The sequence below is a fragment of the Arachis ipaensis genome, chromosome B08 (genome assembly GCF_000816755.2).
Source record: "Arachis ipaensis cultivar K30076 chromosome B08, Araip1.1, whole genome shotgun sequence".
In the NCBI taxonomy this organism is placed as follows: domain Eukaryota; kingdom Viridiplantae; phylum Streptophyta; class Magnoliopsida; order Fabales; family Fabaceae; genus Arachis; species Arachis ipaensis.
In genome coordinates this window covers 61,862,512-61,934,600 of record NC_029792.2, presented here as the reverse complement: position 1 = coordinate 61,934,600, position 72,089 = coordinate 61,862,512, and positions in this window count along the sequence as shown.

Genomic DNA, 72,089 nt, shown 5'->3' with positions numbered 1-72,089 from the left:
TGTATGATGAGTCCTTTAAAGACTTTAAGAACTATTTCTTTAAAGTTCGAGCTATTGAGGGGGCCTGTCCCTTTTTCCTTGATGAGAATGATGAGCCTGCTTTTCCTCTAGAATGGCAACAGAATGTGACAGTGTCTCATTATACTTGGGAGATGCTTGACGAGGTTGAGCGGGCTTTTGTAATTGTTCTTGAAGATATATGGTGGGAACCTCCCCACCTTGATCCAAAAAGTTTCTGGGGGACCCGTCCCTGGTCCGAACTGTGTTGGGTACTGTCTGACTTGTTTTTGTCCTTGTTTTTAGCTTTGCTTCCTCTTTTTTGTGATTGTAATCCATTATTGTGGTTGATTTTGTTTTTCAGAGATGTCGAAAAATAATGACTCCATGAAGGCCTTCAAGAAGGCAAGGAAGGATGCTGCTGCTAAAAACCTGTCGGCCAAGGTGGCTGAAGAGGGATCTTCTCAGGTTTAGGTGAAGCCACCCGTGCCGAGTTCACCTGGGCCGAAGAGGGTGATCCCTACTCCCCAGGTTCATCTGGATGACCCTCCACAAACTTCAGCTGCTTCTGGCGCTCCTCCTCTGAAAAAGCAAAAAACATCTGAGCTCTTTAACCTTGATGCCCCTGATTTTGATGCCGTCGAGTTTGTCGACCAGCAGATTGCCCCCTATGGAGGTCTTTCAATGGATGATGTGTCCATTCTTCATCACATGGAGTTCATAACTAGAGGCAGTGTGAAGATGGCTCATATGGGTGCGGCTCTTTTTCGAACTGCTCAGGGTATCCCGGTTCATGCTATAAAATCTTTCATGATGGAGGCTAAGTCAGAGTTTGACAGAATAAAAGGTTTGAAGGAGGAGCTGGAGGTAAAGTTGGCGAAGGTGGAGAAAGAATTAGAGGGTGAAAAAGCTAGCTCTGCGGCCTTGGTGGCTTCTGTAAAGTTGGCTGAAGACACAGCGTTGAGACACAAAGATAGCTATGTTTCGGCCTATAGAGAGGTGGTGCGTCTCAGAGGTGATTTGGAGACTGCCCGTGATGATTATTCCGAGCTCCAGGGTCACCTTGTGGGCAGCGTGACTACTTCTTACGAGAATTTAAGGGAGCAAGTTCAGGTTTTGGTGCCCGAGCTTGACCTTACTCTCTTTAGTCTTGACAATGTTGTAAGGGACGATAAGATTGTCCCTGATGACCCTGATGATGATGATGTTGAACCTCCTCCTGCGCCTGCTGTCAAGGCTTCTGTTGTGCCGACTTCTTAGGCTCCTCCAGCCAGAACTAAGTCAAAACCTGACTGTCAAATCTTGAATCGGGAGGATGGGACCGTAGATACTGTGCCTCTCCAGACTCGGCCTCCTTCGCCCCATGTTGATGCAGCTTTTGGGAAACCTCTGGATCCTTTTTAGTTATTCTCGATATATTTGCGTATGGCCCTATCTGCGGGCTTTTGAACTGTTTATTTTGTAAATGGTATTTTGCTTACTGTTGACACTTCGCTTAGTTGCTTGTTTAGCAACTTTCTTTTGAAAACCAAAACAGTTTCCAAGCTTTTGGGGCTGATTTTGGTGGCCTCTGAAGCTTGCTGTTATTGTAGCTAGTAGTTTTTTATCATGTTTGTCTGCACTCGTCTTGGTACCTTTCTAGGTTTTGGGAGTGTTGGAACTTTTCGTTGTCTGACCTCTTAGGGTTGGCTTGATTCCTTTGCCTGATGTTACTTCCAACAATTCGTTTTGTTTGGACTCTGTTCAGGTCTCTGTTAGGAATTTTCTTTGTATAACGCTGAGGTCGCTGACTTCGTTATGTCGGTTTTGTCCGAGCTGTTGTTAGTAATCCTCTTTTTTGGACCTTCTAGGTCTTTTTTAGGGATTACTTTTGTAGCTGTATGTTTTGGGCCGACTTCTTCACGTCGGGCCCTTCTAAGTTATTTTGTAATCCTCTTTCTTGGACCTTGTTCAGGTCTCTTTCAGGGATTACTTTTATAACTTTTATGTTTTGGGCCGACTTCGTCATGTCGGGCCCTTCTGAGTTATTTTTGTACTCCTCTTTCTTGGACCTTGCTCGGGTCTCTTTCAGGGATTACTTTTATAACTTTTATGTTTTGGGCCGACTTCGTCATGTCGGGCCCTTCTGAGTTATTTTTGTAATCCTCTTTATTGGACCTTGCTCAGGTCTCTTTCAGGGATTACTTTTATAACTTTTATGTTTTGGGCCGACTTCGCCATGTCGGGCCCTTCTAAGTTATTTTTGTAATCCTCTTTCTTGGACCTTGTTCAGGTCTCTTTCAGGGATTACTTTTATAACTTTTATGTTTTGTAGGAGACCGACTTCGTCATGTCGATCTCTTCTAACTTATAGCAATCCTCTTTTATAGGGTTGGCCAGCCCTCTTTCCAGGGATTTACTAATAACTTGGGTTGACTTGGTCCGACATCTTAACGTCGGCCATTCTTTAAGTTATTATTTAGCAATCCATAAGACCTCGTCAGGTCCTTTTTCCGGATCAATTTTGATAACTTCTTGCATTATTCTGTTTTCATCTTTGCCGATTTGTAGAAGGTGGTTTCAATCTTTGTTTGGTCGACCTTTAAATGAATTGTGTTTTCATCTCTATTGGTCTTTATCGTGATCGTGTAGTGAATTTGTTTTTCACTTTCTGCCGATCTGTTGCTTTATAATCGGACGATAAATGTTTCAGATTAATGCGTCTTGGGAATTTGTAGAATATCTAAAACATATTTTATTCAAAAGAAAGTGCAAATATATACATGCGGGAGTTTTTCATCCCTTTAAGTCGGATAGTTTGTAGGTCTTAGCTTGGTATCTCATTAAAAAACCTTTTCAGGAAAAAGGGTGTACCTTATGCCAGGATCCTTTATCATCCCTAACTATAGTACTTTCTTAGGTTGCAGGCGTGCCACGATCTAGGAAGCTCTCGTCCATCGAGTTCGGACAGTCTGTAGTAGCCCTTCCCAAGTACTTCTACGACTCGGTAGGGTCCTTTCTAGTTTGCTGCCAGCTTTCCTTCTCCAGGTCGAGTTGTTCCGATATCATTTCGGATTAGGGTGAGGTCGTTCTCCGTGAAACCTCGTGGCACTACCTTTTGATTATATCTAGAAGCTATTCGACGCTTTATTTCTTCTTCCCTGATCCGAGCTCTTTCTTGGACTTCCGGAAGTAGGTCGAGTTCTTCCCTTTGAAGTTGGGAGTTGGCTGCTTCATTATAGTGGATCACTCTAGGCGATCCTTCTTCTATCTCTACTAGGATCATTGCCTCTATTCCGTATGCTAATCGGAAGGGTGATTCTTTTGTGGTGGAATGTGGCATTGTTCGATAGGCCTATAGAACTTGTGGGAGCTCTTCAGCCCAGGCTCCCTTTGCGTCCTGTAATCTTCGCTTTAGTCCAGCCAATATGAACTTGTTGGCAGCTTCGGCTTGCCCATTAGATTGGGGATGTTCTACGGAAGTGAACTGGTGCTTTATGTTCAAGTCGGCTACTAACTTTTTGAAGCCTGCGTCTGTGAATTGGGTGCCATTGTCTGTGGTGAAGGAGTATGGGACCCCGAACCTTGTGACGATGTTCCTATATAGGAATTTTTGGCTTCTTTGAGTAGTGGCATTAGCTAGGGGTTCTGCCTCGATCCACTTTGTGAAATAGTCTACCCCTACTATGAGGAATTTAACTTGTCCTAATCCCTGAGGGAATGGTCCGAGAAGATCAAGTCCCCATTTTGCAAATGGCCAAGGTGAGGTTACACTGATGAGCTCCTCTGGCGGGGCGATGTAAAAGTTGGCATGTTTTTGACATGGTGGACATGTCTTTACGAACTCTGTGGCCTCTTTTTGTAGAGTTGGCCAATAAAATCCTGCCTGGAGTACTTTTTTGGTGAGTGCTTGTGCTCTGAGATGGTTGCCGCAAATGCCACTGTGTATTTCTTCTAGAACTTCCCTTGTATTGGAAGTTGGTACACATTTTAATAATGGTATTGAGATCCCTCTTTTGTATAGAGTATTATTTATGATAGTGTAATGTTGTGCCTCCCGTTTTAACCTTTTTTCCTCCTTTTCATCTGTGGGGAGTGTTTCGCTTTTGAAGTAGTTAATTATGGGGGTCATCCATCCTTGATCCTGACCTGTTATGGCTAGGACTTTTTCTTCTTTCGAGATGGACGGACTCTACAGTATTTCTTAGATGAGGCTCCTATTGTTGCCCCCTGGTTTGGTGCTGGCTAGCTTTGAGAGTGCATCAGCTCGGGCATTCTATTCGCGGGGTATGTGGTGGATCTCATATTCCCGGAGCTGTCCGAGCTGTTCCCTGGTTTTACCCAGGTACTTTTTCATAGTTGGATCCTTGGCTTGGTAGCTCCCCGTTATTTGTGAAGTGATCACCCGTGAGTCGCTGAAGATAATGAGTCTTTGAGCTCCAACCTCTTTAGCCAGCTTCAAACCAGCTAGTAGTACCTCATATTCCGCCTGGTTGTTTGAGGCAGGGAACCCGAATTTGAGGGAAAGTTCAATTTGGGTTCCTTGGTTGCTTTCAATTATCACACCTGTGCCGCTTCCAGTCTTGTTCGAGGAACCGTCCACATAGAGATTCTATTCTGTGGGGGTTTCCGGGGTGTCTGTAAATTTTGCAATGAAGTTGGCTAAGTATTGTGATTTGATGGCTGTCCGAGCTTCGTATTGAAGGTTGAACTCGGACAACTTGACTGCCCATTGTAAGATTCTGCCTGCTAGATCTGTTTTTCGCAATATCCCTTTAATGGGCTGGTTAGTCCGAACCTTAATGGTGTGAGCTTGGAAGTACGGGCGAAGTCGTCGAGATGTTAGTATGAGCGCATAGGCAAATTTTTCTATTTTTTTGTAGTTCAGCTCGGACCCTTGTAGTGCTTTACTAATGAAATATACGGGTTGTTGCCCTTTGTCGTCCTCTCGAACTAGTGCTGAGGCTACTGCCCGACTTCCTACTTCGAGGTACAATATGAGTGGCTCTCCCTCTCGTGGTCGAGTTAGGATAGGTGGTTGTTCCAAGAAACTTTTGAAGTCTTGGAAGGCTTGCTTGCACTCTGTTGTCCATTCAAACTTTTTTCCCTTCCTTAGAGTGGCGTAGAAGGGGAGAGACCTTATGGCTGATCCCGCTAGGAATCTGGACATGGCTGCCAACCTCCCGTTGATTTGTTGTACCTCTTTGACACAAGTTGGGCTCTTCATGTTGTGTATGGCCTAGCATTTATCTGGATTTGTCTCAATTCCTCTTTGTGTGAGCATAAAACCTAAGAACTTGCCAGCTTCTACTGCAAAGGTGCATTTTGCAGGATTGAGTCGCATGCCATGCTTCCTTATAGTGTCGAACACTTGGACCAGGTCGGACAATAATGTCTCTTCACTTTGTGTCTTTATCAACGTGTCATCCACATAGACTTCCATGATTTTTCTGATATGATCTGAAAAGACTTTATTCATTAGCCTTTGATAAGTAGCTCCCGCATTTTTAAGACCGAAAGGCATAACGATGTAGCAGTAGTTTGCTTTTGGTATTAGAAACGAGGTTTTTTCTTGATTAGGTGGGTACATTGGGATTTGATTGTATCCGGAATATGCATCCATAAACGAGAGGTATTTATATTCGGATGAGCGTCGATACTTGGGAGTGGATAAGGATCTTTTGGGCAGGCTTTGTTGAGATCAGTGTAGTCAGTGCACATTCGCCACTTCCCGTTTGACTTTTTCACCAAGACGATGTTGGCTAGCCATAGTGGGTACTTGACTTCTCTTATGAATCCTGCCTCCAGTAGGGCTTGTACCTGCTCTTCCACAGCTTGGGATCATTCTGGCCCAAGTTTTATTCGTCTCTGCTATACGGGTCGAGATCCTGGGTAGACCGCCAGCTTGTGGCACATTAGTTTGGGGTCTATGCCTGGCATGTCTGCAGCTTTCCATGCAAAGAGATCGACGTTATCTCGTAAGAATTGTACGAGTGATTCTTTTATGTCTTCTCTTAGATTCGTGCCAATATTAGTTGTTTTGTCTGGGATGTCTCCGATCTAGACTTTCTCTACTTCACCTTCAGGTTGTGGACAGAGTTCTTCTCGCCTTTGAACTCCACCAAGTTCAATTGTGTAGAATTCTTCTCCACTGCCTCTGAGGTTTAGACTTTCATTATAACAACGCGTGCCATCTTCTGATCAGCTTTTATCGTAGCTATCCCTTCTGCAGTTGGGAATTTCATGCATAGATGTGGAGTTGAGACTACTGCGCCGAGTTGGTTTAATGTTGTCCGACCTATTAAGGCATTGTAGGCTGAACTAACGTCGACCACGATGTAGTCTACCTTGAGTGTTCTGGATTGGTTTCCTTTTCCGAAGGTTGTATGCAGTGGGACGTATCCCAGTGGTTGTACTGGAGTGTCTCCCAGTCCAAATAGGCTATTTGGATATTCTCTGAGATCCTTTTCTTCCAAACCGAGCTTGTCGAAGGCAGTTTTGAATAAGATGTCGGTGGAACTCCCTTGGTCTACTAGTGTGCGGTGGAGATTTGCATTTGCCAGTGTAATGGTAATGACCATGGGATTGTCGTGCCCTGAGATGATACCAGATGCATCTTCTTTGGTAAATGTAATTGCAGGGATGTCAGGTGCTTCCTACTTTCCTTCGAAATGATATACTTCTTTGAGATATTTTTGCGAGATGATTTGGAGAATCCTCCTCCTGCAAACCCTCCGTGTATCATATGAACATGTCTTTCAGGTGTACGAGGTGATCGCTCGGTTCGGCGAACCTCCTCGTCGCTTCTCCTTTTTCTTTGCTCATCGTCCCGGGTGGCCAGATACCGATCTAGTTTTCCTTCTCTCACCAATTTTTCTATGACATTTTTTAAGTCAAAGCACTCGTTGGTGGAATGCCCACGGACTCGATGGTATTCACAATATTCGTTCTGGTTTTCTCCTCCTCTTTTGCCTTTGAGCGGTCGAGCTGGGGGTATTTTTTCTGTGTGGCAGACTTCTTTGTAAACATCCACAATAGACACCCGAAGAGGGGTGTAATTATGATATTTTTTAATTTTTTCCCCTTGTCAATCTTCATTCTTTTTGGACTCTTTATCTTTGTCTCGGTAGGTGAATCCGGATTTTGAGGTTTCTCCTAGCCTAGAGTTTTTTTCCATGTTGATGTATTTCTGCGCTCGCTCTTGCACTTCATCCAGAGATGTGGGGTATTTCTTTGATATAGATTGGCTAAAAGGTCCCTCTCGTAGGCCATTGATGAGGCCCATGACGGCAGACTCTGTTGGTAGGCTTTGTATGTCTAGGCATGTTTTGTTGAATCTTTCCATGTAGTTGCGAAGACTTTCCCGATCTCCTTGCTTGATTCCTAATAGACTGGGGGCGTGCTAAGCCTTATCTTTTTGGATGGAGAATCTAGCCAGGAACTTTTTTGCTAAGTCGCCGAAGCTTGAAATGGATTTCGGGGGTAGGTTGTCGAACCATCTAATTGCTGTCTTCGTGAGAGTTGTTGGAAAAGATTTGCAACGAACTGCATCTAAGGCGTCGGTGAGGTACATTCTACTTCTGAAATTGCTGAGGTGATGGTTGGGATCTGTAGTGCCATCATACAAAGCCATATCCGAAAGTTTGAAGTCCTTAGAGATTTTGGTCCTCATGATCTCCCTAGTGAATGGATCTTGATCCTTGCGAGAGTTGTCCTCAGGAATGGATCGAGTAGCTTTGGCTTTGAGATCGGTCTCGAGTTTTAGAAGTTTGTCTTCTAATTCTCGGCGTTGCCTTACCTCCTTTTGTAGATCCTTCCCCACTTCTCGTTGATGCTGGCTTTCTTTTTCAACTTGCTTTAAACGATCTTGAAGCGCTTCCATCATTCCCAGATTTGCTGAGTTTTTTTCCCTGTTGGATTCTGGGGTATCTTTCAGTGTAGTGTCCGCATTTTTGTGCGGTGTTCTATCCTCTAGATCTGAATCGTGGTCGTTGTCATGGTCGTCCGCCATTATGATGGGATGACTTTTAGGTCCCCGGCAGCGGCGCCAATGTTCCGAGGGTTACCTGAAACTGTAGGTCGATCTCGGACGAGACCTTCTATACTGGTCGGAGATGACACGTCCGACTGGTGGGTGGCGGCTGGAGCTGTCGTGTCCGACTTGTTGGACTGGCTGCACTGCTGATCCTTGGTCACCGGAGGGTGGCGGGTACCTGCAAGAGACTCTGATGCTTAAGTTAGAATGGGTATTTAATAGGTTTTTAGTAGAATCAGAGTATGAGTTATACCTGGGTGCTCCAGTGTATTTATAATGGTGTAGAGTGACCTTTTTAGATAAGATAAGTTAGTTATCTTATCCTATCTTATCTTATCTTTGGGTGAGGTCATCTTATCTTCAAGGGAACCGCCCTTATCTCTATAGGCTTGGGCTGCCTTTGGATTTGGGTCGTGTTCCTCTATTCGGGCCCTTTAGTGGGCTTTCCTAGCAAATTGGCCGAGCTCCTTGAGAAGAGGTCGGATAGTCTGACCTAAAGAGGTCGGTCGCTTTGTCACCATACATCCCGGGTCGTACAGCTCGACCCAGGGTATGAACACTACTCGATCACGATAAAGACCAACAACGATGAAAACTGAATTCATCAAACGTCAATCAAACAAGGATCAAAACTCAATTTCTACAAAATCGGCAAAGATGAAATACGACAAAACAGGATAATGCAAGAAGTTATCAAAAGTGATCCATAGGAAAAGACCTGATGAGGTCTTAATAAAAATGGATTGCTAAAAATAACTAAAGACGGACCGGTGTTAAGAAGTCGGACCAGTAGTCCACGAAAACAAAAGTTATAAAAAGTAAATCCTTAGAAAGAGGCCTGACCAGCTCTAAAAAAGAGGATTACTAGAAATAACTTAGAAGGGACCGACATGATGAAGTCGGCCCAACAAACCTACAAAATTTATAAAAAGTAATCCATAAGAGGCATCTGACAAAGATCCAAATAAAATGGATTACTAGAAATAACTTAGAAGGGACCGACATGATGAAGTCGGCCCAACAAAATCACAAAGTTATAAAAAGTAATCCATAAGAGAGATATGACAAAAATCCAAATAAAATGGATTACTAGAAATAACTTATAAGGGACCGACATGATGAAGTCGGCCCAACAAACCTACAAAAGTTATAAAAAGTAATCCATAAGAGAGATCTGACAAAGATCCAAATAAAATGGATTACAAGAAATAACTTAGAAGGGACCGACATGATGAAGTCGGCCCAACAAAATCACAAAGTTATAAAAAGTAATCCATAAGAGAGATCTGACAAAGATCCAAATAAAATGGATTACTAGAAATAACTTATAAGGGATCGGCATGAGGAAGTCGGCCCAACAAACCTACAAAAGTTATCAAAAGTAATCCATAAAAGAGACCTGACAAGGTCTAAATAAAATGGATTACTAGAAATAACTTCAGATAAACCGAGATGAAGAAGTTGGACCAAAGCTGCAGAATTATAAAAAGTAAAGTTGTAGGATATACTAAAAATAATTCGCAAAGACATCGATCGACAGAAGGTATGCGCCATAAGGGACTCCAAATCGGACCCAGAAAGCCATAACCTCAAATCTACAAGTAATAAAGTACAAAGGCAATCGGAAGAGGATCAAAACAACAGAGTTATAAAAAGTAAATCCCAAGGGATTACTAAAAATAATTCGCAAAGAAATCGACCAACAGAAGGCGTGCGCTATAAGGGACTTAAATCGGACCCAGAAAGCCATAACCTCAAATCTACAAGTATTAAAGTACAAAGGCAATCGAAAGAGGTCGGAAGACAAGATTCCAACACCTTGAAGATTCCTAGAAAGCGCTAAAGCAAGCAACCAACAAGCATATCCCAAAGAAACAAGGTTGTTATAATAAATAGACTCAAGAGGCCACTTGAAGCCGACCCCAAGAGCCTGAGAAACTACTTTTGTTTTTTCAAAATAAAGTTGCTAAAAAAGCAACTAAAGTATCCAGAGTCAAAACCACCAATTACAAACTAAAGAGTTCAAAAGCCCACAAGACCGGGCTATACACAATACATCAGAAAAAATTATAGAGGATCCAAAGACTTCCCAGTAGTAGCATCTCGGGGTGAAGGAGGACAAGTCTGAAGGGGTACTGCATCTACCGTCCCATCATCCCGGTTCAGGATCTGGACGCCAGAATCAGACTCAGGCTGACCGACTTCAGCTGTCGGAGTTGAGGAAGGCAGGGCAATAGAGGCTTTGGCAGATGGTGCAGGAGGAGGGTCAACATCATCATCATCATCAGGGTCATCAGGGACAATCTTACCATCTTTTACAATGTTGTCCAAGCTAAAAAGGGTGAGGTCGAGCTCGGGCGCAAGAACTCGAACCTGATCCTTCAATTCCCATAAGCAGCATTCACACTGCCTACAAGATGACCCTGGAGCTCGGCATAGTCAGCTCGAACAGACTCCAAACTCTCCCTAAGATCCACAATCTCCCCATAAGTTGTGACATAGCTCTCCATATGCTTCAGCGCCATATCCTCAGCCAATTTCACAGAAGCCGCCAAGGCAGTAGCCCGAGTCTTCTCACCCTCCAAGTCTTTTTCCAATTTAGCCATTTTCACCTCGAGCTCCTCTTTTAAACCCTTGATTCGGTCGAACTCCGATTTGGCCTCCTCCATAAAAGCCTTTGTTGCATGAATGGGAAGATCCTGAGCAGTCCGGTATAAAGATGCCCCCATATGTGCCATCTTAATACTGCTCCGAGTAAAAAAGTCCAAATGACGAAGAATAGAGACATCGTCAGTAGGAATAACACCATAAGGAGTAATTTGTTGATCAACAAACCCGACAACATCAAGTCGGGGGCATCCAGGTTGAAGGGCTCAACAGTCCTCTGTCTTTTTGGAGGAGGAACGACAGTAGGAGAAGAGGTAGCAGCAGAAGTCTGGGGAGGATCAATCAAATAAACCCGAGGAGTAGGAATCATCCTCCTCGGTCCATGAGAGCTCGATACCAACAGTTTTGGAGGAACATGAGAAGATCCTTCCCCAGCCACCTTCGCCGAGATGGTCTGAGCAGCTGTAGCCTTCCTCACCTTTTTTAAGGCTTTCATGGAATCATTGGTCTTATCCATCTCTGAAAAAACAAAATAAACCAAAGAAGCAAGTTACAAACTGGAAAGAAAATAAGCAAAGTAAAACAGAGCAAAAATAAGTTGGTCAATACCCAACACAGTTTGGGCAAAGGAGGGGTCCCCCAAAAATCTCTTGGTATTGAGATGGAGAGGTTCCCCCCAAATATCTTCCAAAACATTCACAAAAGCCTGTTCGACCTCGTCAAGCATCTCTCACGAGTATCGAGACACCACAACATTCTTTTGCCACACAAGTGGAAGGCAGGTTCATTATTCGCTTCTAAGAAAAATGGTCGAGCTCCCTCAACAGCTCGGACCTTAAAAAAGTAATACTTAAAGTCCCTAAAGGACTCGTCATACATAGTAAACACTTATATCCTTGGGCAGATCGAAAGGAAATCCAAGAAGCTTTCTTTTTTGAGGAAATCCCGGGCTTAGTCAAAACAAAGAGATAAAGAAAGAGAGTCTGAGAAGGTTTAACGTCCAACTCTTGGTAAAGCAACTGAAAGATCCTGATAAAGCCTCAGGAGTTCGGATGGAGCTGGGATGGAGCTACGTTACACGACCACAACAAGTCGGTCTCAAAGGAGGTAAAAGGAAAAGTAATGTTCAGGTGGCTGAAAAAATAGTCATAAGCGTAGAAGAAGGGACATTCCCCCTGGATCAGAGCTGGAAAGCAAACCCTTTCATCAGAGTCAGGCGCTACCAATTCATAGTTCTTTTCCTGATCTCTATTACTACAGATTTGGTGATATTTTCTAAGCTCCGCGCAGAACACCGAATTAACTACAGAAACGCACATCAGGACGAGGGAGTCCAGCCAGTCGGACATACCCTCAGGGACCTTGGAAGATGTCTCGACAATATTTTTGCAAGAAGACATGGTCAACTAGTCCTACATCAAGAAAAAGAAAATGGATTACTAACCAAAAATAACTCGGGCAAAATCAAAGAAATCAGCTCGGACAAAACATGACTCAAGCATACAAACAGTAAAAGGAAAATCCCAAGACACACACCAAGGTCCAGGGGTATCCTTTGGAGGCAGTAATAGAGTAAGGACTCAGAAAAATCTACAAGGCTACATCCCAACAAATCTCTCAGCAAAGAAAATAACCCTCTTCCAACAAAGCTCCGAGAAGGAAATCCCAAAGTCATAAGAAAATCATTATTAGCAAAGAAAACTATCGACATCAAAACAAAACAAAGAGAAACTAGCAAAGGCACAATCTTCTTCAGAATTAAGCAGTTCATGAGCCTCAGTTATGACATGCAGATTCAAAATCAGAAAAGGCATGCAAAAACAATAAAAACACCGAACGCAAGTCCCAGCCAAACCAAACGAAACAGAAGAATAGAGAGAAAAGGGGAAGTTACAGCAAGCAAATAAAAGTGTTGGTGTAATTCAAAAATGAACGTGGGAGACGAAAGAAACGGAGCATTAAGAAGTTAATAGGGCATTAAAAAACCCTCGTACGTTCCCAAGGAAAGGAACGTCTGTTTCAAAATTAAAGAAAAGAAAAAATGCTCCATATTCAAGGGAAAACTCTACAAAGAAGAAATCAACAATGCTCGAGCTCGGCTTCACCAGAGAAGGATTGAAGTCTTAAAACTAAGGACTCGACCTCAAAAGGAAGACCGCACTCGAGCAAGGGCACTGTTCATACCCTGGGTCGAGATGTCTGACCCGGGATGATCGACGACAAACCAACCAACCTCTTCAGGTCAGGACTATCCGACCTTTTCTCCAAGAGCTCGGCCAAATCACCAGGAAAGCCCAATAAGGGCCCAAACAGAGGAACACGACCCAAATCCAAAGGGAGCCCAAGCCTATAGAGATAAGGGTGGTTCCTTTAAAGATAAGATGACTTCACTCAAAGATAAGATAAGATAAGCTAACTATCTTATCTCCAAAGAAGTTGGTCCTTACCATTATAAATACACTAGAGCACCCAGGTATAACTCATACTCTAATTCTACTCAAAACCTGCTTAATACCCTTGCTAACTTAAGCATCAGAGTCCCTTGCAGGTACCACCACCCTCAAATGATGAAGGATCAGCACCACCACTAGTCCAACAAGTCAGACACGATAGCTCCAGCCACCACTCACAAGCCGGACGCGTCAGCTCCGACCAGTACAGAAGATCTCATCCGAGATCGACCTACAGTTTCAGGTAACCCTCAGAACAGAAGTAAAAGAGAACAAGTCCACCTTTAATGGTGGCGGCTAGTACTCCTCCTTGAGGATCCAATGTGATGCTTGATCTCTTCTATGTCATTCCTTTGCCTTCGTTGTTTTTCCCTCATAGCCCTTTGGTCTTCGCTTATGGCTCTTTGATCTTATCTTATTTCATTGAGGGTGGTAGATTGCTCTCGATGCTCCACTCTCAATTGCTCCATGTTAATGCTCATTTCTCCAAGAGAAGTCTGCCATTGATCCCAATAGCTTTGTGGAGGAAAATACATCTCTTGAGGCATCTCAAAGATCTCATACTGAGGTGGCTGCACAGGTTCTTGTGCATGCTCTCTTGTTTGCTCCATCCTCTTCTTAGTGATGGGCTTGTCCTCCCCAATGGAGATATCTCCTTCTATAACAATTCTAGCTGAATTGCATAGATGACAGATGAGGTGTGGGAATGCCAACCTTGCATTGGTGGAAGGCTTCTCAGCTATCTTGTACAATTCTTGAGGAATCACCTCATGTACTTCCACCTCACTTTCAATCATGATGCAATGGATCATGATGGTTCTGTCAACAGTCACTTCTGACCGGTTGCTAGTGGGGATGATGGAACATTGGATGAATTCCAACCATCCTCTAGCTACGGCCTTTAGGTCAACCCTTCTTAGTTGAATGGGTTTGCCTTAGGAATCCATTTTACACTGTGCTCCTTCCACACAGATGTCTGAGAGCACTCGATCCAATCTCTGATCAAAGTTGACTCTCGTAGTGTAAGGATGTGGGTCCCCTTGCATCAGAGGCAAGTTGAACGCCAATCTCACACTTTCCGGGCTAAAATCTAAGATTCTCCCTCAGACCATGGTGATCCAATTCCTTGGATTCGGGTTCACACTAGTGTCATGGGTTTTAGTAACCCATTGATGAATCCATATTTGATTATCATTTTTGGTTAGAATTGAATGAATTTTCATCACATAAACTTATACTTATTCCCTTGAATAGCATGCTTTTGAACTTTCTTCCCAAATTGTGCTTGATTATGAAAATATGCTCTTTTGTGCCTAATTTAATCTATTTTATTCTGTTTGCCTTCTATTCGATACCTTGATGTTATTTGTGAGTGATTCCAGGTGTATAAGGTTGGAATGGGTTGGAGAATATAGAAGAAGAGCATGCAAAGTGGAGGAAGTATGAAGAATCAAAAGAGATGAGTTCAAAGACGTGTGCGTGCGCATAGCTACTTGTGCGTATGTACAGCTGCCCAATAAGAGCGCATGGATCATTTCGAGTGCGTCGCACGTCCAACCAGGCATCGTCTAGTGTGCATCGCACAGCTGCTTGTGTGTACGCACAGGAAGGGATTTTTCGCAAAGTGTGCGGACACACACGTCTGTGCGTTCGCACAGGTGTCCGCGCATGACTTCATTAAAATGGCACGTGACTCGCGATTTTGAGGCTTTTGGAAGCCCATTTCTGAAGTCTTTTAGCTCATATTGGAAGGGAAATGAAGGACATAACATAGAATATCATTAGGATAGTTTAGGAGTAGTGGTAGGAAGCTTTTAGTTTAGTTTTTCTCTAAGTTTTTCATCATCTCTATTAGGGTTTATATTAGGGTTTTACATTCAAGTTCCATTTCCATTTTTTATCTTGGATTTTGCTAGCTTTCATTGTAAGTATTCTCTTGTTATTACTCTTTATAGTTACATTGTCATTACTCTTTCTTCTAATTCAAGTTATAGTTCAATTTTGCTTCTATCTTGCAATTTCAATTTCTTGTAGATGAATTTGATGTTTGATGTTTGTTTCATGCTTTCTTGTGTTATTCTTGTTGAATGAGATCAATTGTTGCTTTTAGTTTCAAGCCCTTTCTCATTTTCTCCATGTTTAAGGTTTTTGCCCACCAAGTGTTTGACAAAATGTCAAACATGTTTTTAGGATAAATTTTTGGCTCTTGGCTTGGGTAAAGTGAGAAATTGGGTTTCTAGAGTTGGAATATCCAATATTTAGTTTCAATTCTTGGATTGTTAATTGTTCTTGTTCCCACTAACGCTAATTTGTTGCTAAGGCAATTAGCAAGCAAGTTAGGATTTGTGGGTTAAGAACACTTATGCTCATTTAACTTACTTTCCGATGTGAGGGTTGATCAAGTGAGACTAATCCATCATAATTGTCATAGTTGTGTGATGAGAGGAACTTTTGCGTGGTCTAAAAATTTGCGGATAAATCCTCGTTGCAAGTATAGTTTCTAAACCTTCAAAAGTCCTTTCATACAAACGTGTTGGGTGTCACAAGTAACAAACCCCTTTAGAAATTGTTAACCGAGTATTCAAACCTCGGGTCGTCTTCTCAAGGAACTGCGAGGAAGTATGTTCTTATTATTGGCTATAAAGGTTGTAGTCGGGGTTTAGAAGATGAGAAGCAAGTAATTTAAGTAACAAATAAAGTAAATGACAATTAAAATAAATAAATACTGTAAAGCAGACTTTTGGCAAGGTAAGGGAAGTTGGAGGTCCAACGTAGTTATCTCTCCCAACTATAATGAAAGTTGAATCTAAACTCCACTTGGTCAACCTTTACTAAGGCAAAGGAAAGTCAAGGGACTAATTAATCTGGCCTTTGAATCCTATTTATTTCCTAAGAAAGGTTGGGATTATTTAAGTTCAGCTTAATTAGCAAGATAACGATTATTAATTATGTTGAGTTTAATAACTATTGAGTTACTAAATTCTTAACCAGAACCAAAAGGGGAAAAAGTAAAATTTCTGGAATAATAAAAATGTCCTTAGATGGGAAGCAATGGTAACTTAAATCAAAGAGAACTATCATAAACTGAAAGTACCTCAATTATCATTAATTCAAATAACAGTCTGTAACATGGAAGAAATTCATAAATTCACTGATCAATTCAAGTGCTGGAATAAATAAAAGTAAAAGAAAGCTAAAATAAAGAAACATAAAACCTGGATTGAGAGTCACACTTAAAACAAGAAGAAATCCTAAATCCTAAGAGAGAGAGAGAAGATCTCCCTCTCAACTAAATCTAAATCATTGAAAAGTAAATTATGCAAGCTCTCTTTGAATGGGTGCATTCCCACACTTTATAACCTCTGGTCTATGCTGTCTGTACTTGGATCTGGGCCAAAAAGGGCTTCAGAATTCGCTGGGGGCGTATTCTGTAAATTCTGATACGTGGCCTCTGTCACGCGTCCGCGTGGGTCACGCGGTCGCGTCATTCGGAGCTTTTCCTTGCCACGCGGTCGCGTCAGTCATGCGACCGCGTCATGTGCGTTCTTCTTAAGGCGCGCGGTCGCGTCAGTCATGCAGCCGCGTCGCTGCTGATTCGTGCTTGGCACGCGATCGCATCATCCATGCGATCGCGTGGATATCAGTTTCCTTAAAGCTCCGTTTTGCTTTCTCCTTCCATTTTAGTATGGAAGAAATTCATAAATTCACTGATCAATTCAAGTGCTGGAATAAATAAAAGTAAAAGAAAGCTAAAATAAAGAAACGTAAAACCTGGATTGAGAGTCACTCTTAAAACAAGAAGAAATCCTAAATCCTAAGAGAGAGAGAGAAGATCTCCCTCTCAACTAAATCTAAATCATTGAAAAGTAAATTATGCAAGCTCTCTTTGAATGGGTGCATTCCCACACTTTATAACCTCTGGTCTATGCTGTCTGTACTTGGATCTGGGCCAAAAAGGGCTTCAGAATTCGCTGGGGGCGTATTCTGTAAATTCTGATACGTGGCCTCTGTCACGCGTCCGCGTGGGTCACGCGGTCGCGTCATTCGGAGCTTTTCCTTGCCACGCGGTTGCGTCAGTCATGCGATCGCGTCATGTGCGTTCTTCTTAAGGCGCGCGGTCGCGTCAGTCATGCGGCCGCGTCGCTGCTGATTCGTGCTTGGCACGCGATCGCGTCATCCATGCGATCGCGTGGATATCAGTTTCCTTAAAGCTCCGTTTTGCTTTCTCCTTCCATTTTAGTATGTTTCCTTTTCCATCCTTTAAGTCATACTACTCAACACACTGATCACGGCATCGAATGGAAATAAAGGTAATTAAAATAATTAATTTTTAAAGCTTAGGAAACATGTTTTTCACAATATGACATAATAAGGAGGGGAAAGTAAAACCATACAATTAATGTGAATAAGCAGGTGAAGGATTGTATAAATCACTCAAATTAAGCACAAAAGAACTCATGAAATATGGGTTTATCATTGTGGTTCCAACAAGGAAAGGACCATTAGCTCACTCCAAGCCAAGACACTTTTTATGCTTTCAATCTTTCATATACTTCTATGTTAATCTCTTTTATACTTTACTTGTTTATATTACATACTCGGTTCTTTAATTTCTTCATTAGTTCAATCATTACAATTTTGCATGTTCTTTTATTGCTTTATATGTTCATTTCTTCATTGACAATCCCTTGATCACTACAACCGGAATTGCACACTCATTGTTCTAATGTACTCCTTGGGAGACGACTCGGGAGTCAAATACTCTCGGTTTTGAATTAGTTTTGAATTGTGACACATCTTGTGAGTTTCCAATTTGATTGATGTCCAATTTGTTGGGTTAGGACTATACTTACAATGCCAATTCCATTTTGATAATCAAGTTCCTAACCCGTGCAACTTGGGCACACATCAAATTTTGGCGCCGTTGCCGGGGAGTGCACTTTAAGAGCAATGAGTGCTACAATTTTGGTTGTTGTAAATATATAAATAGTGTAAATACTTGGTTTTTGGTTTGCTACTTGGCACTAATTGGTAGGAGGCGCCTCTATCTTAGTATTGATAGCAACTAACACTTTTTGTCTGTCTAGTCCTAGATGAGTAGATATAATTAGAACATATATACTCATTTGTCCATTGCTTTTACTGATATCATTGCGTTCCATTTTTCCTATTCATAATGAATTATCACCCTTTTGGCTTTGAGTCTAGCTGTTATCATGTCATAGGGGGTAGCAATCCCGACGTTGGTTCACCTCAAGGTATGGGAGGTCAATCCGAGAAAAGGTCTCAAGCAATCAACTCTTGGCAACAAGGACCGTTGCGAGGGCCCTATGATCTTAATATCTATCAACCTCTCATACTTAGTGGAACACATCCTCACTCCAATTTTGTCCATCCATATGCTTATGCCCTATGGCCTCGACATGAGATACAACCATCATACCCTCAAGCCCCTTTACCTTTTCCACCACCAATTCCCTCTCCACCCATCTACCTACTGCCACATTTGGGACAACCTAGCTTTCACCACCATCCCGTCCCCATTAACTTCCCTTATGGAGAGCCTAGCTTTCAAGCCCTCATCCAAGAGCAAAGGGAATTTCAAAGGAAGCAAGAGAATTGCATGGCAACTCTTGCCGAGGCTTTATCACGTCTAGCACCCTCTCACTCCACCCCTAGTAACCTAGCTCCTTCACCCTTGCCACACCCATCAACCCCGAAATCTAGCATTGATGTCATAACTCTGAAAGGAAGTGAGCCGCTTAATGAGATAAACCATCAACCCTCTCTTCTGAGGAGGAATCTATTAATGGGGGGCGAGAATTTAGTTGAAGATAGGGGAAAGGAGGAACTTGAGGTAGGTAGCCACCATGAGTTTCAAAAAGGTCTAAGTGATGAAGAGAGCTCACAAGCGGGAGACCTTGAGGATGAAGAAGATGAAAGTGCCCCACCAAGTCTCCACAACCAAGAGGATAAGTTACCCCACCAAGAAGCAAGGGAAGATTTGAAACCACTATGACCCCATGTCAAATATACGTTCCTTGATGAGGAACATAAATTTCCGGTAATAGTGGCAACCGATCTCTCTGATCAAGAGGAGCAACAACTCCTTGAGGTTATTCGGAAGTATAAGAAGGCGATCGGATAGAGCCTAAGTGACATTGTGGGAATAAGTCTTCAAGTGTGCCTCCATAGGATTTTCTTGGAAGAAGGCGCTAAGCAGGTCTGATAACCGCAAAGACGGCTAAATCCCACAATCCTTGACGTAGTCAAGAAGGAAGTAAATTGCCTCTTGGAAGCGGACATCATTTACCCCGTTTGCGACAGTGAATGGGTAAGTCCGGTCAAAGTAGTGCCAAAGAAGTCCAGAGCAACAATGGTGAAATCGGAGAGTGGAGAGCTTGTGGCCACCCGAGTCTAGAATACTTGGCGAGTGTGCATTGATTACCGCCGGCTGAATCAAGCAACGCGGAAGGACCATTACCCGTTGCCGTTCATTGACCAAATGTTGGATCGCTTGGCAGGTAAATTCCATTACTATTTTTTAGATGGATACACAGGGTACTTTCAAATTCACATAGCCCTTGAAAATCAGGAGAAAACTACTTTTACTTGCCCCTTTGGAACATTTGCGTATAAGAGAATGCCGTTTGGCTTATGTAACGCATCGGCAACGTTTCATAGATATATGACAAGTGTTTTCTCGGATCTTTTGGAGGATTGTATGGAAGTCTTCATGGACGATTTCAGTGTGTATGGTAGCTCCTTTGATGCTTGTTTAGGGAACATAGCTAGGGTACTAGAGCGATGCACCAATACTAACCTTGTTTTGAATTTTAAAAAGTGCCACTTCATGGTGAAGCAAGGTATAGTATTGGGTCATATTGTTTCTAAAGATGGAATCTCTGTCGACCCAGCTAAGATCGATGTCATTTCGAGTTTACCTTACCCCTCCTCGGTGAGGGAGATCTGTTCCTTCCTTAGTCATGCAGGCTTTTATCGTCGGTACATCAAGGACTTTAGCAAAGTCGCCTTACCTCTCTCCTGCCTACTGCAAAAGGATGCGGAATTTCATTTCAGTGAAGATTACAAAAAGGCTTTTGACAAGTTGAAGAAAGCACTAACCACAGCTCCTATTGTGCGAGGCCCAAATTGGAAGCAACCTTTTGAGATCGTGTGCGATGCCTCAAATCACGCTGTAGGTGCCGTGCTAGCACAGCACAATGGTAACACTCCCTACACTATAGCATATGCATCAAAAACTTTGGATTCGGCTCAGTCGAATTACACCACCATCGAAAAAGAGCTTCTAGCCATTGTTTATGCTCTAGACAAATTTCGACCTTATTTGCTAGACTCTAAAGCGGTGGTGTATTCAGACCATGCCGCCTTGAAATATTGCTAAAGAAGAAGGAGTCAAAGCCTAGGCTCATTAGATGGATATTACTTTTGCAAGAATTTGACTTGGAGATCAAAGATAGAAGTGGATTCCAAAATCTAGTGGGAGACCATTTGAGTCAGCTCGAACATTTAACTCTGGATCCCACTCCTATCAATGACTCATTTCCCTTAGATACCTTGCAAGCAATATCCCAAAACACCCCTTGGTTTGCCCCGATAGCTAATTACTTGGTCGCTCACGTTTTTCTCCCACAATTTTCAAAGCATCAAAAAGATAGATTGAGAAGCGATGCTAAGTATTATCTTTAGGATGATCCACATCTGTGGACACATGGGGCGGATCAAGTCATTAGAAAGTGTGTGCTGGAATCTGAGTTCCAGTCTATCCTTCAATTTTACCACTCATCTGATAGTGGGGGACATTTTGGCCCGCAACGAATAGCGAAGAAGGTTTTAGACTATGGATTCTGGTGGCCTACTTTATTTCGAGATACCAACCAATTTTGCAAATCCTGTCATCAATGCCAGAAATCTGGAAATACCTCACAAAGGGATGAGATGCCCTAACAACCAATGATTTTTTGTGAGATTTTTTATGTTTGGGGCATGGATTTCATGGGGCCATTTCCAAATTTCAACGGGTTTGTGTACATATTGTTAGTAGTGGATTACGTCTCTAAATGGGTGGAAGCAATTCCTAGCCATTGCGATGACGCTAACACCGTTGCTTCATTTTTGAAAAATAACATTATTTGTAGATTTAGGTCACCACGAGTAATCATGAGCGACCAAGGAACCCATTTTTGCAACAGAAAAATTGAGGCGTTGATGAAAAAGTATCGGGTCATTCACAAAGTTTCTACAGCCTATCACCCCCAAACCAATGGGCAAGCGGAAGTATCCAACAGGGAGATCAAAAGAATTTTAGAGAAAGTGGTTAACCCACAGAGGAAGGATTGGAGTTCTAGATTGGGAGATGCATTATGGGCCTATAGGACCGCTTACAAGACCCCAATCAGAATGAGCCCCTTCCGTATTGTTTTTGGGAAACCTTGTCATCTTCCGGTTGAAATCCAACATAGAGCCTATTGGGCAGTGAAGAATTGCAATCCAGACTTAAAGGGGGCAGGAATAGAACGTAAGCTTCAATTGGAGGAATTAGAATGCCTTAGGTTGGAAGCATATGAGAATGCTCAGTTCTACAAGGAAAAAGCTAAGGCATTCCATGACTAGAATATTAGGAGGAAGAACTTCAAGATAGGTGATGAAGTGCTTGTGTACAATTCAAGGTTGTGATTTATGCCTGAAAATTAAGATCTAGATGGGACGGGTGATAAACCCATATTTTATGATATATTTTGTGCTCAATTTAAGTGATTTATTCAACCCTTCACCCACTTATACATGTGAAATTGCATGGTTTTACTTTCCCTTCCTTATTATGTGATGTATGTGAAAAACATGTTTCCTATGCTTTAAAAATAATTATTTTAATTACCTTTTATTACCATTCGATGCCGTGATTTGTGTGTTGAGTATTTTCAGATCTCCTAAGGCAGGAATGATTTAAAGGATGGAAAGAAAACATACAAAAATGGAAGGAAAGCACAAAATGGTTTTTGAAGAAACTGGCAGCGACGCGAACGCATGGACGACGCAGCCGCATGCCCAGCGCGAAAAGGCAGCGACGCGAACGCTTAACTGAAGCGGATGCGCGCCTTGAGCAGAACGTAGATGTCGCGTATGCGTGACCGAAGCAAACGCGTGACAAGGAAATGCTCCCAGAAACTGCAGAAAATGCTCCCAGCGATTTCTGAAGCCCTTTTTGGCCCAGATCCAAGTTCAGAAAGCACAGATTAGAGGTTATGAAGTGGAGGAATGCATCCATTCAAGAAAAAAAGTCAATTATTATTCACTTTTCACAATTTAGATGTAGTTTTTAGAGAGAGAGGTTCTCTCCTCTCTCTTAGATTTTAGGATTAGGATTCCTCTTAAAGGATTTAGGATTTCAACTCTTCATCAGGTACAATATTTCTTTTACTTTATATTTCTCTTTTACTTTCAGATACTTTAATGCTCTCATTTAATTACTTATGTTGCCAGATTGGCTTATGAACTCTTTATGTTTAGATTGATTTTCTCTTATTAATGAAATTGAGGTATTTCAGATCTATGATTCTTATTTAGCTTTTTACATTATTGGCTTTAATTGATTAATTGGAAGCTCTTGAGTTATCAACTTATCGTGATTGATTGTTATGTCGGCTAATTGACTGGAATTCCACTAACTCTATTCTTTCCTTAGGAGTTGGCTAGGACTTGGGAATCTAACTAATTAGTTCCCTTGACTTTCCCTTGCTTTCGCAAAAGTTAACTAAGTGGGATTAACTTCAATTCTCATAGGAGTAAGTAGGATAGGACTTTCGAATTTTCATACCTTGCCAAGAGTTTATTTTATAGTTATTTATTTATTTTATTTGTCATTTAAATTACTTGTTCCTTACTTTCAAAACCCCCAATTTGCAAAACTCATAACCAATAATAAGAACATACCTCCCGGAAGTTCCTTGAGAAGACGACCCAAGGTTTAAATACTTCGGTTATCAATTTTAAAAGGGGGTTGTTACTTGTGACAACCAAAACGTTTGTACGAAAGGATTTTCTGTTGGTTTAGAAGCTATACTTACAACGCGATCATATTTTTACATTTCTTTACCGATAGAAAAACCGATCGTCAACGGGCCATTCAGAGTGGTAGATGTCAAGCCTTATGGGGTAGTGGAAGTGATTCATGTAACAACCCTGATTTTTGAGTATGCGAGATCTTTTCCGAAGGCACGGAATCCTCCGGAAGATCAGTAAGGGGAGAACCTCTGATATATCGTCAAGTATCTCAATCCTCATTGTCATTATGTCATCTTTAAGATAGAACCTTTTCTGAGGCACGCTCGATAACGTAGTCACGAAAAACCCAGTTTTTGAACCGTATCGGTTAAGAGTTTTGATTCTGTTTTTCGTAAATAGTCTCAGTTTGACGAACCGGACTCGATTCATGAGAGAATAGAGATAATAGGATAATATTATCATTATATTAGTATTAGAAGCTTCTTGAATGATATTATAAGGTTACCTGGTCTGTTTTAGTTAAAAACAGGAAATCGGTTTAACCGGGTTCACAGTTTATTGGTGCAGCTTAGCACCGGCACTCTCTGATGACTTTAGCAATGCTAAGGCCTCATTATACATGTTTTATTCTCATATTAAATATGTTACTAGTGTCTTTTATGCTAGTAGCTTAGAAAAGAATTTTTAGAGATGTTTTTACGTGTGTTCCGATACACCTAGTTTTAGTAGTTATACACCTGAGATATTTTAATATTATTTTAGTCCACCTTCAAGTCAACCAATCAAAACTCACCTTACACCCCCAAGACACTCCAAGGCTGTCTCATTTCTTCATTTTGGCCGAAAATAACAAGAGAGAAAAGAGAGAAACTTTCATGAACACTTAATCTTCAAAGCTTGATTTCTTCAGAACTAAAACTCAAATCAAAACTCCGATTTCTCCAAAATGATACTTTATTCTTTCTCTACATGATCATATGATTTATCAAGGCTGAAAATAAGGTGAGATGGCTGTCTCCCTCCCTCTTCAATTCGGTTTTCAAGGAAAACCATGCAAAACGTGTGTTATCTTGATATTTTTCCTTAGGAATCATGCTTAACTTGACTTGAGGGCTAAGAAATGTGAATTTACAGCAAGTATAAGGTTAGAAATTACTTTCTAACATGATGTGTGAGATTTGGTTAGTTGAGGGTTTTTGGATTTAAAGTTGTTCTTGATGTGATTTAGGAGGAAAAAGTGCTTAAGGACCACCTGAAAGTCTAACCGAATTAGGAGCAGCAAAACCAGGTAGGGTGTGACGAATTTAATCTTGATTGATTGTGTTTGAGATGTGTGATTATGATATGGTTTGGTTATGCTTGAAATTGATTGCTTATATGAGTTATTCTTGGTGAAAGTTTGTTGAAATTTTGATGAAATTTGATGATATTCAAGCTATGAATGTTGTTCTTGAGGGCTGCTGGAAAAACGAACACTAGGCCTTAAATTGGAATTCAATTTGTGATAAAATCTTGTAGAAAATATGGGGTTTTAGTGGCTGCGAATTTATTATGAATTATGGTAAAAATCGGTTACTGAAAAGACTGAAAAATTGGTGAAAACAGAGTAAGAATCTGAAGAATTTATGAAGAACACGAAGAACACCTTGAGTGTGGTGAAGAACATTGAATAACACCTTTTAGATCTTAAAAAGGTCAAGGTTGTAATTATTTTGGTGTTTGAGGAGTTATTTGGTAATTTCTTAAAGTTAGGGTGGTTAAAGTAGAAATATTAAAAGTTACCGGAGTAAAAAGTTAATTTTAAAGGTTAAAAGGTAAAGGCAAGGTAATTTTCAAAAATTTAATGATAAAATAATAAATAATAATAAAATATTAAATAATAATATTTAATTAAAAATAATATTTTAATAAAAATAATAAAATAATGCAGAAATTTTAATTTTTTGTAAAAGCTTTAGAAAGACAACTTTAAGCATAGAATCTCATAATTACCTTCATAAAACACTTAGGGAGTGGTAAGAACATATTAGTGAGGCAAAGATAAAGGAAAGATAAAAAGTTGAGGAAAATATAAGAACCAAAGAAAAGTCTGTAAGGTTTTAATGACAGAAAAACAGACAGAGACTAGTGAACGAACTAGGGCAACATAGTTAGTTCTTGAGTTGCGACTAGGGTTAGGTATAATATGAGAAGTTAAACTATTTTAGTATAGACTTAATGAACCTATACTTGGGACAGACTAACTATTCATACCGAAATTTACATAAGCTTTAAATACATATGCTAAGCAGAGAAATCAAAGCAGAGTAAAGAAACAAAGAGAACAGAGTAACCAGAGAAGAATAAAGGGATACAGAAAAAAGAGTAATCAGAGCAAAGTAAAAAGACAAAGAGAAAAGAGTAATGTGATAAAGAGAAATGGTTTGAGTTAAGATGTTGTAAAAGTAAAAGCTGTAGAGTTTGTATAGCATGATTCAACAGAGAAAGAAAGAGGTACTGCAAAAGAATGTGATAGTGATGATGAATAATGAGACTAATAATGAATGATGGTAATGAGAATGATTATGTGATGATCTGCTGCGTGAAGGCAGTCAGATAGATGGTGGTACGACCACTGAGAACGCTTTCCTGGGATACCTTGCTATAATGCTTTGCTGTAACACAGAGGTTGCTTATAGAGGTATCGAGATTAGTGTGCACATGTAAGACAAAGGTTGCTTACAGTGCGTGTGTTATTGCTTCTGTAAGACAGAGGTTGCTTACAGTGAGTATGTTGTTGCTCCTGTAAGACAGAGGTTGCTTACAGTGAGTCTGTTGGGCATATATCGGCTAATAAGTGCCGCACTGCAAGACAAAGGTTGCTTGCAGTGGATACCCTACAAGACAAAGGTTGCTTGCAGTGGGTATTGCCAACAGGAAAGCCTTATCCAAACAGAGGTTGCTGGGTAACGTCGGGAGCAGGTATGTAACCGACAGATGAGCTCATTACCTGCACTAGGGCTAGACATGCATCATATTTGGTTGCGCATTTCCTCTGTTATGATTGTTGTTTGAATGTATGCCTTCTTTGTTTTCATTCTATTCTCTGTTTCTCTGTTTTGTTTTCTTGTATTCTTTTGTTTGTGTTTTTCTTTTTGTTTTCTCTATTTTCTCTATTTATCTGTATCTTCTGTCTACCGCTTTTCGGTATTCTGCTATTTATCTGATAAATAACACAGAATTAATGAACGTAACTAATAAGCCCGGCCCTACTTAGAACTCCCCAGTTCTTACCCCTTCTCTCTCCCTTTCCCCTTCAGATGGAAGCATGAGTACCCTTCCGTAGTTTGCTGATGATTGTTCTACAAAGAGGATTCCGCTCTAGGTAGTATTCTGAGTCTAGAGTGAACTCCGTTACCTATTTATATGTATATATTGTGAGGCCAGCCAACGTCTGCACCCTGCTTATCTACAAACTTTAGCCTAAGTCCTCCGTACGATGTTGCTGTTATGTGGCCACTCGATGAAGTACTTGAGAGACGCTCTTTGATGACATATGATCGTTCAGAGGAGTAGTAGATGACCTTCCACCTTTTGATGACGTTCCACCTGACTTGAGTTTTGAAGACCTAGAACGTACTTTCCCTCGCTTTAGTAGTTTAGAGGGACTAGGTGAGTATAGAGTCTAGGCTAGCTTGGGCGCCAGCTTAGGGACTTCTTGAACAGGTCAGGACCTGGGATGTTGTATGTATATATATGTATATAGTTATTATCTAGCTATGTCTAGTGGTGTTCCAACTACAAGTCTATACTCTAATAAAGGCTGGATCACCGAATATTGTCAACTGCTTGTGATGTATTTATGTGTGGTTGTTTATAATTGTTTTATATATTATTAGTTGTGAATTGATTATGAATGATACTGTTTGTTAATCCAAATATTTTTTTTAAAAAAAAGTACCTCGTAAAATAACTATGCTTTTAACAACGAATCAAGCTCATATAATAAATAATAGATAATAATTAGGTAGACAAGTTGGTACCGCTCAGTTTCTAGTATGATCATGACGTACCAGAAATTGGGTCATTACAACTCGGTATCAGAGCAGTTCGTTCCCAGTATTGCCTGGGGAATGGACTGACTATGCTTCATTGCATACTCTGCTTGTGTGTCTCATGCCGTTAGGGTATCTTTAAGATACATTTGGCATGAATGTCTATGAGTGCTCATTTTGGGAATGTTCGTACTTAACTTGAGATATTAAGACTGATCACCTTAATGTTGATTGTTTGGTGCGGATAAGACCTCAATGACTGTGAATAGGCATGTTTTAATCGAGATCCAAACGACGAATCGATGTGAGACCATCTATCCTAAAAGCTATTATGATATACATGCCAATGACTATGTTAGATTTGGATGTTGTAAGGAATGGACCTACCTCTTCGTCAGGATGGCTTGAGGAAATTAGATCACTTGAAGATGGATTCTGCACGTGGCTGAAATTTTGAGGGCAAAATTTTCTTTTAGGAGGGTAGAATGTAACAACCTTGATTTTCGAGTATGCGAGATCTTTTTCGAAGGCACGGAATCCTCCGAAAGATCAGTAAGGGGAGAACCTCTGATATATGATCAAGTATCTCAATCCTCATTGTCATTATGTCATCTTTAAGATAGAACCTTTTCTGACGCATGCTCGATAACGTAGTCACGAAAAACCCAGTTTTTGAACCGTATTGGTTAAGAGTTTTGATTCTGTTTTTCGTAAATAGTCTCAGTTTGACGAACCGGACTCGATTCATGAGAGAATAGAGATAATAGGATAATATTATCATTATATTAGTATTAGAAGCTTCTTGAATGATATTATAAGGTTACCTGGTCTGTTTTAGTTAAAAATAGAAAATCGGTTTAACCGGGTTCACAGTTTACTGGTGCAGCTTAGCACCGGCACTCTCTGATGACTTTAGCAATGCTAAGTCCTCATTATACATGTTTTATTCTCATATTAAATATGTTACTAGTGTCTTTTACGCTAGTAGCTCAGAAAAGAATTTTTAGAGATGTTTTTACGTGTGTTTCGATACACCTAGTTTTAGTAGTTATACACCTGAGATATTTTAATATTATTTTAATCCACCTTCAAGCCAACCAATCAAAACTCACCTTAAACCCCGAAGACACTCCAAGGCTGTCTCATTTCTTCATTTTGGCCGAAAATAACAAGAGATAAAAGAGAGAAACTTTCATGAACACTTAATCTTCAAAGCTTGATTTCTTCTGAACTAAAACTCAAATCAAAACCCCGATTTCTCCAAAATGATCCTTTCTTCTTTCTCTACATGATTGTATGACTTATCAAGGCTGAAAATAAGGTGAGATGGCTGTCTTCCTCCCTCTTTAATTCGGTTTTCAAGGAAAACCATGCAAAACATGTGTTATCTTGATGTTTTTCCTTAGGAATCATGCTTAACTTGACATGAGGGCCAAGAGACGTGAATTTACAGCAAGTCTAAGGTTAGAAATTACTTTCTAACATGCTGAGTGAGATTTGGTTAGTTGAGGGTTTTTGGATTTAAAGTTGTTCTTGATGTGATTTAGGAGGAAAAAGTGCTTAAGGACCACCTGAAAGTCTAACCGAATTAGGAGCAGCAAAACCAGGTAGGGTGTGACAAATTTAATCTTGATTGATTGCATTTGAGATGTGTGATTATGATATAGTTTGGTTATACTTGAAATTGATTGCTTATATGAGTTATTCTTGGTGAAAGTTTGTTGAAATTTTGATGAAATTTGATGATATTCAAGCTATGAATGTTGTTCTTGAGGGCTGCTGGAAAAACGAACCCTAGGCCTTAAATTGGGATTCAATTTGTGTTAAAATCATGTAGAAAAGATAAGGTTTTAGTGGCTGAGAATTTATTATGAATTATGGTAAAAATCGGTTACTGAAAAGACTGAAAAATTGGTGAAAATAGAGAAAGAATCTGAAGAATTTATGAAGAACACGAAGAACCCCTTGAGTGTGGTGAAGAACATTGAATAACACCTTTTAGATCTTAAAAAGGTTAAGGTTGTAATTATTTTGGTGTTTGAGGGGTTATTTGGTAATTTCTGAAAGTTAGGGTGGTTAAAGTAGAAATATTAAAAGTTACCGGGGTAAAAAGTTAATTTTAAAGGTTAAAAGGTAAAGGCAAGGTAATTTTCGAAAATTTAATGATAAAATAATAAATAATAATAAAATATTAAATAATAATACTTAATTAAAAATAATATTTTTATAAAAATAATAAAATAATACAGAAATTGCAGTTTTCTGTAAAAGTTTTAGAAAGACAACTTTAAGCACAGAATCTCATAATTACCTTCATAAAATACTTAGGGAGTGGTAAGAACATATTAGTGAGGCAAAGATAAAGGAAAGATAAAAAGTTAAAGAAAATATAAGAACCAAAGAAAAGTCTGTAAGGTTTTAATGACAGAAAAACAGACAGAGACTAGTAAACGAACTAGGGCAACATAGTTAGTTCTTGAGTTGCGACTAGGGTAAGGTATAATATGAAAAGTTAAACTATTTCAGTATAGACTTAATGAACCTATACTTGGGACAGACTAACTATTCATACCGAAATTTACATAAGCTTTAAATACATATGTTAAGCAGAGAAATCAAAGCAGAGTAAAGAAACAAAGAAAACAGAGTAACCAGAGAAGAACAAAGGGAAACAGAGAAAAGAGTAATGTGATAAAGAGAAATGGTTTGAGTTAAGATGTTGTAAAAGTTAAAGCTGTAGAGTTTGTATAGCATGATTGAACAGAGAAAGAAAGAGGTACTGCATAAGAATGTGATAGTGATGATGAATAATGAGACTAATAATGAATGATGGTAACGAGAATGATTATGTGATGATCTTCTGAGTGAAGGCAGTTAGATAGATGGTGGTATGACCACTGAGAACGCTTTCCTGAGATACCTTGCTATAATGCTTTGCTGTAAGACAGAGGCTGCTTACAGAGGTAACGAGATTAGTGTGCACCTGTAAGACAAAGGTTGCTTACAGTGAGTGTGTTATTGCTCCTGTAAGACAGAGGTTGCTTACAGTGAGTATGTTGTTGCTCCTGTAAGACAGGGGTTGCTTACAGTGAGTCTGTTGGGCATATATCGGGTAATAAGTGCCGCACTGCAAGACAAAGGTTGCTTGCAGTGGATACCCTGCAAGACAAAGGTTGCTTGTAGTGGGTATTGCCAACAGGAAAGCCTTATCCAGACAGAGGTTGCTGGGTAACGTCGGAAGTGGGTATGTAACCGACAGATGAGCTCATTACCTGCACTAGGGCTAGACATGCATCATATTTGGTTGCGCATTTCCTCTGTTATGATTGTTGTTTGAATGTATGCCTTCTTTGTTTTCATTCTATTCTCTGTGTCTCTGTTTTGTTTTCTTGTATTCTTTTGTTTGTGTTTTGCTTTTTGTTTTCTCTATTTTCTCTATTTATCTGTTTCTTCTGTCTACTGCTTCTCGGTATTCTGCTATTTATCTGCTAAATAACACAGAATTAATGAACGTAACTAATAACCCCGGCCCTACTAAGAACTCCCCAGTTCTTACCCCTTCTCTCTCCCTTCCCCCTTCAGATGGAAGCATGAGTATGCTTCCGTAGTTTGCTGATGACTGTTCTGCAAAGAGGAATCCGCTCTAGGTAGTCTTCTGAGTCTAGAGTGAACTCCGTTACCTGTTTATATGAATATATTGTGAGGCCAGCCAACGTCTGCACCCTGCTTATCTACAAACTTTAGCGTAAGTCATCCGTACGATGTTGCTGTTATGTGGCCACTCGATGAAGTACTTTAGAGATGCTCTTTGATGACATATGATCGTGCAGAGGAGTAGTAGACGACCTTCCACCTTTTGATGACGTTCCACTTGACTTGAGTTTTGAAGACCTAGAACGTACTTTCCCTCGCTTTAGTAGTTTAGTGGGACTAGGTGAGTATAGAGTCTAGGCTAGCCTGGGCGCCAGCTTAAGGACTTCTTGAACAGGTCAGGACCTGGGATGTTGTATGTATATATATGTATATAGTTATTATCTAGCTATGTCTAGTGGTATTCTATCTAAAAGTCTATACTCTAATAAAGGCTGGATCACCGAATATTGTCAACTGCTTGTGATGTATTTATGTATGGTTGTTTATAATTGGTTTATATATTATCAGTTGTGAATTGATTATGAATGATACTGTTTGTTAAACCAAACATTTTTTTAAAAAAAATTACCTCGTAAAATAACTATGCCTTTAACAACGAATCAGGCTCATATAATAAATAATAGATAATAATTAGGTAGACAAGTTGGTAGCGCTCAGCTTCTAGTATGATCATGACGTACCAGAAATTGGGTCATTACAAATTGGTATCAGAGCAGTTCGTTCCCAGTATTGCCTGGGGAGTGGACTGACTATGCTTCATTGCATACTCTGCTTGTGTGTCTCATGCCGTTAGGGTATCTTTAAGATACATTTGGCATGAATGTCTATGAGTGCTCATTTTGGGAATGTTCGTACTTAACTTGAGATATTAAGACTGATCACCTTAATGTTGATTGTTTGGTGCAGATAATACCTCAATGACTGTGAATAGGCATGGTTTAATCGAGATCCGAACTACGAATCGATGTGAGACCATCTATCCTAAAAGCTGTTATGATATACATGCCAATGACTATGTTAGATTTGGATGCTGTAAGGAACGGACCTACCTCTTCGTCAGGATGGCTTGAAGAAATTAGATCACTTGAAGATGGATTCTGCACGTGGCTGAAATTTTGAGGGCAAAATTTTCTTTTAGGAGGGTAGAATGTAACAACCCTGATTTTCGAGTATGCGAGATCTTTTTCGAAGGCACGGAATCCTCCGAAAGATCAGTAAGGGGAGAACCTTTGATATATCATCAAGTATCTCAATCCTCATTATCATTATTTCATGTTTAATATAGAACCTTTTCTGAGGCACGCTCGATAACGTAGTCACGAAAAACCCAGTTTTTGAACCGTATCGGTTAAGAGTTTTGATTCTGTTTTTTGTAAATAGTCTCAGTTTGATGAACCGGACTCGATTCATGAGAGAATAGAGATAATAGGATAATATTATCATTATATTAGTATTAGAAGCTTCTTGAATGATATTATAAGGTTACCTGGTCTGTTTTAGTTAAAAACAGGAAATCAGTTTAACTGGGTTCACAGTTTACTGGTGCAGCTTAGCACCGGCACTCTCTGATGACTTTAGCAATGCTAAGGCCTCGTTATACATGTTTTATTCTCATATTAAATATGTTACTAGTGTCTTTTATGCTAGTAGCTCAGAAAAGAATTTTTAGAGATGTTTTTACGTGTGTTTCGATACACCTAGTTTTAGTAGTTATACACCTGAGATATTTTAATATTATTTTAATCCACCTTCAAGCCAACCAATCAAAACTCACCTTACACCCCCAAGACACTCCAAGGCTGTCTCATTTCTTCTTTTGGCCGAAAATAACAAGAGAGAAAAGAGAGAAGCTTTCATGAACACTTAATCTTCAAAGCTTGATTTCTTCTGAACTAAAACTCAAATCAAAACTGCGATTTCACCAAAATGATCCTTTCTTCTTTCTCTACATGATCATATGACTTATCAAGACTGAAAATAAGGTGAGATGGCTGTCTCCCTCCCTCTTCAATTCGGTTTTCAAGGAAAACCATGCAAAACATGTGTTATCTTGATGTTTTTCCTTAGGAATCATGCTTAACTTGACTTGAGGGCCAATAAACGTGAATTTACAGCAAGTCTAAGGTTAGAAATTACTTTCTAACATGCTGAGTGAGATTTGGTTAGTTGAGGGTTTTTGGATTTAAAGTTGTTCTTGATGTGATTTAGGAGGAAAAAGTGCTTAAGGACCACCTGAAAGTCTAACCGAATTAGAAGCAGCAAAACCAAGTAGGGTGTGACGAATTTAATCTTGATTGATTGTGTTTGAGATGTGTGATTATGATATGGTCTGGTTATGCTTGAAATTGATTGCATATATGAGTTATTCTTGGTGAAAGTTTGTTGAAATTTTGATGAAATTTCATGATATTCAAGCTATGAATGTTGTTCTTGAGGGCTGCTGGAAAAACAAACCCTAGGCCTTAAATTGGGATTCAATTTGTGTTAAAATCATGTGGAAAACATGGGGTTTTAGTGGCTGAGAATTTAATTTAATCTTGATTGATTATGTTTGAGTTGTGTAATTATGATATGGTTTGGTTGTTCTTGAAATTGATTGTTTATATGAGTGATTCTTGTTGAAATTTTGATGAAATTTGATGAAATTCAAGCTATGAACTTGTGTTCTTGTGGCTGCTGGAAAACAAAACCTAACCCTTAAATTCGGGTTCAATTTGTGTTAAAATAATGTAGAAAAGATGGGGTTTTAGAGGCTGCTAATTTATTATGAATTATGATAAAAATCGGTTGTTGAAAAGACTGAAAAACGGGTAAAAACAGAGAAAGAATCTGAAAAATTTATGAAAAACACGAAGAACACTTTGAGTGTGATGAAGAACAATGAAGAACACCTTTTTGATCCATAAAAGGGCAAGGAAGTAAATATTTTGGTGTTTGGGGGTTATTTTGTAATTTCTGAAAGTTAAGGTGGTTAAACTAGAAATATTAAAAGTTACGAGTGGTAAAAAGTGAATTTTAAAGGTTAAAAGTTAAATTAGGGTAATTTTCAAAAATATATTAATAAAATAATAAATAATAATAAAATATTAAATAATAATATTTAATTAAAAATATTATTTTAATAAAAATAATAAAATAATACGGAAAAGGCAGTTTTCTATAAAAGCTTTAGAAAGACAACTTTAAGTGTAGAATCTCATAATTACCTTCATAAAACACTTAGGGAGTGGTAATAACATGTTAGTGAGGCAAAGATTAAAGAAAGATAAAAAGTTAAAGAAAAAATAAAAGTCAAAGAAAAAGTTTGTAAAATTTTAATGACAGAAAAACAGACAGAGATTAGTGAACGAACTAGGGCAACATAGTTAGTTCTTGAGTTCCGACTAGGGTTAGGTATAATGTGAAAAGTTAAACTGTTTCAGTATAGATTTAATGAACCTATACTTGGAACAGACTAACTATTCATACCGAAATTTACATAAGCTTTAAATACATATGTTAAGCAGAGAAATCATAGCAGAGTAAAGAAACACAGAGAACAGAGTAACCAGAGATAAATAAAGGGATACAGAGAAAAGAGTAATCAGAGCAAAGTAAAAAGACAAAGAGAAAAGAGTAATGTGATAAAGAGAAATGGTTTGAGTTAAGATGTTGTAAAAGTAAAAGCTATAGAGTTTGTATAGCATGATTAAATAGAGAAAGAAAGAGGAACTGCATAAGAATGTGAAAGTGATGATGAATAATGAGAATGTTAATGAATGATGATAATGAGAATGATTATGTAAGAATCTGCTACAGAGAGGCAGTTAGATAGATGGTGGTACGACCACTGAGAACGCTTTCCTGGGATACCTTGCTATAATGCTTTGCTGTAAGACAGAGGTTGCTTACAGAGGTATCGAGATGAGTGTGCTCCTGTAAGACAGAGGTTGCGTACAATGAGTGTGTTGTTGCTCCTGTAAGATAGAGGTTGCTTACAGTGAGTGTGTTGTTGCTCCTGTAAGACAGAGATTGCTTACAGTGAGTATGTTGTTGCTCCTGTAAGACAAAGGTTGCTTACAGTGAGTCTGTTGGGCGTATATCGGCTAATAAGTGCCGCCCTGCAAGACAAAGGTTGCTTGCAGTGGATATTGCCAGCAGGAAAGCCTTATCCAGACAGAGGTTGCTGGGTAACGTCGGGAGCGGGTATGTAACCGACAGATGAGCTCATTACCTGCACTAGGGCTAGACATGCATCATATTTGGTTGCGCATTTCCTCTGTTATGATTGTTGTTTGAATGTATGCCTTCTTTGTTTTCATTCTATTCTTTGTGTCTGTGTTTTATTTTCTTGTATTCTTTTGTTTGTGTTTTGCTTTTTGTTTTCTCTATTTTCACTATTTATCTGTTTCTTCTGTCTACTGCTCCTCGGTATTCTGCTATTTATCTGCTAAAATACAAAATTAATGAACGTAACTAATAACCCCGGCCCTACTAAGAACTCCCCAGTTCTTGCCCCTTCTCTCTCCCTTCCCCCTTCAGATGGAAGCATGAGTACCCTTCCGTAGTTTGCTGATGACTGTTCTGCAAAGAGGATTCCGCTCTAGGTAGTCTTCTGAGTCTAGAGTGAACTCCGTTACCTGTTTATATGTATATACTGTGAGGTCAGCCAACGTTTGCACCCTGTTTATCTACAAACTTTAACCTAAGTCCTCCGTACGATGTTGCTGTTATGTGGCCACTCGATGAAGTACTTGAGAGACGCTCTTTGATGACATATGATCGTTCAGAGGATTAGTAGACGACCTTCCACCTTTTGATGACGATCCACCTGACTTGAGTTTTGAAGACCTAGAACGTACTTTCCCTCGCTTTAGTAGTTTAGAGGGACTAGGTGAGTATAGAGTCTAGGCTAGCCTAGGCCCCAGCTTAGGGACTTCTTGAACAGGTCAAGACCTGGGATGTTGTATGTGTATATATGTATATAGTTATTATCTAGCTATGTCTAGGGGTGTTCTAACTAAAAGTCTATACTCTAATAAAGGCTGGATCACCAACTATTGTCAACTGCTTGTGATGTATTTATGTGTGGTTGTTTATAATTGTTTTATATATTATCAGGTGTGAATTGATTATGAATGATACTGTTTGTTAATCCAAACGTTTTTTTTTAAAAAAGTACCTCGTAAAATAACTATACTTTTAACAACGAATCAGGCTCATATAATAAATAATAGATAATAATTAGGTAGACAAGTTGGTAGCGCTCAGTTTCTAGTATGATCATGACGTACCAGAAATTGAGTCATTACACCAATAACTTTTAATATTTTTACTTTAAGCACCTTAACTTTTATAATTTACAAAATAACCCCTCAAACACCAAAATAATTACTTCTTTGCCCTTTTATGGATCAAAAGCCTGTTCTTCATTGTTCTTCACCACACTCAAAGTGTTCTTCATTTTTTTCGTAAATTCTTCAGATTCTTTCTCTATTTTCACCAGTTTTTCAATCTTTTCAGTAACCAATTTTTACAATAATTCATAATAAATTAGTATCCACTAAAGCCCCATCTTTTTCACTTGATTTCAACAAAAAATCAACCCCAATTTAAAGGTTAGGGTTCGAAATTCTAGCAGCCACAAGAACATGCATTCATAGCTTGAATATCATCAAATTTCATCAAATTTTCACCAAAACTTCAACAAGAATCACTCATATAAACAATCAATTTCAAGCATAACCATACCATATCATAATCACACAACTCAAAAACAATTAATCAAGATTAATTTTACCAATCCCTACCTTGATTTCCAGCTCCAAATCTGGTTACTCTTTGAAGTGTTCTTAAAGCACTTTTTCCTTCTAAAACACATCAAGAACAACTTTGAATCCATAAAATGTCAACTGACTAAACCTTAATCAACATATTAGGAAGAGATTCCTCACCTTAAACGTTCTGGAAATTGAAGATTCTTGGCTCACAAGTCAAGCTAAGCAAGAGATCTAAGGAAGGACATCAAGAAAACACATGTTTAGCATGGTTTTTCTTGAAAACCGAATTGAAGAAGGAGGGAGACATCCATTTCACCTTATTTCCAGCCTTGATATGTTATATGGTTTTGTAGGGGAAGAAGAGATGATCATTTTGGTATAATCGGAGTTTTGATTTGAGTTTTAGTTCAGAAGAAATCAAGCTTTGAAGATTAAGAACCAATAACTTTTCTCTCTTTTCTTTCTCTCTTATTTTGGGCCATTCAAGGTGAAAATGAGCAGCTTGGAGTGTCTTGGAGGTGAGGGAAAAACGTTCTTGATGATGATTGGCTAGTTTGGGAGGTGGTTGAAAAATATGTCAAGTGTATAATTACTAAACATAGATGTATTAGAACATACACTTAACAATAATTCTAGAGATTAACATCTGAGCTACTAGTATAAATGATACTAGTAACATGATTAACATGAGAATAGAAGGTGTATAATGAGGCATTAACATTGCTAAAGTCATTAGAGAGTGCTGGTGTTAACCTGCACCAGTAGACTATAAATCCGATTAAACCGATCTCCTATTTTTAACTAAAATTGATCAAATAATATTATAATATTATTCAAGCATCTGTAATATTAATATAATAATAATATCGTATTACTATTTCTCTTCTCTCGTGAATCGAGTCTGGTTCGTCAAACTAAGACTAATTACGAAAACCAGAATAAAAAACTCCTAATTGATACGGTTCAAAAACTAGGTTCTCTGCAACTGTGTCGTCAAACTATTTTTACAAAAAAGGTTCCTGCTTATTGATGACATAACAATGATATAGATTGAGGTGCTTGATGATATGTCAAAGATTTTCCCTTTACTGATCTTCTGAAAAACTCCGTATCTTCAAGAAAGATCTTGTGTAACCGAAATCTAGGTTGTTACATTCTACCCTCCTGAAAAAAATTTTTTGCCAAGGGTACTATCAATAAGGCGGTAATTATAACCAAGGTGGGAACTATAATCAAGGTTGGCAAGGCAACTCCAACCAGGGATGGAGAGATAATTCCAATCAAGGGTGGAGAGACAATTCTAACCAAGGATGGAGGGACAACTACAACCAAGGAGGCAGAGACAACGGTGGAAATCAGAGATGAAACAACAACAACAACAACTACCAGCAAAACCGATATCAACAGAACCCTCCATACCAGCAGCAGAACCAAGGCCAGCCTTACCGATCGCCTCACCAAAGGCAAGCCCGAGCATACTACAGAGCCACAGGTACTTGCACATCCACAGCCGACAGAGCCAGAGGTACATCCTTCGACAGGCGACGATAGAGATGCAGTGGGCGATGATCCTTCTCACCCTACTTGATTGAGAGTATCGAGGAAGATGCAGTGATTTAAGTGTGGGGAGGTCGCCATCTCCGGCCAACTATATTTTGGTGAACCATTTCAGACTTTTATTCTACTTTGCTTTATTTTGTTTTATTTTTCTTTTATTCTACTTTGGTTTATTTTTACTTTGTTGCATTTTGCACTTTGGGCTTGTATATATCTTAGATATTTAGCTTGAATTGCACTTTTAGCTTATTAGTTGTGATTTAGAAAAATGTGGATTATTGAGCTTAGTTTACCCTTTTGTATATGAGAATTTGGTTTGATTGAAAACAGGGAGTAAACTAAAACTTTTAGCTTTTCATAATCACAACATTTCATTTAGTATATATATAATAATAAATGTTAGTCAAATTGATGAAATTTTCAAGGAATGTATCTTTTTCTTAAAAAAAGGGCATTAAGATTCACATTGAATTGAGTTAAAACTTTTTGAGACTTGCATGATATATATATATATATATGGTTGGAATATGGTTTTTGAGCTAAGAACACACAACCCGTGAGTTTTGAGCTTAATTGCATGGTTACATTATTTAACCATGGTTTTTATTCTTGTGTATTTTCTTCTCTATGATTGCAATCTTTAGTTTGTTCCATTCTACATGTCCATTATTTAGTGTATGTTCATGCATATATGTGATTGAGGCCATCATTTAATATTAACTCTCTTATCCCAAATAGACTACCATTTTATTTGCCTTTGTTTGCCACTTTGAGCCTTTTTAACCCCCAATTATTCTTTATATCACCACATCACTAGCCTTAAGCGGAAAAATAATTAATTACCCCATTTGAATCTTTGGTTAGCTTAAGATAGAGATTGTGTGTCAATTAAGTGTGGGGAAATGTGGGAACTTTGGTTGATGAGAATGTGTATTGTTTTTATTGACAAATATTGAGAATTTGGGTGCTACTTATGTGAAATTATAAAAACTATATGCATTGATTTACTATGCCTTCATATATATATATTTATATAAAAGAGAAGAAATAAATGAATAGGGGATGAAAATCACCCCAATGTTAAGTTCAATAAAAAGATCAATGCATATGTGATGGAATGAAAATTGAGACATGAGTATGTGAAATATACAAAAGTGAGATTTTGGGTAGCTAAGCTTGACTTTAGAATTGTATAGAGTGTGTGTATGTGTTAGGTGAGAACTTAAGTTAGTCAAAGATTCATATGATAGCTCACTTGGCCATACATATATCCTTACCCTTACCTTAGCCCCATTACAACCTTGAAAAGCCCTCATGATATTTGCATTTGTACACTTGATAATTGTTGATTGGTTAGATGAAGAACAAAGTTTTTGAAAGCATGATTAGGGGAGATTTGAGTGATTTAACCCCAAACACTTGAGTGATTAGAGTGCATATACACATCCAGTGAGGGTTCAACTGCTCATTTCCATATGTCCATATTTAATCATTGCTTGTCTTGCAAGTTTGTGAACTCTTTTGATTAACTCAACTCAATTGTGAATGTGCTTTGATATGATTAATTTAGTCATTGACTGTCCATATATGATTTCTTGGAAATATGACTTACTTTGACCACATATATGCTTATATATATAGATAGATAGTAATTAGAATAGCATGATGCATGAAGGTAGTTTGCATCTAGATAGGATGCATTCCATAAGTTCTACCATTTTGCCTTCACTATTTTGGTTCTCTTGAGCTTAGCATGACAACATGCTAATGTTTAAGTGTGGGGAGATTGATAAACCCCATTTTCAGGGTTTATCTTGTGCTTAATTTAATAGATTTTATCCATTATTCCTACACTTATTCACATAAATTGCATGTTTTTCATTTTCCTTCCTAATTCTGTGCTTTGATTGAAAACATGCTTCTTTGACCCCAAATTTGCTAATTTTAATTCCCTCTTATTACCATTCGATGCCGTGATATGTTTGCTGAGTGTTTTCAGGGTTTATAGGGCAGGAATGGCTCAGAGGACGGAAAGGAAGCATGCAAAACTGAAAGGAACGCAAGAAAACGTTGTTTTGAGAAGCTAGCAGTGACGCATACGCGTGACCAGGATTTTATCCAAGCGACAAGTACGCGTGAGAGATGCGTACGCGTGACAAAGCGTCACATGCAGCAATTTGCAGAAAGCGCTGGGGGTGATTTCTGGGCTCCTTTTGGCCCAGTTCCAAGTCCAAAAACACAGATTAGAGGCTGCAATATGGGGGAATCAAGGGGACAACACTTCATTCACAAAAATTAGGTTTTGAGATGTAGTTTTCTAGTGAGAGAGGCTCTCTCCTCTCCCTAGGTTTTAGGTTTCTTAGTTTTGTTTCTTCTCCAATTTAGAATTCTATCTTAGTTTAATTTAGTTTTCTTCTACTCTTATTTATTTTAGCACTTTAGTTTATTTGTTTCCCTTGTTGATTACTCTATGCTGCCAATTTAGTTTATGAATTCTCATGTTAGATTTGATTTTCTATTTAATGCAATTTGAGGTATTTCATATTTATTGCTTCTTCCATTATTTGTTATCATTGATTTTTCAATTGTTGGTTTTAGTATTTACATTCTCTTATTGCTTTTCTATGCTTTTATTTTGTGCCTTCCAAGTGTTTGATAAAATGCTTGGTAGAATTTTAATTTAGATTTTTATATTCTTTACTTGAATTGATTAATTGGAGACTCTTGAATTGTCATAAGTCTCTTGTTGGTTATTGATTGAAAGTTGCTAGTTGGCTTGCTGCTTCACTAACTCTAGTCTTTGATTAGGACTTGTAAACTCAAGTTGATTTTCTCACTTGACTTACCTTCAATTGTTAGAGGTTAACTAAGTGATAGCGAAAGGCAATTACCATCACAAGTGATTATGATAATGGGGATAGGAATTCCAATTATCAATCTTTGCTAAGACTTTTCTTAATTATTATTTTATTTCCTTGTCATTTACATTCCTTGTTCAACATTTCAAAACCCAAAAAGATACAATCTCATAACCAATTATAAGTACACTTCCCTGCAATTCCTTGAGAGATGACCTGAGGTTTAATACTTCGGTTATTTTTATTGGGTTTGCTTAAGTGACAAACAAATTAAATTTCATTGAGGTTTAATTGTCGGTTTAGATCTATACTTGCAACGCGATTACTTTTGTGAAATTCTTTACTGACGATTTTCCCCCCAAACAATCAACATTAAGGTGATCAGTCTTAATATCTCAAGTTAAGCACGAATGATGAAGGAAAAATTGATGGTATAGAATTTCACAAATAAATTCTCGTTGCAAGTATAGTTTCTATACCAACAAACAATCCTCAATCAAAAATTTGTTTGTTACAACTACAAACCCCAACCAAAATAATAACCGAAGAATTTAAACCTCGGGTCGTCTCTATGAAGGAATGTAAATAACAAGAGAAGGAATGATTTGGGGTTTTTGTAATAAGAGACAAGGAATGTAAATAACAAGAGAAATAAGCTAATAACTAAGAAAGCTATTGGCAAGGAATGAGAATTAGAAGTCCTATCCTCATTATCATCATCAATTGTGACAAGAATTGCCTTTTGCTATTGTTTCGAGGGTTACCTGAAACTGAAGGTCAATCTCAGATGATATTTGCTGAGGTGGTTGGAACTGTCGTGCCCGACTTGTTAACCTTGGTAGTGCTGCTGATCCTTGTTCACCAGAGGGTGGTGGTACCTGCAAGGGACTCCGATGCCTAAGTTAGCATGGGCTTTAGTAGAATCAGAGTATGAGTTATACCTGAGTGCTCCAGTGTATTTATAGTAGTATGGGCTGACCTTCCTATTTGGGCTGACCTTCCTAGATAAGATAAGTTAGTTATCTTATCTTATCTTATCCCTCTGTTTAGGCCTATTTGGGCCTTTATAGCGATTTGGTCGAGCTCTTTGTGAAGAGGTCGGTAATGGGCCAACCTTCCAAGAGGTTGGTCATAGGCCAACCTTCTAAGAGGTCGGTCATGGGCCATCCTTTTAAGAGGTCGGCCAACCCGGTCCTTTATAGCTCGAACCGATGTATGAACAGTGCCCCTGCTTGAGCTTCGATCTTCCTTATGAGGTCATGCTTCTTAGCTTCGATCCCTTTGAGGGAGTCGTGGTCAAGCATCTGTCTGGCTTGTTTTTTCATTGCTTTGCAATCCTTGCAGATTTTCTAGAGGTTTGGTACTTCCCAGTCTGACCTCTTTTGAGTGGTAGTGTGGGTTTTCTACCCTTGCCTTCTGGATCACGCCTTGCTTTAAGTTTGTGTTGACAACCCTCTGCTTTGGCGAAGTTATCCTTGCGGCTTGATATCCGGGCTTTTAGTGACTTGTCCAATGACTTTTTAGTGTTCTTTATATAGAACTTTTTTTAATCTCGGATGACGTTCGTAGCCCTGTTTGAGATTGTGCCTTCTTTGAGCGGAGTTGTGTCCTTTTTAGCTAAGCACATTTGAGCCTTAAGTTGTTTCCCAACCTTTTGGCTTGTTCTTTTTTGAGATCATACTTGCGCCTCTTCTTAGCTAATGTCGACCTGTACGACTTTGCTCCCCGGGCTTTTTAGTCACATTCTAACAACTTTTTAGGTATTGTTCCGATGAGGAACCTTTTCTTTATAGTTTGTTTGGACGAATTTTTAGCTCCGTCTTTGAGGCCGTGCTTTTCGCTTTTTAAGTAGTGTCTTTTTTCAAGACTTCGTACCTTTTAGCAAAGCATTCCTGGCCTTCCTCTTGCTGTTGCGAGATGTCTTTGTCCCTTTTGTGGATCTTTGTAGAGTGTTGGTACTTTGTTGTCCGACCTCTTTTGATCCTTTCTGGTTTTGTCCACTTTCTGTTTGGTCAAGGTGATCCTTGGGACTAACTTGTCCGACAACTTTTTAGTGTTCTCGTAGAATCTTTTTAGTTAGTCTGAACAATTTCGATAGCCTTGTCGTGGAGTTATGACTTTTCGGGCGAAGCTGTGCACGCTTTTCGTTGGTCTAACTTCTCTTGTCGATCCTTCTTTAGCTTTCGTTGGTCTGACTTCTCCTGTCGGTCCGAGCTATAGCTTTCGTTGGTCCGACTTCTCTGGTCGGTCAAATCTATAGCTTTTGTTGGTCTGACTTCTCTTGTCGGTCCAAGCTGTAGCTTTCGTTGGTCCGACTTCTCTGGTCGGTCAAATCTGTAGCTTTCGTTGGTCCGACTTCTCCTGTTGGTCCAAGCTGTAGCTTTCGTTGGTCCGACTTCTCTTGTCGGGTCCAATCTGTAGCTTTTGTTGGTCCGACTTCTCTTGTCGGTCCAAGCTAAGTTATTTTTAGTAGTCCATTTTTAGTCAGACCTCATCAGGCCGCTTTTTATGGATTACTTTTTATAACTTCTTGCATTAATCTATTTTTATCGCTTTCACCTTGCCGACCTTGTCATAATCGGGCGATGAATTTGGTTTTCATCTTACCGACCTTGTTGTTATCGGGCGATGAATTTGGTTTTCATCTTGCCAACCTTGTAGTAATTGGGCGATGAATTTGGTTTTCATCTTGCCGACCTTGTCGTAATCGGGCGATGAATTTTTACGCTCAGATTAATGTGTCTTGGTAGGAAACTTTTTAGGGAATCTGCAAACTTTTAAACAATAAAATAAAGATATGAATAAGAGTGTGTACATGTTAGTACTTACCCTTCTAGGTCGGGCAATCTTTTAGATCTCGGCCTGGCGCCCTTCTTAGATTGCAGGCATGCCATGACTTTGGTAGCTCTCGCCCCTTGAGGTCGGACACTTTCTGGTGACCTTTCCCCAGTACTTCTGAACAACTTGGTATGGTCCTTTCCAGTTGGCTTCTAGCTTCCCTTCACCTGACCGACCTTAGGTCCATTCAACGCTTTAGTGCTTTCTCTCTAATCCAAGATCTTTCTCGAACTTCTGGAAGTAGGTCGAGCTCTTCCCTTTGAGTTTGGGAGTTGGTATCTTCGTTGTTCTTGGTTTGAGCTGTTTCTCATCTTCTTTTCTGTAGGTTAGTTATTCTTTTCTCTCTCTTTTTTTACTTTTAACAATTGTGCATGCTTTTGATGTAACGCTTTGACTTTGTATTTGGGTCTCTAAAGAACTTTGGTTCTTTCTGCAAAAAGTTTGCGTTTTTTATCGTTTGTTGTGGCTTTTCTTTTGTCGTTCGCCTTTGAGAAGAATGTGTGCTTTGCTTAGGGTTTTGTTGCTGTTCCTGTTTCTTTTCATCGTTGCCTGACTCCTTTTGTACAAAAGTTCTAGCTTTTGTTTTAACCTTTTATTTGAGAGGTGTTCGGACTGTTTGGGTATAGATTGTTGACTTCTTTTCTCTGTGCTCTTCCCCTGTTGTTGCCTACAAAGGGTGCCCCTGGACTTTCGTGTGAGTCCTGGGGTTTCCCTTTTACTACTGTATCTGACACTTGATGTTTTGCTATCATTGTCCGAGTTGTTTCCTTATTTGCCTGAGTTGTTTGGTAGTAACCCCATTTTTCTTTTTTTTTACTGTAGGAATATTTAACCTATGTCTTCCCACAAAAAAATTGCTGAGATGCCTACTAAAATCCCAGACAGCGTGTCTGACTGGCTGGATTCCATAGTTTTAATGTGTGTTCCTGAGTACTGTGTGTGACTTAGGAGGTTCCATAGAATTTGTAGGGATAGGGATGAGGAGAAGAATCATGAGTTGGTGTCGCCGGACCTTGAGGAGAGGGTTTGTTTTCCTTCCTTGACTCCGAGGGAACGACCCTGACCTGATATTGTTAGGACCTTTTTTTCCTCCGAGATTGATGGATTTTGCAGTGTTTTTTGGATGAGGCTTCTATTATTGCCCCCTGGTTTGGTGCTATCTTTATTTTGAAAATGCATCAGCTCGGGCATTCTGTTCCCGAGGTATATGTCGGACCTCATATCCCCCGAATTGTCTGAGCTGTTGGTACTGGCTAGTTTTGAAAGTGCATTAGCTCAGGCATTCTGTTCCTGAGGTATATATTGGACCTCATATCCCCCGAATTGTCCGAGCTGTTCTTTGGTTTTGTCCAAGTATTTTTCATGGTAGGATCCTTAGCTTGGTAACTCCCTTCTATTTGTGAGGTGACTACTTGTAAATTACTGAACACGGTAAGCTTTTGAACTCCTACCTCCTTAGCCAGCCTTAAACCAGCCAGTAGTGCCTCGTATTCAGCTTGGTTATTTAGCTCGCTTTGGGTTCCCTGATTGCTTTCTATAATTACACCTGTGCCATTCCCGATTTTGTTTGAAGAGTCGTCCACGTAGAGATTCCATTTTGTGGGAGTTCCCGGGGTTTCCGTGTACTCTGCATTGAAGTCAGGCAGATACTGTGATTTGATTGCTGTACGGGCTTCAAATCGAAGATCGAATTTGGATAACTCGACTGCCCACTGTAAGATTCTTCCAACTAAGTCTGTTTTCCGTAGGTTGCCTTTTATGGGCTGTTGGTCCGAACTCTGATAGTGTGAACTTGAAAGTATGGGCAGAGTCGTCGAGAAGAGAGTTTGAGGGCGTAGGCGAACTTTTCTATCTTTTGATATTTTGTTCGGCCCTTTCTAGAGCTTTGATGATGAAGTAGACGGGTTGTTGCCAACTTTTGTCTTCTCTGACTAGTGCTGAGGCTATTGCCCGACTTCCCACTGCGAGGTATAATCTGAGTTCTTCACTTTCCCGTGGTCAGATAAGAATGGGTGGTTGCCCCAAGAATTTTTTGAAAACTTGGAAGGCTTGTTCGCACTCCGTTGTCCATTCAAACCACTCTCTCTTCTTTAATATACCTCTTTGAGGTGAGATGATTTAGAGATCCCTCCTCCTGTGAATCCTCCATTTATCATATGAACATGTCTCTTAGGGGTGTGAGGTGGACGTTCAACTCGTCCGACCTCTTCAACCCTTCTTCTCTCTTGTGTTTGATCGGGCGAGGCAGCATGATCTTTTCAGTGTTGCATATCTCTTGGTAGACATTCACAAGAGATAGGTTTCTTAGTGGGTTGGTCTTCTTTCTTCCTGGATTCTTTATCCTTGTCCCGTGGTGGGTTAGGAAAATCTGGTTTTTGAGCTGTCTCCCAATTAGGAGTTTGCCTCCATATTGATATATTTTTTCGCCCTTTCTTGAACCTCGTTTAGAGATGTTGGGTGCTTCTTGGATATTGAGTGTCTAAAAGGTCCTTCTCTCAGGCCATTGATGAGACCCATAATGGCTGCTTTTGTGGGTAGACTTTGTATATCCATACACGCTTTGTTGAATCTTTCCATGTAGTTGCAAAGACTTTTCCAATCTTCTTGCTTGATTCCTAGTAGGCTCGGGGTGTGTTTGGCTTTGTCCTTCTAGATGAAGAATCTGGCAAGAAATTTTTTGGCTAGGTCGTCAAAACTTGTGATGGATCTAGGAGGCAAACTGTCAAACCACTTTATTGCAGTCTTTGTTAAGGTAGTCGGGAAGGCCTTGCATCGAATGGCCTCCGAGGCATCAGTGAGGTACATTCTGCTTCTGAAATTGCTGAGATGATGGCTTGGATCTTTTCTTATTTTTCATATGCATTTTTAATTTGTTAGTATCTAAACATTGAAAATTTCTAAGTTTGGTGTCTTGCATGTTTTTCTTTTCTTAAAAATTTTTAAAAATATGTTCTTGGTGTTCATCTTGACATTCAAAGTGTTCTTGGTGTTCATCTTGACTTTCAAAGTGTTCTTGCATGCATTACTCATTTTGATCTTAAATTTTTATGTTTTGTTTCATTTTTGTTGTTTAATAAGAAAAAGAGAAAAACATCAAAATGATATTCTTTTTTTCTTTTTCATCATTAAAAATTCAAAAATAAAAAAATATCTTTCCCTTATTCTTCTCATAAATTTCGAAAATTTGAGTTGACTTATTCAAAAATTTTTAAAATTTAGTTGTTTCTTATGAGTCAAGTCAAATTTTCAATTTAAAAATCCTATCTTTTCAAAACTTTTTCAAAAATCAAATCTTTTTCATTTTCTTTTATGATTTTCGAAAATTTTAAAAATGATTTTCAAAATCTTTCTCTTAATTTCATTCCATATTTTCAAAAACTTTACTAACAATTAATGTGATTGATTCAAAAATTTTAAGTTTGTTAGTTGCCTATTAAGAAAGGTTCAATCTTTAAATTCTAGAATCATATCTTTTAGTTTCTTGTTAGTCAAGTAATTGACTTTAATTTCAAAATCAAATCTTTTTAAATTTCTTTTTCAAATCTTTTTCAAAATAAATTTCAATCATATTCTTTTCCAAAATCAATATCAAAATCTTTTCTAACTTCTTATCTTTTCAAAATTTGATTTTCAAATCTTTTTCAATTAACTACTTGACTTTTTTGTTTGATTTTAAAAGTTTTCTATTTCAATCATATATTTTCTCTAAAATTTGAAAACTAAATATATTAGTTACTATTTCTTATCTTTTTCAAATTGTACTTTGTTTCTCTTTTTAATTTTCGAATTCTAACTACATTTTAAAATAAAAACAAAAATATTTTCCTTTTGTTTTAAATTAAATTCGAATTCTCTCCCCCTCTCTCATCTCCTTCTATTTATTTATCTACTAACATTCCTCTTCTACTCATAATTCGAACCCACTCTTCTTCTCTGTGTTCGAGTTCTTCTCTTCTCCTTCTTCTATTCTTCTCTTCTTCTACCCACATAAGGGAATCTCTATACTACGACATAGAGGATTCCATATATTCTTTTCTGTTCTCTTCTTTTTCATATGAGCAGGAACAAGGATAAGAACATTCTTGTTGAAGCTGACCCTGAACCTGAAAGAACTCTGAAGAAGAAACTAAGAGAAGCTAAAGCACAACTCTCTAGAGAGGACCTGACAGAAATTTTCGAAAAAGAAAGAGACATGGCCGAACCTAATAACAATGGTGGAGATGCAAGGAAGATGCTTGGTGACTTTATTGCACCCTCTTCCAACTTCTATGGAAGAAGCATCTTAATTCCTGCAATTGGAGCAAACAACTTTGAGCTTAAGCCTCAATTAGTTTCTCTAATGCAGCAGAATTGCAAGTTTCATGGACTTCCAATGGAAGATCCTCATCAGTTTTTAGCTGAATTCTTGCAAATCTGTGTCACTGTCAAGACCAGTGGAGTTGATCCCGAGGTCTACAGGCTTATGCTTTTCCCTTTTGCTGTAAGAGACAGAGCTAGAATATGGTTGGATTCACAACCTAAGGAAAGCCTGAACTCTTGGGATAAGCTGGTCAGTGCTTTCCTGGCCAAATTCTTTCCACCTCAAAAGATGAGCAAGCTTATAGTGGAGATCCAAACCTTCAGACAGAAGGAAGGAGAGTCCCTCTATGAAGCTTGGGAAAGATATAAGCAACTGATCAAAAGGTGTCCTACTGACATGCTTCCAGAATGGAGCATCATATGTATATTCTATGATGCTCTGTCTGAGTTGTCAAAAATGTCATTGGACCATTCTGCAGGAGGATCTCTTCATCTGAAAACCCCTGCAGAGGCTCAGGAACTCATTAAAATGGTTGCAAATAACCAGTTCATGTACACCTTTGAGAGGAATCCTGTAAACAATAGGACACCTCAGATAAAGGGATTTCTTGAAATTGATACTTTGAATGCCATATTGGCTCAGAACAAAATATTAACTCAGCAAGTCAATATAATTTCTCAGAGTCTGAATGGATTGAAAGCTGCATCCAATAGTACTAAAGAAGCATCTTCTGAAGAAGAAGCTTATGATCCTGAGAACCCTGTAATGGCAGAGGTGAATTACATGGGAGAACCCTATGGAAACACCTATAATCCTTCATGGAGAAATCATCCAAATTTCTCATGGAAGGACCAACAGAAGCCTCAACAAGGCTTCAATAATAATGGTGGAAGAAATAGGTTTAGCAATAGCAAGCCTTTTCCATCATCTTCTCAGCAACAGACAGAGAATTCTGAACAGAGCCATTCTGGTCTGACAACCATAGTCTCTGATCTATCCAAGACCACACTGAATTTCATGAATGAAACAAGGTCCTCCATTAGAAATTTGGAGGCACATGTGGGTCAGCTGAGTAAAAAGATTACTAAAACTCCTCCCAGTACTCTCCCAAGAAATACAGAAGAAAACCCCAAGAGAGAGTGCAAGGCCATAACCATGACCAATATGGCCGAACCTGGAGAGAGTGAGGAGGACGTGAGTTACAGTGAGAAAAGCCTCATAGGACGTCCTCTGGACAGAAAGGAGTTTCCCTTTGAGGAACCAAAGGAATCTGAGGCTCATACAGAGACCATAGAGATTCCATTGAACTCCCTTCTGCCATTCATGAGCTCTGATGAATATTCTTCCTCTCAAGAGGATGAAGACATCATTGAAGAGCAAGTTGCTAAGTGATAAACCACTATTTTATGGTTTATCTTGTGCTTAATTGAGTGATTTTTATCAATTCTTTACCCACTTATTCATACTAATTGCATGTTTTATATTTTCCTTCCTGATTTTGTGCTATGATTGAAAATATGCTTCTTTGACCTTAATTTTATTAATATTAATTCTCCCTTTATACCATTCGATGCCTTGATATGTGTGTTAAGTATTTTCAGAGATTACAGGGCAGGAATGGCTTGGAGGATAGAAAGGAAGCATGCAAAAGTGGAAGGAATACAAGAAGTTGAAGGAACTGCAAAGCTGTCAGTTCCAGTTGAGCTAAAACGGTCATAACTTGAGCTACATAGGTCCAAACGACGCGGTTCCAGTTGCGTTGGAAAGCTAATATTCGGGGCTTCGATTTGATATATAATATGCCATAGTTGCCCTGACGCTAGGCGACACGAACGCGCGCTCCACGCGGATGCGTCGCAGTGACAAAAATCAGCGTGGCAGATTTCTTCTCCAGCGATTTCTGGGCTGTTTTCGACCCAGTTTGCGGCCCAGAAAACACAGATTAGAGGCTATAAAGTGGGAGAATCCATTCATTCATAATCATCAGCTCATAATTCATAATTTTTAGTTTTTAGATGTAGTTTTTATAGAGAGAGGTTAACCTCTCTCTTTGGTTTTAGGATTAGGATTCCTCTTAAAGGAATTAGAATCTCTTATTATTTCAATTTATTATTTCAACTTCCTCTCAGGTTCAATGTTCCTTTAATTTAACTTCTATTCTACTTTTATTTGTTCTAGCTTACTAATTTATTCTATTTTTCTTGTTGATTCTCTTTTTAGCCAAATTGGCTTATGAACTCTTCATGTTAGATTATAATTTCTATTTAATGCAATTTGAGGTATTTCAGAATTGTGATTCTTATTTAGCTTTTTATATTCTTGGCTTTAATTGATTAATTGGAGACTCTTGAGTTATCAAACTCATCGTGATTGATAATTGTTATTTTTGCTAATTGAATTGGATTTCAATAACTCTAGTCCTTTCTTAGGAATTGGTTAGGACCTGAGGATCAAACTAATTAGTCCACTTGACTTTCCTTTGCTTTAATAAAGGTTAACTAAGTGGGATTAAAAATATAATTCTCATCACCTTCAATAAGGATAACTAGGATAGGACTTCCAAATACTCATACCTCGCCAAGAGTTCTTTTCTTTTATTATTATTAATTTATTTATCCTGTCATTTAAATTACTTGCTTCTTATTTCAAAAACTCCCAATTTACAAAACTCATAACCAATAATAAGAACATACCTCCCTGCAGTTCCATGAGAAGACAACCCCGAGGTTTGAATACTTCGGTTATCAATTTTAAAGGGGTTTGTTACTTGTGACAACCAAAACTTTTGTACGAAAGGATTTTCTGTTGGTTTAGAAGCTATACTTACAATGCGATTATATTTTTACATTTCCTTACCGATAGAAAAACCGATCATCACTAAATATCTAGGAGCAATCATGAAGCTGAATGCCAAGTTATTTGGTAATGAGACTTGGGAGGATGAACCCCCCTTGTTCACCAATGAACTGAGTACATTAATGAGGTAGACATTACCTCAGAAGAAACCGGATCCCAGTAAATTCTTCATAACTTGTACCATAGGCACCATGACCTTTGAGAAGGCTCTGTGTGACCTGGGGTCAGGGATAAACCTCATGCCACTCTCTATAATGGAGAAACTGGGAATCTTTGAGGTACAAGCTGCAAGAATCTTACTAGAGATGGCAGACAAATCAATGAAACAGGCTTATGGACTAGTAGAGGACGTGCTTGTGAAGGTTGAAGGCCTTTACATGCCTGCTGACTCCATAATCCTAGACACTGGAAGGGATGAAGATGATTCCATCATCCTTGGAAGACCCTTCCTAGCCACAGCAAAAGCTGTGATTGATATTGACAGAGGAGAGTTGGTCCTTCAGTTGAATGAGGACGACCTTGTATTCAAGACTCAAGGTTCTCCTTCTATAACCATGGAGAGGAAGCATGAAAAGCTTCTCTCAATACAGAGCCAAACAAAACCCCCACATTCAAACTCTAAGTTTGGTGTTGGGAGGCCACAACCAAACTCTAAGTTTGGTGTTGGGAAGCTACAACCAAACTCTAAGTTTGGTGTTGAGAGGCCCCAACTCTGCTCTGATTATCTGTGAGGCTCCATGAGAGCCCACTGTCAAGCTATTGACATTAAAGAAGTGCTTATTGGGAGGCAACCCAATGTTATTTTTTATATCTATTTATTTTCCATTGCTATTTTATGTTTTCTTTAGGTTGATAATCATGTGAAGTCACAAAAACAACTGAAAAATAAAAAACAGAATGAATAATAGCATTAAAAATAGCTCACCCTGAAGGAAGAGCTTACTGGCGTTTAAACGCCAGTAAGAGTAGCAGAATGGGCGTTGAACGCCAGAAACAGGCACCAGACAGTCGTTTAACGCCAGAACAAAGCATCAAGTTGGCGTTAAACGCCAAGAAAGGGAGAAAAGCTGGCGTTAAACACCAGAAATAAGCAGCAACCTGGCGTTTAACGCCAGAATTGCACTCTAAAGGCGTTTTACACGCCTAAATGGAGCAGGAATGTTAAGTCCTTAACCCCTCTGGATCTGTGGACCCTACAAGATTCCCACCTACCCCACCTCTTCTTCTCTCCTCCTCACTCCTTTCCATAACACTCTTCCCCAAATACCCTTCACCTATCATATCTTACCCTCTTCCCTAAATACTCTTCACCAATCACCTCATTCACTTTTCCCCAAAACACCACCTACCTTCAAATTCAAAACTCTTTTTCCCTTCCAAACCCAAACTCCAAATACACGAACCAACCCTCCCCTCCACTCCTATATATACCCCTCATCACTCCTTCAATTTCACACATCACAAACACCTTATACCCCCTTGGCTGAATTCACCCTCTCCCTCCATCTCCTCCATTTTCTTCTTCTTCTCCATCATTCTTTCTTCTTTGCTTGAGGACGAGCGAACACTTTAAGTTTCGTGTGGTAAAAGTATTGCTTTTTGTTTTTCTATAACCATTTATTGCACCTAAGGCCGGAGAAACCTCTAGAAAGAGGAAAGAAAAGGCAAAAGCTTCCACCTCCGAGTCATGAGAGAAGGAGAGATTCATCTCAAAGGGCCATCAAGACCACTTCTATGAAGTTGTGGCCAAGAAGAAGGTGATCCCTGAGGTCCCTTTCAAGCTCAAAAGGAGTGAGTATCCGGTGATCCGACATGAGATTAGAAGAAGAGGATGGGAAATTCTCTCCAATCCTATTCAACAAGTCAGATTCTTAATGGTTCAAGAGTTCGATGCAAATGCATGGATCACTAGGAACTATGATCAAAGTATAAACCCGAATCCAAAGAATTGGCTTACAATGGTTCGGGGGAAATGCTTAGATTTCAGTCCAGAAAATGTAAGGTTGGCATTCAACTTGCCAATGATGCAAGAAAATGCACGCCCCTACACTAGAAGGGTCAACTTTGATCAAAGATTGGACCAAGTCCTCATGGACATATGTGTGGAAGGAGCTCAATGGAAAAGAGACTCAAGAGGCAAGCCGGTTCAATTAAGAAGACCGGACCTTAAGCCTGTAGCTAGAGGAGGGTTGGAGTTCATCCAACGCTCTATCATTCCTACTAGCAACCGATCTACAGTAACTGTGGATCGGGCCATCATGATCCATAGTATCATGATTGGGGAGAAAATAGAAGTTCATGAGATTATACCTCGAGAACTCTATAAGGTGGTTGATAAGTCCTCCACTTTGGCAAGGTTAGCTTTTCCTCACCTCATTTGTCACCTCTGCAATTCGGATGGGATTGTCATAGAGGGAGACATCCTCATTGATGAGGACAAGCCCATCACTAAAAAGAGGATGGAGCAAACAAGAGAGCCCATTCATGGACCTCAACAAGAGCATGAGGAAATTCCTCATCATGAAATCCCCGAGATGCCTCAAGGGATGCACTTTCCTTCACAAAACTATTGGGAGCAAATCAACACCTCCCTAGGAGAATTAAGTTCCAACATGGGACAACTAAGAGTGGAGCACCAAGAGCACTCCACCATTCTCCATGAGATTAGAGAAGATCAAAGAGCTATGAGGGAGGAGCAACAAAGGCAAGGAAGAGACATAGAGGAGCTCAAGAGCACCATTGGTTCTTCAAGAGGAAGAAGACGCCACCCTCACTAAGGTGGACCCGTTCCTTAATCTCCTTGTCTATTTATTTTTTTCTGTTTTTGTTCTCTATGCTTTATTTTTATTTATGTTTGTGTCTCCATTACATGATCATTAATGTCTAGTGTCTATGCCTTAAAGCTATGAATGTCCTATGAATCCATCACCTTTTTTAAATGAAAAATGTTCTAAAAGCAAAAGAACAAGAAATACATGAATTTTGAATTCATCTTTGAGATTAGTTTAATTATTTTGATGTGGTGGCAATACTTTTTGTTTTCTGAATGAATGCTTGAACAGTGCATATTTTTGATATTGTTGTTCATGAATGTTAAAATTGTTGGCTCTTGAAAGAATAATGAAAAAGGAGAAATTATTGATAATCTGAAAAATCATAAAATTGATTCTTGAAGCAAGAAAAAGCAGTGAAGAACAAGGCTTGCGAAAAAAAAGAAAAAAAAGAGAGAAAGAAAAAGAAAAAGCAAGCAGAAAAAGCGAAGAGCTCTTTAAACCAAAAGGCAAGAGCAAAAAGCCAATAACCCTTTAAACCAAAAGACAAGGGTAAAAAGGATCCAAGGCTTTGAGCATTAATGGATAGGAGGGCCCAAAGGAATAAAATTCTGGCCTAAGCGGCTAAACCAAGCTGTCCCTAACCATGTGCTTGTGGCGTGAAGATGTCAAGTGAAAAGCTTGAGACTGAGCAGTTAAAGTCGTGATCCAAAGCAAAAAGAGTGTGCTTAAGAACCTTGGACACCTATAACTGGGGACTCTAGCAATGCTGAGTCACAATCTGAAAAGGTTCACCCAGTTATGTGTCTGTGGCATTTATGTATCCGGTGGTAATACTGGAAAACAAAGTGCTTAGGGCCACGGCCAAGACTCAAAAAGTAGCTGTGTTCAAGAATCAACATACTGAACTAGGAGAATCAATAACACTATCTAAATTCTGAGTTCCTATAAATGCCAATCATTCTGAACTTCAAAGGATAAAGTGAGATGCCAAAACTGTTCAGAGGCAAAAAGCTACTAGTCCCGCTCATCTAATTGGAGCTAAGTTTCATTGATATTTTGGAATTTGATAGTATACTCTCTTCTTTTTATCCTATTTGATTTTCAGTTGCTTGGGGACAAGCAACAATTTATGTTTGGTGTTGTGATGAGTGGATAATTTATACGCTTTTTGGCATTATTTTTAGATAGTTTTTAGTATGTTTTAGCTATTTTTTATTATATTTTTATTAGTTTTTAAATAAAAATCACATTTCTGGACTTTACTATGAGTTTGTGTATTTTTCTATGATTTCAGGTATTTTCTGGCTGAAATTGAGGGACCTGAGCAAAAATCTGATTCAGAGGTTGAAAAAGGGCTGCAGATGCTGTTGGTTTCTGACCTCCCTGCACTCAAAATAGATTTTCTAGAGCTACAGAAACCCAATTGGCGCACTCTTAATTGCATTGGAAATTAGACATCCAGGGCTTTCCAGCAATATATAATAGTCTACACTTTGCCCGAGTTTTGACTACGCAAACCGGCGTTCAAACTCCAACTTCCTGCCCTATTCTGAAGTTAAACGCCAGAAACAGGTTACAAACCAGAGTTAAACGCCACAAACAGGCTGCAACCTGCCATTTAACTCTAAGAGAAGTCTATACATGTGTAAATCTCAATGCTCAACCCAAGCACACACCAAGTGGGCCCTGAAAAGTGGATTTCTGCATTATTTACTTATCTCTGTAAACCCTAGTAACTAGTTTAGTATAAATAGGACTTTTTACTATTGTATTCAAGGTCTTGGTCATTCTGGTTCCCCCTCTGGAGCCGAAGCCAATGAACACTATTATCACTTATGTATTTTCAACGGTGGAGTTTCTGTACCCCATAGATTAAGGTGTGGAGCTCTGCTGTTCCTCATGAATTAATGCAAAGTACTATTGTTTTTCTATTCAATTCAAGCTTATTCTTATTCCAGGATATTCACTCGCACTTTAACCTGATGAATGTAATGATCCGTGACACTCATCATCATTCTCACCTATGAACGCGTGCCTAACAACCACTTCCGTTCTATATGCAATAGCTTGAGTGTTTATCTCTTAGCCTCCATTCCGAAAGATTGGAGTCTTCGTGGTATAAGCTAGAATCAATTGGTAGCATTCTTGAGATCCAGAAAGTCTAAACCTTGTCTGTGGTATTCCGAGTAGGATCTGGGATGGGATGACTGTGACGAGCATCAAACTCACGAGTGTTGGGCGTAGTGACAGACGCAAAAGGATCAATGGATCCTATTCCAACATGAGTGAGAACCGACAGATCATTAGCCGTGCGGTGACAGTGCATTTGGACCATTTTCACTGAGAGGACGGACGGTAGCCATTGACAACGGTGATCCCCCAACATACAGCTTGCCATGGAAAGGAGTATGAATGATTGAATAAAGGAAGTAGGAAAGCAGAGATTCAGATGGAGCAAAGCATCTCCATACGCTTATCTGAAATTCTCACCAATGAATTACATAAGTATCTCTATCTTATTTTATATTTTATTTATATTTTAATTACCAAAACCTCATAACTATTTGAATCTGCCTGACTGAGATTTACAAGATGACCATAGCTTGCTTCAAACCGACAATCTCCGTGGGATCGACCCTTACTCACGTAAGGTTTATTACTTGGACGACCCAGTGCACTTGCTGGTTAATTGTGCGAAGTTGTGAAAAGGAGTTGAGATTATAATCGTGCGTACCAAGTTTTTGGTGCCGTTGAGATCACAATTTCGTGCACCAGCAGCATAGAGTAATCAACAAGGGAAATAAATAAACTAAAGTGCTAAAATAAATAAGAGTAGAACTAAACTAAATTAAACTAAGATAGAATTACAAATTGGAGAAGAAACAAAACTAAGAAACCTAAAACCTAGGGAAAGGAGAGAGCCTCTCTCACTAGAAAACTACATCTCAAAACCTAATTTTTGTGAATGAAGTGTTGTCCCCCTGATTCCCCCACTCTGCAGCCTCTAATATGTGTTTTAGGGCTTGGAACTGGGCCAAAAGGAGCCCAGAAATCGCCCCCAGCGCTTTCTGCAAATTACAGCACGTGACGCTTTGTCATGCGTATGCGTCACTCACGCGTACGCGTCGCTTGGACAAAATCCTGGTAATGCATACGCATGACTCACGCGTACACGTCGCTTGTCTTCTGCGCAGTCATGCGTACGCATCGCTGCTGGCTTCTCAAAACAAATTTTTCTTGCGTTTCTTCCACTTTTGCATGCTTCCTTTCCGTCCTCTAAGCCATTGCTGCCCTATAAATCCGGAAAACACTCAGCAAACATATCACGATATCGAATGGTAATAAGAGGGAATTAAAATTAGCAAATTTGAGGCCAAAAAAGCATGTTTTCAATCAAAGCATAGTATTAGGAAGGAAAATGCAAAACATGCAATTTATGTGAATAAGTGTAGAAATAATGGATAAAATCTATTAAATTAAGCACAAGATAAACCCTGAAAATGGGGTTTATCAACGAACATTCCCAAAATGAGCACTCACAGACATTCATGCCAAATGTATCTTAAAGATACCCTGACGGCATGAGGCACACAAGTAGAGTATGCAGTAAAGCATAGTTAGTCCACTCCCCAGGCTCTACTGGGAACGAACTACTCTGATACCAAATTGTAACGACCCAATTTCTGGTACATCATGATCATACTAGAAACTGAGCGCTACAAACATGTCTTCCTAATTATTATCTATTATTTATTATATGAGCCTGATTCATTGTTAAAAGCATAGTTATTTTGTGAGGTACTTTTTTTTTTCAAAATGTTTGGATTAATAAACAGAATCATTCATAATCAATTCACGAATAATAATAGATAAAACAGTTATAAACAACCACACATAAATACATCTCAAGCAGTTGACAACATTCGGTTATCCAGCCTTTATTAGAGTAAAGATCTTTAGTTAGAACACCCCTAGACATAGTTAGATAATAACTATATACATACATATAGCTACAACGTCCTAGGCCCTGACCTGTTTAAGAAGTTCCTAAGCTGGCGCCCAGGCTATCCTAGACTCTATACTTGATGAGTATTTTGGTGGAAAAATGAATTTCTCCCAAAACACACAAATCTAACCAGCAAGTGCACCGGGTCGCATCAAGTAATAATAACTCACGGGAGTGAGGTCGATCCCACAGGGATTGATGGATCAAGCAATTTTAGTGGGTGATTAGTTTAGTCAAGCTGACATTTAGTGAATTGTGTGAAATTGTAGCCAACAGAAAGTAAATGACAATGAATTTAAAGTTGCAGAATGTAAATTGGCAAGTAACTTAAAGAGCAAGAAATGTAAATTGCAAGAATCTTAAATGACAAGAAATATAAATTGCATTAAATGTAAAGGGAATTGGGAATTGGATTTGAACAAGGAAAAGTTAAATTGCATTAAACAGAAGAGAAAAAGGGAATTGGGATTGAATCGGATCCGAAACAGAAATGTAAATAAACATGAAAAGTAATAAACAGAGAATGTAAAATTGGAATTAAGATCTCAGGACCCAAGAGACTAGAAAACCAAGTCTAGATCTCACTACCTTCCTTGATCCAACAAGAACAATTGCAAAGGAAATGTAAATTGCAAAGAAAGTAGATGAAGAGCAATTAACAGAAAATGAAAATTCAATTAAGCAGTGAATAAAGCAGAGAGATCTTAGGATGAGATTGAAACAGAATTCCTTCAATTCTCCAACCCAAGACTCAAAAAAAAAAACAAAGAAAATAAACTTAAAGAGAGAGTTCTCGAATCCTAGTGCTCCCTCGTGGAGCCAGCCTCCTCACAAATATGAAAATGATGCCTTATATAGGCTTTACAAAATGAAAATGAAATTCAAAACAAATTACAATTAAAATGAAATTTCTATTCTAACTATCTCTTGTGCCTTTGAGTGGTGTCAATTGGGCCCTTGCTCTTGATGGAATTGGGTTAATAAAGGCCTAGGTTGATTGCTCTTGGAGTTGGAGAAAGATCCATTGTGAACCGGGTTGAAAAACATAAAAGCTTGAGTAAAAGTTTGAGCAAAAGTTAGGGGTCTAACTTTTGCTCTAACTTTTCATATCAGCCCCATTGTTTTACTGATACCCACGTTGGTGCAAAAGTTAGGGGTCTAACTTTTGCTCCAACGTTGGCCTCCCTTATGCATGTTCATGGCGCCAACTTTTTCCTCTTGTCATGTTGCCAATTTTATGCCCAATATAGACTATCATATATGGTTGGAAAGCTCTGAATGTCAGCTTTCTAACCCACTTGGAATCACTTCAATTGGACATCTACAACTCAAGTTATGATCATTTGAAGAGGGCATGGTCGCTGGCTTTGGTGTGCAGCGTTTGAGGTAACGTTTGCCTCAAACGTTGGCGAAAACGCCAGTTCTGGAGGCTCAAACGTATTGTCCACCCTATACTATTATACATTGTTAGAAAGCCCTGGATGTCTACTTTCCAATGCCGTTGGGAGCTCATCAATTGGAGCTCTACAGCTCGAGTTATACTCCATCGAAGGTGCAGAGGTCAAGTGGCCTCACTGCAGGTTGCCACCATGTTCATTTATGCACATTGCGGGGCAGTTTTCTCCCTCCATTTTAGTGTCCATCATGCAGTGCCATATATGCTTGGAAAGCTCTTGATTCCTACTTTCCAATGCTTCTTGAATCACCTCATTTGGAGCTCTGTAGCTCAAGTTATTCTTGTTGGAAGTATACCCCTTCAAGCTGTTGTGGTGTGTGGCGCCAACGTTAGCCTCAAAGTTAGGGGGCTAACGTTGGCGCAAACTTTTGGTGCCCAGGGGTGAATTTCATGTGCCAACGTTAGCCTCCAAGTTAGGGGTCTAATGTTGGGGCTAACTTTTCAACCAAAAGTTTGTGCAAAAGTTTGATGCTAACTTTAGGTCCAGCTTTTTGCTTCCTGGTTCATTTTCACTTATTCCATTGTCCTCTCTTTGCTCCTAGCCATTCCTTCTTGCTTCAACCTTTCTTCAAGCTTTCTTCACCTATCATTATGAGATATTCATTCTTTCATAATATGTGACAATTTTAGCATAAAACCTCATGAAATAGCATGAATTCATACATGGTTGATTAAATCAAAGGAAACATGAAAATCTACCCAATTGGCTTGCTTATGACTCAAGAAAGTGCATAAAACCTATTGAAAACAAAGGAAAGAGCATAGAAAAACATGACATGGTGACATGTCATCACAACACCAAACTTAAACCTTGCTTGTCCCCAAGCAAGAAAAGAATCATGCAATAAAGATTGACAATCCAAGGCAAGAAGAATAGCAACTCAATGTTCATGGTAAGCTAGTTTTCTAAGCATGCTACAATCACAAAAGAAATGTAAATGATTGATGCTTCCATCTAGCTCAATTTATGAAATCTTTTTCTTATATTTCTTCCTTGAAACAAGCTTTTGATTTTCTTATTAGCTTCTCCTTTTGGGTGCTTTGCCCCATGAGTTGATAATTCAATTGCCTTCACTTCTTTGAATCCAAGTCTTAGTGGTTGTGTGATTGTTGGAGTTTTGTATTCATCCAGAGCCTTTTGTATTGGTGGTTCCATGAACTAGAAATATAAATTGCATTAAATGTAAAGGGAATTGGGAATTGGATTTGAACAAGGAAAAGTTAAATTGCATTAAACAGAAGAGAAAAAGGGAATTGGGATTGAATCGGATCCGAAACAGAAATGTAAATAAACATGAAAAGCAATAAACAGAGAATGTAAAATTGGTATTAAGATCTCAGGACCCAAGAGACTAGAAAACCAAGTCTAGATCTCACTACCTTCCTTGATCCAACAAGAACAATTGCAAAGGAAATGTAAATTGCAAAGAAAGTAGATGAAGAGCAATTAACAGAAAATGAAAATTCAATTAAGTAGTGAATAAAGCAGAGAGATCTTAGGATGAGATTGAAACAGAATTCCTTCAATTCTCCAACCCAAGACTCAAAAAAAAAACAAAGAAAATAAACTTAAAGAGAGAGTTCTCGAATCCTAGTGCTCCCTCGTGGAGCCAGCCTCCTCACAAATATGAAAATGATGCCTTATATAGGCTTTACAAAATGAAAATGAAATTCAAAACAAATTACAATTAAAATGAAATTTCTATTCTAACTATCTCTTGTGCCTTTGAGTGGTGTCAATTGGGCCCTTGCTCTTGATGGAATTGGGTTGGTAAAGGCCTTGGTTGATTGCTCCTGGAGTTGGAGAAAGATCCATTGTGAACCGGGTTGAAAAACATAAAAGCTTGAGTAAAAGTTTGAGCAAAAGTTAGGGGTCTAACTTTTGCTCCAACGTTGGCCTCCCTTATGCATGTTCATGGCGCCAACTTTGTCCTCTTGTCATGTTGCCAATTTTATGCCCAATATAGACTATCATATATGGTTGGAAAGCTCTGAATGTCAGCTTTCTAACCCACTTGGAATCACTTCAATTGGACATCTACAACTCAAGTTATGATCATTTGAAGAGGGCATGGTCGCTGGCTTTGGTGTGCAGCGTTTGAGGTAACGTTTGCCTCAAACGTTGGCGAAAACGCCAGTTCTGGAGGCTCAAAAGTATTGTCCACCCCATACTATTATATATTGTTGGAAAGCCCTGGATGTCTACTTTCCAATGCCGTTGGGAGCACATCAATTGGAGCTCTACAGCTCGAGTTATAATCCATCGAAGGTGCAGAGGTCAAGTGGCCTCACTGCAGGTTGCCACCATGTTCATTTATGCACATTGCGGGGCATTTTTCTCCCTCAATTTCAGTGTCCATCATGCAGTGCCATATATGCTTGGAAAGCTCTTGATTCCTACTTTCCAATGCTTCTTGAATCACCTCATTTGGAGCTCTGTAGCTCAAGTTATTCTTGTTGGAAGTATACCCCTTCAAGCTGTTGTGGTGTGTGGCGCCAACGTTAGCCTCCAAGTTAGGGGTCTAACGTTGGGGCTAACTTTTCAACCAAAAGTTTGTGCAAAAGTTTGATGCTAACTTTAGGTCCAGCTTTTTGCTTCCTGGTTCATTTTCACTTATTCCATTGTCCTCTCTTTGCTCCTAGCCATTCCTTCTTGCTTCAACCTTTCTTCAAGCTTTCTTCACCTATCATTAATCAACCAAACACATCAAAGCTATGCTCAAAATCATGAGATATTCATTCTTTCATAATATGTGACAATTTTAGCATAAAACCTCATGAAATAGCATGAATTCATACATGGTTGATTAAATCAAAGGAAACATGAAAATCTACCCAATTGGCTTGCTTATGACTCAAGAAAGTGCATAAAACCTATTGAAAACAAAGGAAAAAGCATAGAAAAACATGACATGGTGACATGTCATCAATACTCACCTAGTCCCTCTAAACTACTAAACCGAGGGAAAGTATATTCTAAGTCTTAAAACTTAAGTCTGGTGGAACGTCATCAAAAGGTGGAGCATCATCTACTACTCCTCTGCACGATCAGGCATTGCTATATGATGTCTCTCTGGTACCTCATCAAGTAGCCACATAACAAAAGTCTCGTACATAGGATTTGGGTCAAAGTTCACGTACAAACGGGGTGCAGACGTTGGCTGGTCTCACAGTATATACATATAAACAGAGAACGAGATTCACCCTAGACTTAGAACACTACCAAGAGTGGAATCCTCTTTGCAAATAGTCGTCAGTGAACTACAGAAGGGTACTCATACTTCCATCTGAAGGGAAAAGGGGGAGAGAAGGGGTAAGAACTGGGGAGTTCTTAGTAAGGTCAGCGTTATTTGTTACGTTCATTAATTCTGTGTTGTTTAGCAGACAAATAGTAAAATACAAAGAAGCAGTAAATAGAAAAAATAGATAAATAGAAAAAATAGAGAAAATAGAAAGCAAAACACGAACAAAAGAATACAAGAAAATAAAACACAAACATAGAGAATAAAATACAAACAAACAAATCATACATTCATTCAACATTCGTAACAAAGGAAATGCACAACCAAGTATGATGCATGTCTATCCTATGTAGGCCATGAGCTCACGTGTCAGTTTACCCCCTGCAGCCCAACATTACCTAGGAACTAGTCCTAGATATGGCTTATTCTCTGTAGGTAAACTTCGGCCTACAAAAATAACACTCCAGTAAGTGAACTTCGGTTTACAAGAATAATCTAAAAACAACACAACAACTTTCTGTAGGTGAACTTCGGCCTACAGAAATGGTACCGCTATAAGTCAACTTCGACTTATAGAAATGGCGCCCCTGTAAGTGAACTTCGGCTTACAGAAATCACAACTCTCTCTAGGTGAACTTCGGCCAACAGGAGCAACACCCTGAGATACACAATTGATATTCACTGCAGGTGAACTTCGGCCTACAGGAATAACAACTCACTGTAGGTGAACTTGGGCGTACAGGACCTCTAGGACTAATGGAAAAGCAGCGGATGAATAAACAAATATCTCTGGAGTCGCCTTAATGCAACAAATGACCTTTCAACATGCCCTCTGCTTATTCTCTATTCTCTTTATCATATTACACTTTTCTCTTTTTCTTTTTACTCTGCTCTGGTTACTCTTTTATCTGTATCTCTTTTCTCTGCTCTGATTACCCTTTTCTCTTTATCTCTTTACTCTGCTCTGGTTACTCTTCTCTCTTCTTTGTCTCTTTAGTCTGCTCTGATTTTTCTGTTTAACGTATGTATTTAAAGCTTATGTAAATTTCGATATGAATAGTTAGCCTGCCCCAAGTATAGGTTCATTAAGTCTATACTGAAACAGTTTAACTTTTCATATTATACTTAACCCTAGGCACAACTCAAGAATTAACTATGTTTCTCCTAATTCATTCACTAATCCTTGTTTGTTTCTGCCATTAAAACTTCACACACTTTTTCTTCGATTTTTATCTTTTCTTCAACTTTTTATCTTTCCTTTGTCTTTGCCTCACTAATATGTTATTACCACTCCCTAAGTGTTTTATGAAGGGAATTATGAGATTCTGAGCTTAAAGTTATCTTTCTGAAACTTTTACGAAAAGCTGCCTTTTCTTCATTATTTTACTATTTTTAATAAAATATTATTTTTAATTAAATAATATTATTTAATATTTCATTATTAAATTTTTGAAAATTACCTTACCTTTACCTTTTAACCTTTAAAATTCACTTTTTATCCCGGTAACTTTTAATATTTTTACTTTAACCATCTTAATTTTTAATATTTACAAAATAACCCCTCAAACACCAAAATAATTACTTCCTTGCCCTTTTATGGATCAAAGGCCTGTTCTTCATTGTTCTTCACCACAATCAAAGTGTTTTTCATTTTTTTCATAAATTTTTCAGATTCTTTCTCTGTTTTCACCCGTTTTTCAATATTTCCAGTAACTAATTTTTACAATAATTTATAATAAATTATTAGCCACTAAATGCCCATATTTTTCACTGATTTCAACAAAAAATCAACCCCAATTTAAAGGTTAGGGTTCAAAATTCTAACAGCCACAAGAACATGCATTCATAGCTTGAATATCATCAAATTTCATCAAATTTTCACCAAAATTTCAACAAGAATCACTCATATAAACAATCAATTTCAAACATAACCATACCATATCATAATCACACAACTCAAACACAATTAATCAAGATTAATTTTACCAAACCCTACCTTGATTTCCAGCTTCAAATTCGGTTACTCTTTGAAGTGTTCTTAAAGCACTTTTTCCTCCTAAAACACATCAAGAACAACTTTGAATCTATAAAACCTCAACTGACTAAACCTTAATCAACATATTAGGAAGAGAATCCTCACCTTAAACGTTCTGGGAATTGAATATTTTTGGCTCACAAGTCAAGCTAAGCAAGAGATCTAAGGAAGAACTTCAAGAAAACACATTTTTAGCATGGTTTTCCTTGAAAACTGAATTGAAGTGGCCGGGAGACATCCATCTCACCTTATTTTCAGCCTTGATATGTTATATGATTTTTTAGGGGAAGAAGAGATGATCATTTTGGTGTAATCGGAGTTTTGATTTGAGTTTTAGTTCAGAAGAAATCAAGCTTCGAAGATTAAGAACCAAGAACTTTTCTCTCTTTTCTTTCTCTCTTATTTTTGGCCATTCAAGGTGAAAATGAGCAGCTTGGAGTGTCTTGGGGGTTAGGAAAAAATGTGCTTGATGATGATTGGCTAGTTTGGGAGGTGGTTGAAAAATATCTCAAGTGTATAATTACTAAAACTAGATGTATTAGAACATACACTTAACAATAATTTTAGAGATTAATATCTAAGCTACTAGTATAAATGATACTAGTAGCATGATTAACATGAGAATAGAAGGTATATGATGAGGCATTAGCATTGCTAAAGTCATCAGAGAGTGCTGGTGTTAACCTGCACCAGTAGACTGTGAACCCGGTTAAACCGATCTTCTATTTTTAACTAAAACAGATCAAGTAATATTATAATATTATTCAAGCATCTCTAATATTAATATAATAACAATATCATATTACTATTTCTCTTTCCTCATGAATCAAGTCCGGTTCGTCAAACTAAGACTAATTGCGGAAACCAGAATAAAAAATTCCTAACCGATATGGTTCAAAAACTAGGTTCTCCGCGACTGTGTTGTCAAACTTATCTCAAAAGAGGTTCTTGCTTATTGATTACATAACAATGATATAGATTGAGGTGCTTGAAGATATGTCAGATATTTTTCCTTCACTAATCTTTCAGAAAACTCCGTATCTTCAAAAAAGATCTTGTGTACCCGAAAACTGGGTTGTTACAAGATACATGAAAATAAAGTTATTTCTAAAGTACTGTGATTAATAGCCGTGTTATGTATCTTTTCAAAATGAAAGATTTAATATTCAAAATCCGAAATCCTTTTTAAAAGAGAAAGCTATTAATTCTTTAAAAATCCCAAACCCTTTTAAAAGTTTTTCCTAGACAGCATGAATTACCAAGCTGTTCCAAACATAGATTCATTAAGTTTATGTTGAACCACTTTAGTTTTTTATACATTTCTAAACCAAAATCCAATCAATTTTCAGTCACACACAAGTAATAAGAAGGTTCAAACAAAATCCAGCAGTTACATCAAGTAGAGTAATTAGCAATTATACATAATTATTCACATAGACAAACCAATTACAATATGCACACCCAGACAATGTCACATAGATGCATATGATGAATGTTTTCCCTATGGCTGATGAGTCTCATCTGTCGTTATCAAGCTAACCCGACAAGTCCGGCTGTTAAACCCTGGACTATCCCCTGATGCTCATCCCCAAGAGTCTATGCATAACTTTTTCTTATATATAAAATTTCTCAATGGGGGTACCTTCCCAGGAATTTATAAGTCCCGGTCACCCTTACGTTGTAGGGTCAACAGAGTATCGAATCTCAAACTGGAATACATGGTGTCTAGTCACGGTACTTTACCCAGGAAAACTCGTATCTCAGATAAAAAAAAGTACAAAAGCCACATATTCATTCATCATGATTTCCGCACTTCATTAACAATTCATACCAAGTTAAATCATCATTCCTGCCATATATCACTTTTTCCTTAAATCACTTTACTTTAAAACCAAAATCAAACTCATATTTGTCTTAAAATTCACAATTCCTCATATCTCAAATTATTCCAAGTTCATAATCCACTTTTTCCTTATAATCGATTCTCTTTCAAAATGGAGCCACTTTATGTGATATTTCCCAAAACTTCCTAAAAGACTTTGCCACCATTTTCAGACCCCAACTAAACCATTTCGCAACCCCATCCACGGGTTCAAAATGAAATCAGTTTCAAATCAGACTAATTCCGAAACATCGTATCATTCTCATATTTCAAGAAAATAGATTCAAACTGAATTTATTTTCAATGAAAAAAACTCGTTTTCAAAACTTTAAAGAAATAATTCAGCAATCACCCATTGAACAAAACCAAACCACAATCCAATCAAACAACAATCACATTCATCCCAAAATAGCTCGACGATACATAAGACTTATACAATCACTGAAAGTACATTTATCACAAAAGCCCCTACCTTGATAATTTGTTACCAAAATGCATAAACTGAACTCTCTTCTCTCAGTCCAAACTCAATGGCAACTTCAATTGTCACTCCGCACACTTTCGCAATAGCATAACAGCTTTAAAACATGACATGCAACCTCGGTTACTAATTCTTAATACCATTAATATCGCAAAAACTTTAATACATGTAATAGAACACTAATGCGGGGTCTCCGAAATAGTTATACTTACTCCAATAACAAAATGAAACAGCGGCGGTCTCTGAACTACTTTGGCGGCAGCCCCGGCAGCCACCTCAAGCGGCAGTAGCAACTGGACTTTGGCGATGACAAGTGAAACCAACATGCAGTGATTATAACATTTCCAAATACTCAAAAGAAACGAAACCCAATACTCAAAACCTTATTGCAAGTGGTCGTTGATGACGGCAGCAACGTTTTTCGACGGCGAAGGCTCGGCCACCCATCACCAGCGGTGGCGACGAAGCGTACAACGGCGGCTAGGCAGAGCAGCGGTGAGAGGAACCAGCTCAACGGCAACGGCCCATGTAGATTGGCGTCGGCAGCAGCTTCTGACGGCGACGGCTATGGTTCTCCCCGGCGGCTCCCTCTCGCGCGTCCCCTCTTCTTCGTCAGCGACGTCAGTGGCTTCTGGTCGCTTCTCCACGGCTCTGCTCGACGATGACGGACCCAGAGGTGGCGGGGGTGACATGCGCAACAGCAGCCCGCAATGATGACAGTGGTGGCAGCTCTGCACAGCGCGGCGGCTTCCTCTCTCTTCCCTTTTCCCCCATCACAGCTCACTCATCCCTAGCGTTCTCCCCCTCTCGGACCTCCCTCTTCCCCCTTTCCCTTTCTTCTTTCATTGTTTCAGCGTGTGTGTGTGTGTATGTGCTTGTTGAGTGAGTGTCGTGTGTGAGGAGGGGTAGGGGGAGTGTTGTTTAGATAGGGTTTGGGGTAGATTAGAAAATTTTAATAAAAATAAGGGTAATAATATAATTTTATAAAATAAATGAAAAGATAGAATAATAATTAATAACCAAAATAAATATAAAGTATCTATCTTAAAAAATTACCTTTTAATTACCAATCTATAAATTATTTTTAGTTAAATACCAATTTAATAAAAATTGGAGATAAGTAAATTAATTCTTCTTTATTTATAAGATAAGGTAAAAATCTATATGTTAAAATTAAGGCATATAAAATACTCATTATTTTTCAATTATAAGAACTCTAAATAATAAATAAGAATTTACTCAACTTATATATAAAAATCTCCAAAAATATGATCTTAAATAAATATAATGAATCATAAATAATTTATTAATAACTTTTCAAAATTTGGCGTTGATAAATCCCAATTTTGTGGTTTATTTTGTATTGAATTAGGTATATTTTATCAACGAAATTCCTTTGCAACGAAATTCCTTTGAGAAATTCTAGACCGACATTTATCCTCTATCAAGTTTTTGGCACCGTTGCCGGGGAATTGCAATGTGTGCTTATTGTTAGTTATTATTGTATATATGTTAATATTGTGAATAGTTGCTTATTGGCTTGTTTGCTAGTTTTTGCTAGTTGTAGGATTATGCTTTCTTTGTTTCTTATTAGCATTTGATTTTATTTTCTCTTTTTCCCATGAATTCTCGCCCTTTTGGCTATGAGTATGGTTACAACTATGTTGTAGGAAATGAAAATTTTAATGAGAATATGCATCAAGGATGGGATAATCAAAGGTGGGAGGAGCCTCGAGCATATGATCAACCCTCTTGGCAACAACCTCCACCAATGTACCACAAGCAAAAGCCATTCCATGATGCATACCAATCCAATGGTTATGGTGGACTGATAAACCCCATTTGTAGGGTTTATCATGTGCTTAATTTAGGGGATTTTATAACCTTTTACCCACATTTATTCAATGAAATAACATGGTTTCATGATTGTCTCCTAATTTGTGCTTAAGAGTGAACACATGCTTTTTAGGTCTTAAAATAGGTAAATTTAATTCACCCTAATTCCATTAGGTGCTTTGATATGTTTGTTAAGTGATTTCAGATTTAGCAAGCAAGGATTGGATTGAGGGGATGAAGGAAAAGCATGTAAAAACGGAGAACTTATCAAGAAATGAAGGAATCGCAAAAGCTGTCAAGCCGACCTCTTCGCACTTAATCGACCATAACTTGAGCTACGAAGGTCCAAATGATGCCGTTCTAGTTGCATTGAAAAGCTAACATCCGGGGCTTCGAAACGGTATAAGACTTGCCATAGTTGCATCGCGGATAGAGGCGCGCACACGCACGGTACGCGTACGCACCGATGGTGGCACATGATTTACTTAATGCAACTCGTGGCCAGCAAATTTTAAAGCCTTGTGGGCCCAATCCAACTCATTTCTGATGCTATTTAAGCCAAGGATTGAAGGGGAATTAACATACTTTTGATCATTAGTCATAGTTTAAGTTTTAGAAGTAGTTAGAGTTAGTTTCTAGAGAGAGAAGCTCTCACTTCTCTCTAGAATTAGGATTAGGTTTTAGATCTAGAGCTAGTTCTTCTTCTCTTTTCTAATTTTCCTTTTCTTTCCTTAATTGTTCTCTTGTAGTTGTAAAATTCTTCTTCTCTTGTATTTCCTTTGTATTGTTAGTTGTAGTTTATGAACTTTCTTTTGTAGATCTACATTTCTTCTTCAATGCAATTGGTAAGTTCTTTGTTGTTTCATAATTATTTTCCTTTCCTATTGTTGATCTCTTGCTATTCTAGCTAGATCTCTCTTTAATTCTTGCAATTCATGTTGTTTACTTTTATTGCCTTCTATGTGTTTGATGAAATGTTTCTTCTAGTTATTAGTTAGATTTTTTTCCTCTTGGCCTAGGTAGAGTAATTACTGACGCTTGAGTTATCTAATTCCTTTGTTGATTGATAATTAGAAGTTTCTAATTGATTTGGATACCACTAAAGCTAGTCTTTCCCTTGGGAGTTGGCTAGGACTTGTGGAATCAAGTTAATTCATCTACTTGACTTTCCTCCATAATTAGAGGTTAACTAAGTGGTAGCAATGGACAATTTTGGTCACAATTGAGGATGATAACTAGGATAGGACTTCTAGTTCTCATATCTTGCCAAGAGCTTTGTTAGTTGTTAGTTTATTTCCTTTGCCATTTATATTTCTTGCCTATTATCCCCAAAACCCTAAACATACCTCATAACCAATAACAAGATGCTTTATTGCAATTCCTAGGATGAACGACCCGAGGTTCAATACATCAGTTTATAAATATAGGGGTTTATACTAGTGACAAACAACCTTTTGTATAAAAGGACTATTGTTTGGTTTAGAAACTATACTTTACAACGAGAATTTATTGTGAATTCTAAGCCACACAAAAATCCGATCATCAAAATGGCGCCGTTGCCGAAGAATTACAAAGGTGTTGTGTTATTGGTTATTGTACATATGTGAATATTATGAATAGTTTGCTTGTTTGATTTAGTAGCTAGATTTTATCTCCTTGTTTTTGTGCTTTTTATATTTGTCTTTGCTATCATGAATTCTCACTTTGGCTATGAGTTTGGTTCTAATTGTGTTGTAGGAAATGTGCACTTCAATGATGACACTCATTATGGATGGAACCAACAAAGATGGGAGGAGCCTCAAGGAATTGATCACTCCTATTGGCAACAACCTCCGAATACTTATAGGTATAATTACCATCCTAATATATGTTAATTCAATGGCTATGGTGACTCTTTTTGTGATAATCAAGTACCACCACTATATGCTTATGAACCTTATCCTCAACATGAACCTCAACCATGCTCACAAGCCTTTCCATACCAAACATCCTCCTATGATCCATATCCATCATATGATCAATCACCCATGCCATTTCCTTTGTGACTGTTATGAGTAAGAACCTTTGGAACCACCACAACCCTATCATGACCACTATGAAGAACCACCTCAATACTCACCATCTCTATACTCCTACCAAGAAGAACCACCTTCCTACTATGAACCCTTTCTCCAAAATAATCAACCTTCCTATCCACCCCAAGCCCCAATAGATGATTCTCTTACCTTGCTACTTCAAGGACAAGCAGATATACAACAGAACACCCTAGAGTTTGTGACTAATTTGACTAAGGTAGTGCACACTTTAGCCTACCAATGCTTGAACACTCAAGGTGCTTCCATAGGCACATGTGAAGAATCCATTGAAGATCATATCATGAAGGAGGGATCGGAAACTCCGGTGGGAAATGAGGGATGTTATTTTGTATTGGAACAATTGGAGAAACCTATGATTGTTGAAGAAAAGGAAGAAGTGGTTGAAGATTTAGGAGATGTTGAAAGTCCATTGGAATGTAGCATCATGGAACATTCTTCCAAGAAGCGTGATATTGATGTTGAGGAGGGTGCGCAACCTCCAAGGCATATCATAGTTGAAGACTTGGAAGAGGTTTATCAAGAGATGGATTCAATCATGGATGAATTTCTATCTACAATTGAATCCTTTCCCATTGGACATGAAGTCGAAATTGTAGAAGAATGTGCACAACCTCCCATATCCTTGGTGAGCAATGAAGAAGAGAGTGAATCGGAAGAAAGCTACCAAGGGGAGAAGGTTGAAATCGAAAAAGCTTGCGAAGAGGTGGAAACAACTAAAGAAGAGCCTAAAGAAGTAGACCTTGCATTGTCTAAGTGTGGGGAGGTCTCCCTCCCCAAGTCACCATCCAACACAACATTCAAGTGGGTAAAATTATTATCCCTAAGCTTTACTTTCTCACTTGAATATGGTTTAATTAAAAATGATGGTCAACTTAGAGCTCTTTGTGGAGTTAAGAGTAGGAAAGAGTTGTGTAGTGGTTGGAAACATCGCCCTAAGTTCATGATGGTTGCATGCTCAAAGTTGTATAGTAATGGTTGGTGGACAACCAAATTGCATGGGTCTAGGAAGTTGTTTGGAAGCTTCTTTGAGAATTCTAAGGTCATGCCACCCGGATGGAATAATGATGACCAACTTAAGGACGGGTGTCAAAACAAAGTGTGGGATCCCGGATCGCACAAGGAAATCAAATTTGGGAGTTCATGGTTTGTGATGAACTCCATCAAAGGTTGAAGATATTAAAATTGAAGAATGGAGCTTATTGGAGATTCAAGCATTGGTGGATGTTCAAAGATAGCTTCAAGCACAAGCCACCTTGAGAGGAGCTCCCCATAAGTCCAACTTAAGGACAATAAACAAAAGTGCCAGGTGGGAGACACCCCATCATGGTAAA